This window comes from Chiloscyllium punctatum, chromosome 30 (genome assembly GCF_047496795.1).
Source record: "Chiloscyllium punctatum isolate Juve2018m chromosome 30, sChiPun1.3, whole genome shotgun sequence".
Taxonomy (NCBI): Eukaryota; Metazoa; Chordata; class Chondrichthyes; order Orectolobiformes; family Hemiscylliidae; genus Chiloscyllium; species Chiloscyllium punctatum.
Window position 1 is genome coordinate 1,355,495 of NC_092768.1, and position 68,918 is coordinate 1,424,412.

The following is a 68,918-nucleotide window of genomic DNA, read 5'->3' on the forward strand; positions in this document are numbered from 1 at the left end:
CCCCATAATTTGGAAGCAGGCCATTCGGCCCATCGACTGTGTACTGACCGCCCAAAGAGCGTCACACCCAGACCCCTCCCATACCTGTAACCCTGCGTTTCCCATGGCTTACTCAGCTGACCTGGACACTACAGGGCAATTTAGCCTGGCCAATCCACTCTAACCCGCACAGCTCTGCACTATGGGGAGAACCCGGAGCACCTAAAGGAAATCCATGGGGAGAACGTCCAACTCTGGTACTGTCGCTGGTCCAAGTAAGCTAGAACTAACAAAGTCCTGGGTTCGCACCCCAGTCATGGAGGTACAGAAATTTGTGTTCAATTTAAAAGTCAAGTTGAATAGCCAAGGTCTTTATCCCCAGGGGAGGGGGAGTCCAGAACTAGAGGATATAGGTTTAGGGTGAGAGGGGAAAGATATAAAAGAGACCTAAGGGGCAACTTTTTCACACAGAGGGTGGTACGTGTGTGGAATGAGCTGCCAGAGGATGTGGTGGAGGCTGGTACAATTACAACATCTAAGAGGCATCTGGATGGGTATATGAATAGGAAGGGTTTAGAGGGATATGGGCCGGATGCGGGCAGGTGGGACTAGATTGGGTTGGGGTATCTGGTCGGCATGGACAGGTTGGACCGAAGGGTCTGTTTCCGTGCTGCATGACCCAAAAGACAAAAGTCAGAAACTAAAAGCTACTCTAACCGTTAGCTGTTACCAGACTCTGGTTCAATGACGCCCCTCCCAGGAAAGAATCAGGCAGACCCACAGCAGCGCGGTTGACTCTAAACCGTCCTCTCTGCGAACAGCCATGTTGTGCGGGAATTGGGCGATTGAGGAAGGCTACCCAAACAGTGAAGTGCCCGGCCCCTTTGCTTATCCTTTCTGCATGCACCCCCCTCCTCAAACACCCAGCAACCCGCCCACCCCCAAAACCCCCAACCCCGCTGCTTAAAGGGTCATCAGCAGCGAGAGAGAGAGAGAGAGAGAGAGCGAGAGAGCCCCCTTTGGAGTGTTACCAAGAATTACAGCCTCAGGGTGACCAACTTCAGAGGTTCGGTCCGGCTCTCAGTGCTGAAGTAAGGGTAGACTGTCTCGGTGAAGGACTCTGTGAAGGTGTAGATATGGCCCATGGAGTTGGCGTTGTAGAACGAGACCTGGCCCTCCTCATAGTCCAGGTAGACCCCCACCCTCTTGGGGGCCATGCCCCCCAGATGCAGCACGGTGCGGGGGTGGGTGAAGGCGGTGTACTCCTTGTCCCACAGGCCCACCGCCCAGATCCCATTCTCTGGGATGGCCTTCCTCTCCACCGAGGATTTGGCGGCACCCACGTCCCAGGCCATGTTGTCGCCCACGTCGATCTCCCAGTAGTGGCGGCCGGCGTTGAAGCCCTGGGTAGCCAGCACGCTCAGCAGGAAGTTGAAGCGCTCGGGGAACTCAGGCACCTTCCTCCACTCACCCCGCCTCACCTGGGTGTCCTCATCCGACAGGAGGAGACGGGGGTGAGCCGTCTGGGGGTTCAATGTCAGCAGGGCTGGAACTGGAGGCAGAAAGGGCAAGGGTGAAAACCCGCAGCACGTTCCCCCCCAGGCCTGAGGGAGAGCTCCGCACGCTCGGCTCGCCTGGCTCATTCCTAAAGACGCACAGGAGCAGCAGTCGGCCATTCGGCCCGTCGAGTCTGCTCCGCCATTCTGAGCCGATCAGCCTCACCCCCACGTTCCTGCCTACCGTCGACTGAAATCCTGTCTGTCCCAGCCTTGGATATGCTTAACCACCTTGGAAGGTTAAGGATTCCACAGATACGCCACCCTCCGACAGCAGAAATTCATAGAATTCATGGAAGCAGGCCATTCGGCCCATTAAATCCACCAGTCACCATCTGGAGACCGTCCCAACCGCCTCCTCCACCGTTTTCTGAAATGGGTGAATGTTTAGTCTTAGCTTATGTAATCCTCTCCCATGGTGGGGGGGAAGACATTGTCTCTTCAACACCCTGTCCAAGCCTCACTAAGACACTTGTTTGGTTAAATAAGGTCACCTCTCATTGTTCTAAATCTCAATGAGTACAGTTCCAACTTATTCTACCTCTCCTCAAAGGACAGTCCCTCCTGGTACCAGCTAAATGAACTTTCTCTGGACTGCCTCCGACACCTTATATCTTTCCTTAGATTAGGAACCCAGAGTTTCTCCTATTGTGCATTCCACATTCAGGCCTGGTGCCTTGTTTACCCGCTGTTCAGAGTCAGATTTCCAGCCTCACATCCTGAGGGAGTTATTGGTCCATACTTCATGAGGGAAACAGGTGGAAGAAAAAATTCCCAATGTTCCTCAAGCCTCCCCAAAAATTTGCTCTGGTGGGGATTTATAGGAGGGAAATTGGCTGGGTTGTCTTCCTGCCAGAGGGAACCACGTTCAACGGCCTGCCCTATCTCCAGGTTCCAAAGCTCCGCCCCTAAGGAGATAGTGATGAGTGGTCCCCTTCAACTGCTACAGTCCAATTGGTACCAGAACGTCCAAGAATGCTCTGAAGGAGGGAGTACCAAGATTTCGACCCAGCACCAGTACAGGAACAGCGATGTATTTCCGAGTCAGGATGGTGAACAGCGGGGGGTGGGGTGGGGGGGGGGGGGTCTTGCGGGGGAGGTGGTGTTCCCACATACCTGCTGTCCCTGTCCTGGTTTGGCAGGAGTCTGGGTGAGTTACTGCACTGTGCATCTTGTAGATGGCCGACACTGCTGCTTCCAGGCATCAGCGGCCGTGGAAGTGTACAGGCACGGCCGTCACGCTTGTGAAGTGGGCTGCTTCCTCCCGCTTTCGGAGGGGAACAGCAGCGAACGATTAAGGTATTGATTGGACTGATAACCCAGGAGAGAGCTGGACCGGTTGACTGAAAAATAAGAGTGCTGATCCCAACCTCGGCATCCGGTGGAAATTTAGGTTCAATTAACCAAACAAAAAGTGGTCACAGAAACCAGACATCAGTTCGGTCGGGCCTTTAAGGGCATAGAGTGTTGCCCAGTCAGGCTGATACCTGTGACTCCAGACCCACTGTAATGCCCTCTGAAATGGTCCAGTAAAGCCAAAGCATTGCACCCCATGCAATAGAGGGAAGGTGATGACCTGGTGGCGTTACCACTGGATTGTTAATCCAGAGACCCAAGTGGCGCCCTGCTGTGGTAGGTGGTGGAAGTTCACTCCAGCAAAAAAAATCTGGAATTGAGCATCTAATGAGGACCATGAATCCATTGCCAGATTATAGCAAAACCCATCTGGCGCATCAACTCCTTTTAGGGATAGAGTGGCCTACATGTGACTCCAGTCCCACAGCAATGGAGTTGACTCTTCACTGCCTATGGGCAATAAATGCTAGCGTGGCCAGCGATGCCCAGAGGCAATGAGTTAAAAATTTGGATGGTAGGTTTTTTGAGAAACTGCTTCTAACAACGTAAACGTAAAAGGTATGTGGGGCCACCCTTGGGTGAAACTGGGCTTGGATGGAAACAGATAAGAGGGAACAAGAAAAGATCAGATATTCGTTTCACGATGGGTATTTATTATCATTGACATTGCAACAGCCCTTAACGTCTCACTGCACTTCATTTACATGAACGGTCAATATCACAGGCCTTCCCTCCAGACTCACCCCTGGTGAGTTCTATTGCACTCCTAGCGAGGACAGTGACAGGTAAGGGATACCAATCCCTTTCTGAAAGCCATTACAAGCAGCAGCTCCAACCTCCAGCATGTCCAGCTCTGTCCCACTAATTCTGACTCTACAAAGTGTGACGCTGGTTAAATGAAAGACACAGAGTCCAGGGAAGAACGCCGAGCTCTGTGTCCTCTCAGTTGGCACAACATGGACATTTTGTACTCAATCCTTTAGAGAACACTGCGCAACATTCAGGCAATTCGCTGTATTTCATGCTGATTCTGTGTAAACGTGAGCCCGGTGATAATACAGAAGGGTCACGCTGTTTCTGATGACTTTGGGAACAATTTTAAACAGCAGAGGAATTTTGACTGAGAAAGGAATTTTTTTTTAAAAAAGGGCATGATCACTTATTAAAACATTAAATAGAGCCAATTTTCTGGGGAATTGGTTATTCTGCACAGAAAGAGACCAGAGTACTCATATTGTTTCTGCGAGAGAGCTCTGCAATTAGTCTCAAATGTTTGCCCCTTCCCCCAGGACCCTCTAACATACTCCCCCTTCAAGTATTGACTCATTCCCTTTTGCAAGTTACTGCGATTCCATCGTTTGTTTGACCACAACCCCATCAAAACATCTTGCTGTTTTCAATAAACCCTATCGTTTATCTCCCTTTTCTTTTGGTTAACTATCCTAAATCTGCATCACCTGTGAATCTCCCTCTCTTTGGAAGGAAACCCTTATCGACTTGATCGAAACCCTTCCTGACTTTCCCCAGTTTATGGAGGACAATCCCAGTTCCTCTGGTCTCTCCATTTCCCGGAAGCCTCTGATCCCAGCTACCACCCTGGAAAATCTACCCTGCGCTCTCTCTCTCTCTCTCTCTCTCTCTCTGTCTCTCTGTCTCTCTGTCTCTCTGTCTCTGTCTCTGTCTGTCTCTCTCTCTCTCTCTCTCAAAGGTTCACACAATCATATATCACCCTGATGTGACCTATGAAATCGCAATCAATCTGTTACAAAACCTGCAGGGACATTGATCGAATCCTTTGAAGGTCAGCCTTACCTGGATTAATAACCTTTAGCATTCGTTTCCAGACTATATACTGCAGCGGGCCAATGGGATCGTATAGACTCAGATTTAATTTGGTTTCCATGGGTTTGATTTTGGATGTCTCTGCTCTGCGGAAACATAATGTTGTTAAATCAGAGTCTGTTTTCTTCTGTTACAAACGCGCAAATGCAGGGATATATGAATAAGCAGCACGGTATATTCCATTCTAACTTAGTTGTGGCACCAACACAGACTGCTGAAGGATCAGCTCAACAATGTTGAGATGTTAGTGCAACACCTCAATGTTCTGGATAAATACACACTGGCAGTGGCCATTGACTAACACAGTCGAACTGGACTTGAATTAGTCGCATCCAGACAGATCATGGGGTCGCAATGTGGTATAATGCAGAAATAGGTTAATCATAGAATCTCTACAGTAAGGGACCAGGCCATTTGGCCCATTGAGTCTGCACTAATCTTCCAAACAGCAGCCCACCCAGACCTATCCTATCACTGTTACCCTGCAAAACCCGATGTCTAACCCACACAACCTACATTTCCCCATGGCTAACCCACCCAAATTGCATTTCCCCATGGCTAACCCACCCTAACCTGCATTTCCCCATGGCTAAACCACCCAAACTCCATTTCCCCATGGCTAACCCACCCAACCTACATTTCCCCATGGCTAACCCACCCAACCTGCATTTCCACATGGCTAACCCACCCTAACCTGCATTTCCCCATGGCTAACCCACCCAAACTCCATTTCCCCATGGCTAACCCACCCAACCTACATTTCCCCATGGCTAACCCACCCAAACTCCATTTCCCCATGGCTAACCCACCCTAACCTGCATTTCCACATGGCTAACCCACCCTAACCTGCATTTCCCCATGGCTAACCCACCCAACCTACATTTCCCCATGGCTAAACCACCCAAACTCCATTTCCCCATGGCTAACCCACCCAACCTACATTTCCCCATGGCTAAACCACCCAAACTCCATTTCCCCATGGCTAACCCACCCAAACTCCATTTCCCCATGGCTAACCCACCCAAACTCCATTTCCACATGGCTAACCCATCCAACCAGCATTTCCCCATGTCTAACCCATGCTAAATTACCCGTAGTGTTAGGTAGGGGTAGATGTAGGGGTATGGGTGGGTTGCGCTTCAGCGGGGCGGTGTGGACTTGTTGGGCCGAAGGGCCTGTTTCCACACTGTAAGTAATCTAATCAAAAGTAATTGAATCTAATCTAATCAACCTGCATTTCCCCAGGCTAACCCACCTAAGCTGCATTTCCCCATGGCTAACTCACCCAACCTGCATTTCCCCATGGCTAACTCACCCAATCTTCATTTCACCATGGCTAACTCACCTAACCTGCATTTCCCATGGCTAACCCACCTAAACTGAATTTTCCTATGGCTAACTCACCTAACCTGCATTTCCCCATGGCTAACCCACCTAACCTGCATTTCCCCATGGCTAACTCACCTAACCTGCATTTCCCCATGGCTAACCCACCCTAACCTGCATTTCCCCATGGCTAAACCACCCAAACTCCATTTCCCCATGGCTAACCCACCCTAACCTGCATTTCCCCATGGCTAACCCACCCTAACCTGCATTTCCCCATGGCTAAACCACCCAAACTCCATTTCCACATGGCTAACCCACCCAACCTGCATTTCCCCATGGCTAACCCACCCAAACTCCATTTCCCCATGGCTAACCCACCCAAACTCCATTTCCCCATGGCTAACCCACCCAAACTCCATTTCCCCATGGCTAACCCACCCAAACTCCATTTCCACATGGCTAACCCACCCAACCTGCATTTCCCCATGGCTAACCCACCCAAACTCCATTTCCCCATGGCTAACCCACCCAAACTCCATTTCCCCATGGCTAACCCACCCAAACTCCATTTCCCCATGGCTAACCCACCCAAACTCCATTTCCCCATGGCTAACCCACCCAAACTCCATTTCCCCATGGCTAACCCACCCAAACTCCATTTCCCCATGGCTAACCCACCCAAACTCCATTTCCCCATGGCTAACCCACCCAAACTCCATTTCCACATGGCTAACCCACCCAACCTGCATTTCCCCATGGCTAAACCACCCAAACTCCATTTCCACATGGCTAACCCACCCAACCTGCATTTCCCCATGGCTAACCCACCCAAACTCCATTTCCCCATGGCTAACCCACCCAAACTCCATTTCCCCATGGCTAACCCACCCAAACTCCATTTCCCCATGGCTAACCCACCCAACCAGCATTTCCCCATGTCTAACCCATGCTAAATTACCCGTAGTGTTAGGTAGGGGTAGATGTAGGGGTTTGGGTGGGTTGCGCTTCAGCGGGGCGGTGTGGACTTGTTGGGCCGAAGGGCCTGTTTCCACACTGTAAGTAATCTAATCAAAAGTAATTGAATCTAATCTAATCAACCTGCATTTCCCCAGGCTAACCCACCCAACCTGCATTTCCCCATGGCTAACTCACCCAATCTTCATTTCCCTATGGCTAACTCACCTAACCTGCATTTCACCATGGCTAACTCACCTAACCTGTATTTCCCCATGGCTAACCCACCTAACCTGCATTTCCCCATGGCTAACCATGGTGCATCCCTCGCTAAAAATGGCTGACCAACAGGCCTGAAAGACGCAAAGGGAAAATAAGGCTGCATAAGTGTCTGCAGAACATGAGAATAGGTGGTCTGGTGTGTATGAACATAGGAACATCAATAAGAGCAGACCATTCAGCCCACCGAACCTGCCCCCCCGTTCAATTTTGGTCACATCGTCTACATCGACACCATTTTCCAACACTATCTCCAATTAACGTCACTGGTTTCCAGAAACCTACTGATTTCTGTCTTGAGCCCACTTGATGGTTGAACTGCCACAGATCTTTGGGGTAGAGAATTCTCAAGGATTCACCAACCCCCCGAGTGGAGAGTTTCCTCCCCACCTCAGTCCGTATTGGCCTTCCCTTTATTCCGAGACTCTGTCCCCCTGGTTCCAGCGTCAGGGAGATAATGCTGGCTTTAGCTAATCAATTGATTTTGTTGGCAGTTCAAGGGTGAGGCGATTGGGTGCTGCTGTTATCTATTCAGGAATGGAACCGTCTGTGTGGGAGATGGATCAGGAAGTAGAGGTTTGGCTGAAATTATTAGAATTATTTGAGATGATGAAGCAATTTAAGGTGAAGGATAGGAGGCTTGGAGGGGATGTGTCGAAAAACTCCTCACCCGAAGGGGAATCCAGAACACCCTGTCAGGGAGGGTGGAAAACCTCACAACCACTGAAAAGAAAGCTTGGATGAGCACTTCAAATGTCATAACATTGAAGGCTGGAAATTGGGACAGGTGCAGACGTGACGGGCTGAAGGGTCTCTTCAGGAGCCGGAAGGGGCAGCATGGTGGCTGGGTGGTTAACACCGCTGCCTCACAGCGCCAGGGACCCGGTTTCGTTTCCACCCTCGGGCAACTGTCTGTGTGGAGTTTGCACATTCTCCCCCGTCTCTGCCTGGGTTTCCTCAGCGTTTCCTCCCACAGTCCAAAAAGATGTGCAGTTTAGGGTGGATTAGCCGTGCTAAATTACCCATGGTGTCCACGGATATGTAGGTTAAGTGGGCTTGTCAGAGGAAATGTAGAGGGGGAATAGGTCTAGATGGGTTACTCTTCGGAAGGGGCCAGATGACTTGCTTCCACACTGGAGGGATTCTACGATTCTATGATAAATTGCCTGTCGTGTGCAGGAAGGTGCAGGCTATTAACCATGGGAAATGCAGGGTTACTGGGACAGGGTAAGAGGGGTAGGTCTGGATGGGATGCTCTTTGGTGGGTCAGTGTGGACTCAATGGGCTGAATGGCCTGCTTCCACACTGCAGGGATTCTATAATTCCATTCAATGTGTCTCTAATATCTGGGGAGAAAGTGGATTTGCTGTCCTTGTTCGCCCTCCTGCCAAAGCAAGCAAGTCAGAAATCAATTTGCCCTGGCAATGTGCACTCGTTCACCGAATTTGTTCGAAATGGTACTTGCAACGAAATCATGACTAGCCGACAGAACTAAAAAACTGAAATGTAGAGGAAAGATGACATACCCATCAAGCAATTGTTTTATGTCCTAAACACAAAATATAAAATACAGCAGGTTAGAGGTGGCAAGGACGGAAATAGACAGGCAAACATTACAAAATCCAAATGTATTCAAGAACAACTTATCATCATAAGGACCTTTACTTTAATAAGTTGTCCCCAGGTCAATGACAGAAGCAATTAAGAAGCTAAATTAAACATCGAGCCACATAAGGGTTGAGATCTCACTTTCTTTATCAATTTCTTTGCCCTCCTTGCAAATTCTAAAAATCTCCCAATTCTTGAGGGCTACAATTGCCTGGCTGCTTTGTAAAGTCTCAGACCGTTGAGTACAGGAGTTGGGTCATCATGTCGAGGTGGTGCAGGGTGTTGGTGAGGCCTCTTCTGGAGTACTGTGCCTGGTTCGGGTCACCCTGTCAGAGGAAGGACATTACCGAGCTGGAGAGGGTGCGGAAAAGATTTTCCAGGATGGTGCCTGGAGTGGAGGGTTCGAGTTGTGAGGAGAAGCTGGTTAGGCTGAGGACAATCTTTCACCGGAGTGTAGGAGAGGTGACTTTATAGAGGTTTGTAAAATCATGAAGGGTATGGATAAGGTGAATAGCAAGGGTATTTTCCCTTGGGTATGGGAGTCCAAAACTAGAGGGGGATACTATTAAGGTGAGAGGAGAAAGATTTTAAAGGAACACAAGGGGCAACATATACTTACACAGAAAGTGGTTCTATGACTCTATGTCCATAAGCTATGTCAAAGGTTTGGGTTTTAAGTCTTTGTTTAAAGCAGGATGATGGAATGGGGGTTACGAAGAGAATTCCAGAGCTTGGGATATTGTCAGGGGAAGGCACCGTCACTAACGGTGCAACAATTAAAATCAGGGATGAAGAGCAGGCCCAGAATCAGAGGGGCACAGACAACGCAGAGGGCTCTGGGTCTGGAGGTGATTAGAGGGCAAGTTTAAAAGGAAGGAATTCAACTTCGAAACTCAAGGCGAGACCTGACCAGGAGCCAACGTCGGCGAGCGGGCGCAGATTACTTCAATCGGCCTGGCTCAACCTTATTCAACCTCAGCAGTATGGGATCCACTTCCCAACTCGAGGCTGTGATAACCTCAGCATCTGAGCCTAAATTCAACCTCTAACCCTCACTAAGACCCACCCCAGAATACATCCAACTGACTGCATGGATTCTGTTGACCCTTGGGATTTATAGCTGGGGAACCTTCTGGAATATTCCCCTCCCGGCATCAGCTCGAGTGAATTCCTCCCCACCACTCCCCCCCGTGATTAACCACCGTTTAGCGGGCGGCCTGTAACTCTCCCCCTACCACCACTAGGACCTTCTAGTCCATCCTGGACTCCCACAAGCCATTGAGATTCCCTGTGACCCTTTGTAAGGGTGAACTGGTCTCTGGATTATAACTGGCTCTAACCCGTTAGCGTATGGCCACATGTCCATGAGCACTACCACGTCTCAGACCCTTTATCCTGAGGTGGGGTGGGTAATTTTAGCTTAAGATGATAAGAGGGGCTTTAACTACCACCCAATCCCCCAAACAGCACCTCCCCCTGAAGTAAACCAAGAGTAGGTTGGTGTCATGTCATCATAGTCTTACCAGACCATCGGGACTGCTCTCTCATTACAGAGAGAGAGAAATGACTGGTGGTGATTTAACCTGAGGGCCACCAGACCTCAGGCGAGAGAAGAGGTTAAGAAGGAGAGCCCTTCATGGTAACCTCAAACCGGTGATGGGAGTTGGCGTCACACTGCTCTGCAAACCAATGATCCAGCCAGCTGAGCTAAACCGATTCCCAGGAGTAAGTTTGGCCCAAATTAAGCCCTCAACTCGACCCTTCCCAGATGGCGTGTCTGGACATCGCTCCGAGGTACAACGGCGGCTTACCTTGAGGATCTCGGCGTCCTTCATTGTCATCCTCTGCTGTATCTCCATGATGCGTTCATTCAGCATGGCCCTCTCTGTCGACACAGCCTTGAGGTTGTCCTCCAGCTGCTGCAGGATGTGGTCTTCCTTCTTCTTAATCTTACCCATCAGGACCTTCTCCTCGTCCCGTAGGTACTGGCGCAGCTTGGCGAACTCCGACTCGATGTTCTTCCTCATGGCGTCAGCTTGTTTCTGGGAAGAGAGAGAGAGAGCACAGACCAGTGGGGAAACGTGAGCTTCACAAATCCTGAGGCACAAGTCTCGGGTCAGTCTGAGACTGATTTGATTTCCCTCAGAGCAACGTGTCGGTGCCAGGTAGTCTCAAAGTGGGCACTGGTTTTAGTAACAATGCTTTCTCCAATTCCACAAACATCGCCGTTTAGCTCTGCTCTGTCTCATCATCCAAGCTTAATAGTCAAGCCCAGTGAGCACAGATCACTCATCCTTCCTGCTGAAGGGCTTTTGCCCGAAACGTTGACTTTCCTGCTCCTCGGATGCTGCCTGACCTGTTGTGCTTTTCCAGCACCGCTCTAATCTTGACGTAGATCACTCACCAGACTAACGTAAACAAACACAGAATAACTAAGTCCAGAACAACCGCAGTTATCTGAAAGAGACCTGCAGGGAGTATTTTACTCGGATAACTGATTGTTTGGATAACTGATTGTTCAGATAATGGATAATGTTTTTATGGGACCTGGAGATCTTGTTCAGATAATCCGAAATTCGGATAACCGATGCTTGGACAACTGAGGTTGTTCTGTCAAGCTGATGACCGTTATGCGTTAGAATTCACCCTGCAGTGTGAGGGGGAGGAGCTGGAATCAGATGTAATGGGATTATAACTGAGTAAAGGTAACTACAAGGACATGAGGGAGGGGGGGCGGGCCTGAGTTGATTGGACAGGGGAGTCAAGGAACGAAGATGGTGGAGCAGCAATGGCAGGAGGTTCCGGGGGTAATTCGGGAGGGACAGCAGAAATTCATCCCAAGTGTCACGGACACTGAATTAACCACAAGGGCAGACGCTAAGGGCAGGACTGTGGTTCTGCAATGAGGAGAAAGTTTTGTGAAGTTGATTGTATTAACTCCTTCCAATTGCGTGTGCCCCGATTTACTGCCCCCCGAGTTATACTTACCAGAAAGATTTCTGGCATTTTTTTTAAAAAATGTAAAACCCGGAATAACTATTCAATCCTAAGGAAAAAGCACTTTGCAAAAGTCTAGAATGGCTGCTATATGAAGGATGTGAGTAAACTGGAAAGGGTGCAGGGAAGATTTAGCAGGGTGTTACCTGAGTTGGACAGTTTGAGGTATAAGGAGAGGCTGAATAGGCTGGCACTTTTTCACTGGAGTGTCAGAGGCTAAGGGGGTGACCCCTTAGAGGTTTATAAAATCACAGGGTGAATAACCAACGTGTTGTCCCCAGGGTACGGGAGTCAAAAACTAGAAGGCAAAGGTTTAAGGTGAGAGGGGAAAGATTTACAAGGGACCCAAAGAGCAGTGTTTTCACACAGAGGGTGGTACGTGTATGGAACAAGCTGCCAGAGGATGCAATATCAATGCAGGTACATTTAATAGATGTTTGGATAGGTACACAGATAGGAAAGATTTAGAGAGATACGGACCAAATGTAAGCAAATGGGACCAGTTTTGTTTGGAAAACCAGTGGACAAGATGGGCCAAAGGGTCTGTTTCTGTGCTGTATGGCTCTGTGACTGTAAACGCTGGGGATGCTGGAAACCTGAACCAGGTGCAGAAAATGCTGGAAAGACTCAACAGGTCTGGCAGCATTTGTGAAGAGGGAAAGAGAGTTAAAGTTTTGAGTCCGGATGGCTCTTATCCAGAACTCGAGAACCCTGCTGAGGAAGAGAGACGCACTGGTTTGGAGACCTTGACTCTGCTCATCTCTCCCCCGGAGTAAGTAACCCACTGAACACAATGGCAAACGTCTCTCCCACACTCGACAGTCCATGGGTCCAATGTGGAACAGCACTTTGTGCTTTCAGACCGGCCTGGTTAATGTTTAACACATGGCACTGAACTCAAAGCGTTGTGTGTGATGCCACAACCATCTTCAATGATAGAGGGTGAGCACTGTTTGTCCCAGATGGAGGGCAGCAGGATCCGAAAACACAGAGACTAAATCCCACCGTTTCTTAATAGTGAAGGGGGAGAGTTCCCAGGACCTTTATAATTGATCTTTTAATCCAGAAGTTTCTTAGGCATTCTCCCATTCTTGTTTTCATGATATAAAGTACCCCTGACCAATAACAGGAAACTGTCTCACACGTTTAGCCTCTGACCTGTCCACCCCAGTGCAATCCCTTGCTTCTCCCTGCGCTGAAAGGTATCGGAGAGGGCACTGGGAATCTTCCTTCTGGGAATATCCCATCCCTCATTCCTTGCACCCTCCGGGATCTCAGATGGGTTCTGGGTTGTCCTCGTGCACTCACTGAGTCAGGGACTCGTTTTAATCTACCTGGGGCAGCACCGGTGGCTCAGCGGTTAGCACTGCTGCCTCACAGCGTCAGGGACTGTAAGTTGTCTGTCGTGTTCAGGGATGTGTAGGTCGGGGTGCATGAGTCGAGGGTAAGTGTGGATCTGTTGGGCTGAAGGGCCTGTTTTCACACTGTAGGGATTCTACGATTCTATCGAGCCACCACATGAACACAGTCCACTGATTTCTCAGCAACAAACCAAGCAAGCAGACAAAACAGGTCCAGAAACCCTAGTCACTCCCCCCTAGAAGCTATTTGCAGCACAGTCAGCTCATTTTCACTTACTCATGGTCCCTATTAACAGCTTCACTTCCTACCTGGCTTACCACTATCCACCCTTTTGTCTGCCTAACTGTCTTCCTCTGCCTGTGGGCGCTGTCTCCACTATTACTTATTCCATACCTCCCTCTCCCCCAGGCTTCGGCATATTTAGGCGGCTCAGTGGTTAGCACTGCTGCCTCGCAATGCCCGGGATCCGGGTTCGATTCCAGCCTCTGGCGACCGTCTGTGTTGGGTTTCCTCCCTCAGTCCAAAAGTGTGCAGCCCAGGGTGAGTTAGCCATGCTAAATTAGGCCCATCAGTCAGGGGTAAATGTCAAGTAATAGGGTAGGGGAATAGGTCTCGGTGGGATACTCTTCGGAGGGTCAGTGCGGACCTGTTGGGCCTGTTTCAACACCCAATGAATACAATGATCTATTGCATGATACCAACCTTCTCCTCGCTACCATCAGTCTTAAAGAAGGGTTACCGGATCCGAGACATTAACTCTGCTTATTCTCTCTTTTGCCACCGAACCCGTTGAGTTTCCCCAACGCCTTTTTTTTCCATCTTCGTTTCAGTCAGGTTTCGACAACACAGGTCATTCTGTGGCAACGTGCGTTTCGTCAGCGCGGATCAAGGACGCCGTTTCTAAAGCGCGAACCTGGAAAGCGTGTGTCAGCTGCGACGCGATTAACATCGCCAGCACGTCCAGCGCTGTTTCCAAGTCGCGATTTTTCTGCAACGCGGTGGTTGCTCAAGAACGCAACCATCGCGTTGCAGGAAAACTACCTGTCGGTCAACGACGGTTGCCACGGTCACCGCGATAGAGACTCACTTTAATATCCTGGGTCTGTGAACTGAACTTTAATCCCGTCGGTTGCCAGGGTCGCTGACCCCTTGCCCCGAGAGCATTAACCTCTGGATTACGTGACCATTGAGGTTACCAGTGCAACACCTTCATTTCCCCCCACCCCCAGTTCCCAACTTGGTTTTAATTTCCTGTTGACGTTGTAGGCCTGGGCTTCGCCCCTCTGCCTGGCCATTTCGCCATCACCCCACCTGGAGCCATTGGCCACCTCATGCCCGCCAGACATTGACAGCAGAACCCAGAGCTGGTCAGCGGCCGGATCACGTGCCTCACCTTCAGCTCGGCTATGTTGGCCTGCTGGTTGCTCTGACTGTTGGAGATTTCGTCCACTTGCTTGTTCAGTGCATCGACAGCGGCCTGCAGCTTCCCCTGTAAGGACAGTGCACACACAGAGGATGTTTAAAAAAAACAACAGCACAGTCCCCTTGAAAAGCCCAGGGCAGGCTTCAGGATTTGGGTGTGCGGCATCGTTGGAACCGGAGTGGAAAATTGGGATCCCGTGACAAACCACCGCCCACTCCCACACTCTCACCCCTGCTCCTCCCTCCATTTTGAACATCTCAGTCAGCAACTCCAAAGTGTGTGAAGAGTGAGTGTTCCCCCTGAAATTCAGTCACTGACGTATGTAGGAAAGAGGCAGTCGATTGGGTCTGTCAATCCCGCGACATCAATGACCAGTGAGATTATATTTTTACTCTGGGAATTTCAGAGGAAAATATTAACCAGAGCAAAGGAGGGAACTGCCCTTGCTCTTCTTCAGAGTGGTGGTTAAAGGATCTTTTACCGGGAAAAGCAAGTCTTCATCCTAAACATGTGGCAAAGTTACACTCCCTCAGTACTGTCCCTCTGACAGTGCAGCACTCCCTCAGTACTGACCCTCTGACAGTGCGACACTCCCTCAGTACTGACTCTCTGACAGTGCGACACTCCCTCAGTACTGACCCTCTGACAGTGCGGCACTCCCTCAGTACTGACCCTCTGACAGTGTAGCACTCCCTCAGTACTGACGCTCTGACAGTGCGGCACTCCCTCAGTACTGACCCTCTGACAGTGCGACACTCCCTCAGTACTGACCCTCTGACAGTGCAGCACTCCCTCAGTACTGACCCTCTGACAGTGCAGCACTCCCTCAGTACTGACTCTCTGACAGTGCAGCACTCCCTCAGTACTGACCCTCTGACAGTGTGGCACTCCCTCAGTACTGACCCTCTGACAGTGCAGCACTCCCTCAGTACTCACCATCTGGCAGTGCGGCACGCCCTCAGTACTGACCCCCTGACAGTGCGACACTCCCTCAGTACTGACTCTCTGACAGTGCGACACTCCCTCAGTACTGACCCTCTGACAGTGCGGCACTCCCTCAGTACTGACACCCTCTGACAGTGCGACACTCCCTCAGTACTGACTCTCTGACAGTGCAACACTCCCTCAGTACTGACCCTCTGACAGTGCAGCACTCCCTCAGTACTGACCCTCTGACAGTGCGACACTCCCTCAGTACTGACTCTCTGACAGTGCAGCACTCCCTCAGTACTGACCCTCTGACAGTGCGGCACTCCCTCAGTACTGACCCTCTGACAGTGCGGCTCCCCCTCAGAACTGACCCTCTGTCAGTGTGGCACTCCCTCAGTACTGACCCTCTGACAGTGCGGCCCTCCCTCAGTACTGACCCTCTGACAGTGCGGCACTCCCTCAGTACTGACCCTCTGTCAGTGTGGCACTCCCTCAGTACTGACCCTCTGACAGTGCGGCACTCCCTCAGTACTGACCCTCTGACAGTGCGGCACTCCCTCAGTCCTGATCCTCTGACATGCAGCACTCCCTCAGTACTGACCCTCTGACAGTGCGGCACTTCCTCAGTACTGACCCTCTGACAGTGTGGCACTCCCTCAGTACTGACCCTCTGACAGTGTGGCACTCCCTCAGTACTGACCCTCTGACAGTGCGGCACTTCCTCAGTACTGACCCTCTGACTGTGCGGCACTCCCTCAGTACTGATCCTCTGACAGTGCAGCACTCCCTCAGTACTGACCCTCTGACAGTGTGGCACTCCCTCAGTACTGACCCTCTGACAGTGCAGCACTCCCTCAGTACTCACCATCTGGCAGTGCGGCACGCCCTCAGTACTGACCCCCTGACAGTGCGACACTCCCTCAGTACTGACTCTCTGACAGTGCGACACTCCCTCAGTACTGACCCTCTGACAGTGCAGCACTCCCTCAGTACTGACCCTCTGACAGTGCGACACTCCCTCAGTACTGACTCTCTGACAGTGCGACACTCCCTCAGTACTGACCCTGTGACAGTGCAGCACTCCCTCAGTACTGACTCTCTGACAGTGCGACACTCCCTCAGTACTGACCCTCTGACAGTGCAGCACTCCCTCAGTACTGACCCTCTGACAGTGCGACACTCCCTCAGTACTGACCCTCTGTCAGTGCGGCACTCCCTCAGTACTGACCCTCTAACAGTGCAGCACTCCCTCAGTACTGACCCTCTGACAGTGCGACACTCCCTCAGTACTGACCCTCTGACAGTGCAGCACTCCCTCAGTACTGACCCTCTGACAGTGCGGCACTCCCTCAGTACTGACCCTCTGACAGTGCGGCTCCCCCTCAGAACTGACCCTCTGTCAGTGTGGCACTCCCTCAGTACTGTCCCTCTGACAGTGCCGCACTCCCTCAGTACTGACCCTCTGACAGTGCAGCACTCCCTCAGCACTGACCCTATGACAGTGCGGCTCTCCCTCAGTACTGACCCTCTGACAGTGCAGCACTCCCTCAGTACTGAACTTCTGACAGTGCGGCACCCCCTCAGTACTGACCCTCTGACAGTGCAGCACTCCCTCCGTACTGACCCTCTGACAGTGCGGCACTCCCTCAGTACTGACCCTCTGACAGTGCGGCACTCCCTCAGTACTGACCCTCTGACAGTGCGGCACCCCCTCAGTACCGACCTTCTGACAGTGTAACACTCGCTCATACTGATCTTCTGACAGTGCGGCTCTCCCTCAGTACTGACCCTCTGACAGTGCGGCACTCCCTCAGTACTGACCCTCTGACAGTGCGGCACTCCCTCAGTACTGACCCTCTGACAGTGCGGCACCCCCTCAGTACTGACCCTATGACAGTGCGGCACCCCCTCAGCACCGACCCTCTGACAGTGAGGCACTCCCTCAGTACTGACCCTCTGACAGTGGGGCTCTCCCTCAGTACTGACCCTCTGACAGTGTGGCACTTCCTCAGTACTGACCCTCTGACAGTGCAGCACTCCCTCAGCACTGACCCTCTGACAGTGCGACACTCCCTCAGTACTGACCCTCTGACAGTGTGGCACTCCCTCAGTACTGACCCTCTGACAGTGCCGCACTCCCTCAGTACTGACCCTCTGACAGTGTGGCACTCCCTCAGTACTGACCCTCTGACAGTGCGGCACTCCCTCAGTGCTGACCCTCTGATAGTGCGACACTCCCTCAGTACTGACCCTCTGACAGTGCGGCACTCCCTCAGTACTGACCCTCTGACTGTGCGGCACTCCCTCAGTACTGACCCTCTGACAGTGCGGCACTCCCTCAGTACTGACCCTCTGACAGTGCAGCACTCCCTCAGTACTGACCCTCTGTCAGTGTGGCACTCCCTCAGTACTGACCCTCTGACAGTGCGGCCCTCCCTCAGTACTGATCTTCTGACAGTGTAACACTCCCTCAGTACTGACCCTCTGTCAGTGTGGCACTCCCTCAGTACTGACTCTCTGACAGTGCGACACTCCCTCAGTACTGACCCCCTGACAGTGTAACACTCCCTCAGTCCTGACCCTCTGACAGTGCAGCACTCCCTCAGTACTGACCTTCTGACAGTGCGGCACTCCCTCAGTACTGAACCTCTGACAGTGCAGCACTCCCTCAGTACTGACCCTCTGACAGTGCGGCACTCCCTCAGTACTGACCCTCTGACAGTGCGGCACTCCCTCAGTACTGACCCTCTGTCAGTGTGGCACTCCCTCAGTACTGACCCTCTGACAGTGCGGCCCTCCCTCAGTACTGACCCTCTGACAGTGCGGCACTCCCTCAGTACTGACCCTCTGTCAGTGTGGCACTCCCTCAGTACTGACCCGCTGACAGCGCGGCCCTCCCTCAGTACTGACCCTCTGACAGTGCGGCACTCCCTCAGTACTGACCCTCTGTCAGTGTGGCACTCCCTCAGTACTGACCCTCTGACAGTGCGGCACTCCCTCAGTACTGACCCTCTGACAGTGCAGCACTCACTCAGTACTGACCCTATGACAGTGCGGCACTCCCTCAGTACTGACCCTCTGACAGTGTGGCACTTCCTCAGTACTGACCCTCTGACTGTACGGCACTCCCTCAGTACTGATCCTCTGACAGTGTGGCACTCCCTCAGTACTGACCCTCTGACAGTGCGGTACTCCCTCAGTACTGGCCCTCTTACAGTGCGGCACTCCCTCAGTACTGACCCTCTGACTGTGCGGCACTCCCTCACAGTACTGACCCTCTGATAGTGCAGCACTCCCTCAGTACAGACCCTCTGATAGTGCAGCACTCCCTCAGTACTGACCCTCTGACAGTGCGGCACTCCCTCAGTACTGACCCTCTGACAGTGCAGCACTCCCTCAGTACTGACCCTCTGACAATGCAGCACTCCCTCAGTACTGACCCTCTGACAGTGCGGCACTCCCTCAGTACTGACCCCCTGACAGTGTAACACTCCCTCAGTACAGACCCTCTGACAGTGCGGCACTCCCTCAGTACTGACCCTCTGACAGTGCAGCACTCCCTCAGTACTGACCCTCTGACAATGCAGCACTCCCTCAGTACTGACCCCCTGACAGTGTAACACTCCCTCACTACTGACCCCCTGACAGTGTAACACTCCCTTAGTACTGACCCTCTGCCAGTGCAGCACTCCCTCAGTACTGACCTTCTGACAGTGCGGCTCTCCCTCAGTACTGACCCCCTGACAGTGCAGCACTCCCTCAGTACTGACCCTCTGACAGTGTGGCAGGAGCAAGTGAATGAAGATCAGGCAGTCTCGCTGTAAGGAGCAGGAAAGATGTGGCACCTGGGACAGGCAGTGAACATCCCAGAGGAGCAGAGGACTAAAGGAGCCAGAGACAGAGCTACATTTGTTGGAGCCATTTGGAAGTGTTTCTTGCTGTATTGCAGAGAAATGAGCTCGCTGATTGGGGTGTTTCTGGTAAATGGTTAAGGCTTTGCTACTATTTGTAAATGAACAGAACTGTTTCTTGAAATGATTCCAAGAAGGCCAATATCCTGTTGCTAATTCACCCTTCATTTACATGTAGAGAGTCCTTGATAGTGATCTGGCTCCCTCAGAGTCAGCTCTCAGAGTGAACCGAACCTCTCACACTCCTGTTTATTCTTTTTTTCCCCTGAACTGAGGAGATTTTAAGTCCCATGTTTTTATTCTTTGTTCTTGTTCTTCCCCCACACCCCCACCCACACTACTACCATACAGCAGTAGTGCTAATATTCCCCAGCACCCTTGGGTGTGTGGATGTCGGCGTAAGACACAGTGATAACACCAAGTGAAATTAACTTTGGTAATATTCCACCACTGCAAAAGTCACCCGTACGACCAAAGAATCAGTGACAAGCACAGCCCAGAGCGAGCAATACCTACGTCAAATGGTGAAGGGGAGGGGAGGGACTAAATCAAAATAGAAATGGGGGTGGGGGGAGGAATAAAGTACTCCTGTCACCACGGTTCCCAACTCTCCCTAAAGGTATCAACATTCCTGTCAGCCAGGGCTCTCCAACTGGAACAGATTAACAGCCCCAATCAGGGAACTCATATTCTCTGAGAACCACCTGGCTGTCCACGTTACAATTACTACACCCCCACTCCCCTTTGGGTCCGGGGGCGAAGAGCTGTTCTTTCTCTTCTAGCTCCTCCTGGGGCGTTTTCATTATGGGCCCGTTTCCTCCGACCCAGCCTCGGACAAGGGACCTCCGGGCGCCTTGTGGCCAAACTGCTTTGGAAAGAAATTCACCCCCTTCGTCGGGGTGGGTCAAGGCATCGAGGCTGCAACATCTGCTGTGCCCTGCCCAGATTCCGATGTTCCTTCATTGCCGGACGGAGAGGCCGGGATTCCGATAGCCTTCCCTCAGGCTGGTCTGAGGGGCCGGGGAATGTTACACTCCTGCCCCGTTTGGCCAGGTTGCAGCTTTCGTGTGGTCCACATGCTCGTTCGGGACCACGTCATGCGACCTTGCGTTAACCTTGGCCAGGCCAGCCCCCTGGTTTCAACACTGGGCTTTGTCCCCTGTAGCGAGCCATGTCTCTCGCTTAGATTAGATTAGATTACTTAGTGTGGAAACAGGCCCTTCGGCCCAACAAGTCCACACCGACCCGCCGAAGCGCAACCCACTCAGACCCATTCCCCTACACTTTACCCCTGCCCCTAACACTATGGGCAATTTAGCATGGTCAATTCACCCTGACCTGCACATTTTTGGACTGTGGGAGGAAACCAGAGCACCCGGAGGAAACCCACGCAGACACGGGGAGAATGTGCAAACTCCATGCAGACATTGAACCCAGGTCTCTGGCGCTGTGAGGCAGCAGTGCTAACCACAGTGCCACCGTGCTGCTTAGCGGAGTCTTGTCTGGTGTTGGCGTTCCTGAAGTCATTCCAGCCTTCCCCAAGGTCAGGGACGATCGGGTTGAACCTGGTGAGGGGTCTTCTGCAGGAGCCATCTCTGTTGTTGCATGAGGGATGGTTCTATAACCAAAGAGGAGACAGTTTGGTATCTAATGAATCTGTAGGCTGCTTCTTTCAGCCCACCTTCAACGTTTGGACTGCTATTTCTGCCAGACAATTGGACGCTGCATGGTATGGAGCTGTCATTATATGTGGACTTGAGGAAATACTCAAAGTCCCCGTGCTGGTTAGTGATGACCCATTGTCTGTGACCAACACCTCCAGGAGCCCATGTATTGCAAAAGATACTCACGGCTTTTCTATGAACCGTTCCCATGTTTGCCAAATGAACTGCACTCACATCCAACCACTTCATGTGGATGACTAAGAATGTTGAGCCCATGACAAGACTGGCATAGTCAACGTGTAACCCAGTCAAAGGATTACTACCTGGCCATTCCCACGAATGTGGGGGAGCTGCTGGCGCTAATCTGCGCTCCCCGTTGGCACTCCGGGCACTGCCCCGGCACCGCGGCCGTGCCTGCATCCAACCTCGGCCGCGGGGTGGTCACAACCTCCCGCCAACATCCGCGGGTCGGAAACCCAAGGTGGAGTTCTGCCGGTATCCGGCAGCGACGATGGCCCTCGCTTCCCGGGAAGAAGATGGCGTCCTCTACGGCGGGGTGTGGTCTTGCCGGGTCCAGGAGGGTTTCAATCCCGGTTGGGACGGCCCTTTCCCTTTCCCTATCGCTGCCAACTGTTTTGGTTACACCAGGATGGGATGTTTTTGTCTCCACGGTTTGATAAGGTCAGCAGTGACCAGAGTCGTGTCCAGAAAGTCTAAAACCAGAGTGAACGCATCCAGTGGTGGTACCATTGGTTGTGTATCTGCTAGTGGGAGCTGGCTCAAGTCATGTGCTTTTGCCACTGTCCTCCTGGGTGGTGTTACAATAGAATAGAATAGAGTCCCTGCACTTTGAAAACAGGCCCTTCGGCTCAACAAGTCCACACTAACCCTCTGAAGAGTAACCCAACCAGATTCATTCCACTACATTTATCCCTGACTAATGCACCTAACACTACGGGACAATTTAGCACGGCCAACTCACTCCAACCTGCACGTCTTCGGACTGTGAGAGGAAACAGGAGCACCCGGAGGAAACCCACCCAGACACGGGGGAGAATGTGCACACAGACAGTCTGCCCGAGGCTGGAATCAAACCCGGGTCCCTGGCGCTGTGAGGCAGCAGTGCTCACCCACTGTGCCACCGTGCCAATGGTATTGTCAAGGTATTGGAGGAACGTTCTCGCACCAAAAGATGACCGCCAAACCCTCCTTCTCTATCTGACCGTACTGGCACTCTGCACCATCCAAAGTCGCAGGAGATTACGCTATCGGGCGTGCCTCTCCATTGGGTCATCTGAGGGCCAACGCCACCCTGATACCATCAGGGGGGGGACATCGCATCGCGGGCCAACACCTTGGATGATGATCGTTGTTTCGCCACTTCCCTTAGCTATGAGAACATTCCCAAGGCTGACCCTTTCTCTCAGTGGCTGATAGAAGGGTGCCAGGATGGGGGCCAGGTTACCTATGAATTTTCTGTATTAATTCACCAGCTCAAGGAAAGTCCCAAGATCTGGGAACCGGGACACCATTAATCACCCTCACTTTTTATGCCAATGGGTGTAACCGAGTCTAATCGACACTGGGTGCCTGGAACACACACTTCCCCCTCCTGAGGCATACCCCTGCCTTGGAGAAATGTCTAAGTACTACGTCCAAGTTCTCTCAGTGCTCCTTATTGGTCTTCCTGGTTATTAGCATATTAATGGTGACCTGGGGTAGACCTTGTAAAATATTCTTCATCGTCCACTGGAAAATAGCATAGGCTGATGATACCCCAACTGGCAGTCTCATATACTGGTACAAACCCTAATGGGTATTAATGATAGCCAACTTCAGGGAATCCTCATCTAACCCCAGGTACACATGGCTCATGTTCAGCTTGGTCATGGATAGCCCCCAGCTTTGGGTATAATCCTCTATGTGAGGGATTGGGTATTTATCCAGCCACGAGAAGCAGTTTAGCATTCACTTAAAATCCCCACAAAGGCGAACCGACCCGTCAGACTTTACAATCGGTATGATCAGTGCTGCCCAATCCACAAACCAGCCCGGTTTGATGACTCCAGCCTCCAGGTTTCTGCCTCTACGTTTGCCCGTAAGGCAAGAGGCTCCTGGGCGGGGCCTTGCAGGATTGGGGAATTGCTTCCTGGTCAACAGCACCAGCTGCCCTTGGCTCCCCTGATAGTCCCCAGGCCTTCCTGAAAAAACTAGCAGATATTTAGTTCACTCAAGCAGCCGTTTCCTAAGCGAAAGATGTTGAGCCAATCAGGGTGAATCTTTCTCAACCAACGTTGCCCCATCAAGCCTGGAGCCGGGGCCTTTTACTACAATCAGTGGGAACTGAACAAGCTGCTTCCCCTAAGAGACCGGGACCAAGTTGTCCCCTTCATCTGTAATGGCTCCCGAGGTCTTACACAAACATAAGGGTTGGAGTCCAGAGGGAATTTTGTTAAGGACTGGTTCTGTGAACCAGTCACACCTGCACTGGTCTCAACCTCCATTAGAACCGGGTGACCAGTTAACCAGACGTTAATTTTGATTGGTTCTGAGTTGGAGGTTGCTAAGCGATGTAACTGTTCCAAGCCAGATGGAGCTGGGCCTGCGAGGGTGTGCACTCTCTCTTGGATAACCGGTGTATGAGTTCTCTTACTCAATTCAGGTCGTGTGGGACTCTTTCACTGTCTCAGGTCTGCACGGCCTACAGCTGCTCCAACAGCCTCCTGGCCTGGATCCTGAAGAAAACGTTAGCTCTTTGGTGGAGGCTTGGCTTTGCTTTGGGGTTTTGCTGTGGGCTGACCCAGAGTCCCCCCCCCCCCTGTTCAGGATATGTGCTGAGTGAGGCTGTGTCATTGTCTTCACTCATCATGTCCCCCCAAACTCAGTCAGACCAGTGAGGCTGTCCACTTTCATCGGAATGCCCAGTAACTCATACTTCTCCCATTTTCCGATGTCAAGGCCAGTGGTAGTGCCTGTTTGAAATCGAGTTGGGCTTCAGCTAGTACGCGCTTTCGCATGGTTATATTGTTAATCCCACATACCAAACAATATGTCAGCATTTCATTAAGGGTTAAATCAAAGTCACAGGCCTCTGCCAGTCGTCGCAACATTATCACAAATCCCGAAACAGATTCCTCTAGTTCTCGAACTGCCGAGTAAAACCAATCGCATCTCAGAATCCGAGGCAGCTTCTGGTCACAATATTCCTTTAACTATATCCATCCACTCTTGAAAGGTTTTAGTATCTGGTGCCTCAGGAAACGCCGGGCTCCTAATAACTGAAAAAGCTGCAGGTCCGCAAGCTGTCAGGAGAATTACTCGTTGCTTTTCACGTGCCCTTAGAAAATGGTGCATTCTTTGCACATACTGGGCTCAGTCTTCAACAGCAGGATCCAACAAGTCAATCTTCCCAAATAAGGGCATAATGACAGAAATGCTTGCCCCTAACTCAAAGATGACAGTGGCGAGTAAATTTCTTCAGAAGCATTTTTTTTTCTCTCGTCACCACCTCATAGGGGCCAGTTTCCCATCATCATGTTACCCTTTATTTACATGTAGAGAGCCCTTGACACTGATCCAGCTCCCTCAGAGCCAGGCCCCAGAGTGACCAGAACCCCTGACACTCCTGTTTTTTTAAAAAAAATTTTTACTGAGGAGATTCTAAGCTCCTGGTTAATTTTATTTTAGAAGATTCTAAATCCCCTTACTATTTTTGCCTATGACGTAACCCCCACACTACTGCCCGACAGTGGTCATGCTTATTTATTCCCCCACACCCATAGAACATAGAAAAGTCTAGCACAGAACAGGCTCTTTGGCCCACGATGTTGTGCCGAGATTTAATCCTAGCGTAAAATTTAGTAACAGACGCACCCCTCAACTCACTGCTGTCCATGTCCATCAGTCACTTAAATATCCCAAATGACTCTGCTTCCGACCCATGCTGTGTGTGTGCAGGTGTAGAACACAGTAAAGAACAAGTGCACAAATCTACAACGATAATTAAAAATCTACACAAAAGCCTGTGTATCTGAATGTTTGCAACACACGTTTAAAACAAATCAATTACGAGTACACACGTAAGGAGAGAAATACAATCTGGTAGCCATTTCTGAGATATTATTTCAAGATGGCAAAGGATTGGGAATATATGACATTGAAGAAGACTAGTAAAATAGTTAAAGGTGGAGGTGTAGCTCTGCTAATCAAGGAGGGCATTTGTGTAATTGCTAGAGTTGACCACGGTTTAAGACACCAAGGTGTAGGAGCAGCTCAGGTGGAGATGAGGATTAGTGTGGGGAAGGAGTCACAGGTGGGAGTACCTTACAGGCCCCCTAACTATATCTGGGACAAAGTATACAAGAAGGAATATTGGAATAAAGAGATGGCAATAATTGTGGATGACTTTAATTGATACATCAATCGGAAAAATCAGATTAGCAGTAGCAGCCTGGACGCGGAGTTTTAGAATGCGTTTGAGCTTTTTTTCTTACAGCAGCACATTGCCGGACGATAAAACAGCCACTTAGCATGGTCAATCCACTTAATCTGCACACCTTTGGACTGTGAGAGGGAACCAGAGAACTCACAGGAAACCCATGCAGACATAGGGAGAACAGACAAACTCGACACTGGCAGTTACCGAAGGCTGGAATCAAACCCAGGCCCCTAATGTCGCAAGGCACTAGCGCTAACCACTGCACCACCGCTAGCTATTAACCGCTAGATAGCTAGAGAGAGGTTGTATGAATGGCCAAAAATCTGGTACATGGAGTATTATGTGGACAAATTTGAGGTTGTTCACTTTAACCTGTTTGGAAGAACAAATTAGAGAAGCTAGAAATGGAAAAAATGGATAGCAAGAGTTTCCACAGCTTCCTAAAAGGGAAAAGAGGAAGCAAGGTGAGTGTTTGTCCTCGAGAGAGAGAGAGAGAGAGAGAGAGAGAGAGAGAGAGAGAGAGAGAGAGAGAGAGAGAGGGAGAGGGAGAACTTGCAAAGAATTATTTAAATGGAGAAAAAGTGCAGACTTCTCCAAGGCGGGGAAGAATTTGGGTGTTCTGATGAGTGAGTCACAGAATGATAGTATATACCTCTCATGCTATTTCACATGTTTGTCTGCTCCCTCAGCATTGACCACCTTCTGACAGCACAGAGCTGCCTCCAACTGTGCAGTGGCTCATCACAAAAACATAACAAACTAGCAGCAGGAGTCAAGATTGTGGTGCTGGGATGACCTGATGAAAGGCTTATGCCCAAACTGTCGACTCTCCTGCTCCTCAGACGCTGCCTGACCCTGCTGTGCTTTTCCAGCCCCCCCACCCTCTCGATTCTGATCTCCAACATCTGCAGTCCTCACTTTGTACTAGCAGCAGGAGTAGACCGTCCACCCCCTCGGGCCTGTCCTGCCATTTGACACGACCATGGCTGATCTCATCTCAGCCTCAACTCCACTCTCATCCCCGCTCTCCATAACCCTTCAACCTATTGCTAATTAAAAATCTGTCTACCTCCTCCTTAAACTTGCTCAACGCCCCAGCATCCACCACCCTCTGGGGCGGTGAAATTCCAGAGAAGTCATTTCTCCTCGTGTCTGTTTCAAACCTGCTCCTCGTCATTGGGAAACGATGGCCTCTCATTCTAGATAGCCCCACACAAGAAAACATCCACTCCAGACGGGGACTTGCTGGGTCTGTATTGTACACTGTTTATGTAACTGGGTTGGCTTTTATGTACAAATGTCATTGTCGCTGACCTTATATGTGGAACTGGGATTTGGGGTTTGTCCTCCTCTCCCTATAAACTGTTTGAATGGTAGGGTTTGGTGCCTAGCTTTGCTGCTCCTCTCCCTTGTAAAATTGCTGTTGTAAACAGCTGTAAATGTTAACTGTTTTTTGTAAACTGTGTTTTGTAATTTGGTTAATAAAATTAAAAAAAACATCCACTCCACGTTGACTTTGTCAGTCCCCACCAGCACTCACACCTCCCTTAGATCTCCTCTCACTCTCCTAAATCTTGAGAACTTAGAGATGCACCATCGAAAGCAGACTGTCTGGGTGGATAACAGCCTGGTCTGGTAACTGCTCTGCCCAGGACTGGACCAAACTACAGAAGGTTGTGTGCACAGCCCAGACCATCGCAGAAGCCAACCTCCCATCCATGGACTCCATCTACACTTCTCATTGTCCCGGAAAGGCTGTTAGCTTTATCAACGACCCCTCCCACCCCAGTAACGATCTACTGCAACCTCTTCCATCAGGCAGAAGGTACGGAGGTCTGTACACACGTATATACACGCACACACTCACAGACTCACACACACACTCACACACACACTCACACACACACACTCACACACACACACTCACACACACACACTCACACACACACACTCACACACACACACTCACACACACACACTCACACACACACACTCACACACAGACACACTCACACAGACACACTCACACAGACACACTCACACAGACACACTCACACAGACACACTCACACAGACACACTCACACAGACACACTCACACAGACACACCCCTGCTGAATGGACCTCTCGAACTTGAAATAATGTTGGTCTTGCTTTATGTACCTCCTGTGCAACTGAAACCCTGTATGGTTCCCTCTGTCTAAGCACCCTATGATCTGTATCTCTTTGCTATAATCTGCCTGTCCTGCTCACAAAACAAAGCTTCTCACTGTACTTAGGTACACGTGACTACAATAAATCAAATCAAATTTCACTGGAGAGTAGGAAGTTGAGAGGTGACCTAATCAAAGTTTATGAAATGCTGAGGGGTTTAGATGGAGTTAAAGAAAGGTATCTTTTCCCGAGGATGGGGAATTTCAAGACTCGGGGGCACATTCTTAAGGTAACAGGAGATAGATTTTTAAAAAACCTGACGGGCAAACCCTTTCATACAGAGTGTGGTTCGTGTGTGAAATGAGCCTCTTGAGGAAGTGGTGGGTACAAGTAACATTTACAAGACATTTGGACAAGTACCTGAAGTGGAATGGGCCAGGAGCAGGCAATGGGATTAGTTTAGTTTGGATTATGTTAGGCATGGACTGGTTGGAGCAAAAGGTCTGTTTCCATACTGTCCGACTCTATGAATATCGATCTGAAGACTTTATCAGACACACCTTCATCTCTGGGATAAAAGGTTGTAGGGCAGGGTTCCTTGTTGCTTGGTATGGTTTCCTTTATTGGTCATTGCACTGAGTACAGGAGTTGGGAGGTCATGGTGCGGCTGTACAGGACATTGGTCAGGCCACTGTTGGAATATTGCGTGCAATTCTGGTCTCCTTCCTATTGGAAAGATGTTGTGAAACTTGAAAGGGTTCAGAAAAGATTTACAAGGATGTTGCCAGGGTTGGAGGATCTGAGCTACAGGGAGAGGCTGAACAGGCTGGGGCTGTTTTCCCTGGAGCGGCAAGGGCTGAGGGGTGACCTTATAGAGGTTTATAAAATCATGAGGGGCATGGATAGGGTAAATGGACAAGGATTTTTCCCCAGGGTAGGGGAGTCCAAATTGAGAGGGCATAGGTTTAGGGTGAGAGGGGAAAGATATAAAAGGGACTCAAGAGACATCTTTTTCCACGCAGAGGATGGTACATGTATGGAATGAGCTGCCAGAGGAAGTGGTGGAGGCTGGTACAATTACAGTATTTATAAGGCATCTGGATGGATACATGAATAGAAAGGGTTGAGAGGGATTTGGCCAAATGCTGGCAAATGGGATTAGATTTATTTGGGGTATCTGGTTGGCAAGGACAGGTTGGACCGAAGGGATGACTTTGTGAACATAGACCTGAAGGCGTCCGTCTCCATTTATGGGACAGCCCTTCATCAGAGGTGTGGGGAGCCTGCTGACTCTGTGAGTGTAGATCAAAGGAACTCACTCTCTGTTTACAAGCCATGATGGTGCCGGTGTCGGACTGGGGTGGACAAAGTTAAAAACCACACGACACCAGGTTATCGTCCCAACAGGTTTATTTGAAAGTACGAGCTTTTGGAGTACAGCTTCTACATCAGTTAGGACTGTTTGGACTATAACCTGGTGTGATGTGGTTTTTAATTCTCTTGGTGAGACTCTCCTTCATCAGAGGTTGGGAGCGGGTGTTGGGATGGGGAGTGGGGAGGGTTCCCTGTTGACTGTGTGAACATAAACCTGAAGACCTCAGTCTCTCTTTAGAGGACATTACTTCATCAGAGATGGGGAGTGGGTGGTAGGATGGGAGGGTGGGGTAGTGTGGGGCTGGAATGGGCGTGGGGTGATGAGGGTATGGGGTGGTGTGATGGGGAGTGAGGTGGTGGGATGGGTGAGGGTAGTGTGGGGTTGGGATGGGGGTGAGGTGGTGGAGTAGGGGATGTGAGGTGGTGGTGGGGTTGAGATGGGTGTGTAGTGGTGAGTGGAGTGAGAGTGATGGTGGGGGGGTGCGGCCAGGTGGGATGGGGATGGGGTGGTGGGGGGGGATGGCGTGTGCACCTTGTAGATATCGGCAATATCCTTTGGGGGCTGATCGTAGTGGGATGGGGGGAGTGGTGGGATGGTTGGATTTGGTGTGGTGGTGGGTTTGGGGTGAGGGTACCTTGTAGACCTCTGTGACATCCTTGAGGGAGCTGATCTCACTGGGAATGAGGGTGGAGGAGATGATTGGGGTTGGGGGGTTTAGGGTGGTGGTGCCGGGTGTACCTTGTAGACCTCCACGACATCCTTGAGAGGACTGACCTTGGTGGGATTGTGGATGGAGAGTGTTGGGATGGTTGGGTTTGGGGTGGGTGTGCTGGTGGGTTTGGGGTTGGTGTGGTGTTGGGTTCGGGGTTGGTGTGGTGGTGGGTTCGGGGTTGGTGTGGTGGTGGGTTCGGGGTTGGTGTGGTGGTGGGTTCGGGGTTGTTGGGTTCGGGGTTGTTGGGTTCGGGGTTGGTATGGTGGTGGGTTTGGGGTTGATGGGTTCTGGGTTGGTGTGGTGGTGGGTATGGTGTTGGGTTTGGGGTTGGTGTGGTGGTGGGTTTGGGGTTGGTGTGGTGGCGCGTTTGGGGTTGTTGGGTTCTGGGTTGGTGTGGTGGTGGGTTTGGGATTGTTAGGTTTTGGGTTGGTGTGGTGGTGGGTTCGGGGTTGGTGTGGTGGTGAGTTTGGGGTTGTTGGGTTCTGGGTTGGTGTGGTGGTGGGTTTGGGATTGTTGGGTTTTGGGTTGGTGTGGTGGTGGGTTTGGGGTTGGTGTGGTGGTGAGTTTGGGGTTGTTGGGTTTTGGGTTGGTGTGGTGGTGGGTTTGGGGTTGTTGGGTTCGGGGTTGGTGTGATGGTGGGTTCAGGGTTGGTGTGGTGGTGAGTTTGGGGTTGTTGGGTTCTGGGTTGGTGTGGTGGTGGGTTTGGGGTTGGTGTGGTGGTGAGTTTGGGGTTGTTGGGTTCTGGGTTGGTGTGGTGGGTTCAGGGTTGGTGTGGTGGTGAGTTTGGGGTTGGTGTGGTGGTGAGTTTGGGGTTGTTGGGTTCTGGGTTGGTGTGGTGGTGGGTTTGGGGTTGGTGTGGCATTGGGTTCGGGGTTCGTGTGGTGTTGGGTTCTGGGTTGGTGTGGTGGCGGGTTTGGGGTTGTTGGGTTCTGGGTTGGTGTGGCGGTGGGTTTGGGGTTGGTGTGGCATTGGGTTCGGGGTTGGTGTGGTGGTGGGTTTGGGATTGTTGGGTTCGGGGTTGGTGTGGTGGCGGGTTTGGGGATGTTGGGTTTGGGGTTGGTGTGATGGTGGGTTTGGGGTTGGTGTGGTGTTTGGTTCGGGGTTGGTGGGGTGGTGGGTTCAGGGTTGGTGTGGTGGTGAGTTTGGGGTTGGTGTGGCGTTGGGTTCGGGGTTCGTGTGGTGTTGGGTTCTGGGTTGGTGTGGTGGCGGGTTTGGGTTGTTGGGTTCTGGGTCGGTGTGGCGGTGGGTTTGGGGTTGGTGTGGTGTTGGGTTCGGGGTTGGTGTGGTGGTGGGTTTGGGATTGTTGGGTTCGGTGTTGGTGTGGTGGCGGGTTTGGGGTTGTTGGGTTCGGGGTTGGTGTGGTGGCGGGTTTGGGGTTGGTGTGATGTTTGGTTCGGGGTTGGTGTGGTGGTGGGTTCAGGGTTGGTGTGGTGGTGAGTTTGGGGTTGGTGTGGCGTTGGGTTCGGGGTTCGTGTGGTGGCGGGTTTGGGGTTGTTGGGTTCTGGGTTGGTGTGGCGGTGGGTTTGGGATTGTTGGGTTCAGGGTTGGTGTGGTGGCGGTTTTGGTGTTGTTGGGTTTGGGGTTGGTGTGATGGTGGGTTTGGGGTTGATGGGTTCTGGGTTGGTGTGGTAGTGGGTTTGGGGTTGTTGGGTTCTGGGTTGGTGTGGTGGTGGGTTTGGGGTAGGTGTGGTGTTGGGTTCGGGGTTGGTGTGGTGGTGGGTTTGGGGTTGGTGGGTTCGGGGTTGGTGTGGTGTTGGGTTTGGGGTGGGGGTGTTGGGATGGGAGGTGGTAGGTTTGGTGTGGTGGCATTGGGGTGGGAGATAGTGGGTTTGGGGAGGGGGTTTTGGGATGGGAGGTGGTGGGTTTGAGGTTAGTGTGCTGGTGGGTTTGGGGTTATGTTGTTCGGTTGTTGTGGTGGGTTTGGGTTTGTTGGGTTCTGTGTTGGTGTGGTGGTGGGTTTGGGGTTGGTGTGGTGTTGGGTTTGGGGTTGTTGGGTTCTGGGTTGGTGTGGTGGTGGGTTTGGGGTTGGTGTGGTGTTGGGTTCGGAGTTGATGTGGTGGTGAGTTTGGCGTTGTTGTGTTCTGTGTTGGTGTGGTGGTGGGTTCGGGGTTGGTGTGGTGGCGGTTTTGGGGTTGTTGGGTTCTGGGTTGGTGTGGTGGTGAGTTTGGGGTTGTTGGGTTCTGGGTTGGTGTGGTGGTGAGTTTGGGTTTTTGGGTTCAGGGTTGGTGTGGCGGTGGGTTTAGGGTTGGTGTGGTGTTGGGTTCGGGGTTGGTGTGGTGGTGGGTTTGGGGTTGTTGGGTTCTGGGTTGGTGTGGTGGTGAGTTTGGGGTTGTTGGGTTCAGGGTTGGTGTGGTGGTGGGTTTGGGGTTGGTGTGGTGGCGGGTTTGGGGTTGTTGGGTTCGGGGTTGGTGTGGTGGTGGGTTTGGGGTTGTGTTGTTCGGTTGTTGTGATGGTTTGGGCTTGGTGTGGTGGTGGGTTTGGTGTGGTGGTGGGTTTGGGGTGGGGTGTTGGGTTGTTGTGGTGGGTTTAGTGTTGTGGTGGATTTGGGGCGGGGTTGGTGTGGGGGTGGGTTTGGAGTGGTGCTGGGTTTGGGGTGGGGGTGGGTTTGGCATGGTGGGGGCTATGGGCTGGGGGTTGGTTTGGGGGGAGGGTTTGTGGTGGTGGGTTTGGCATGGGGGTGGGTTTGGAATGGGGGGGTGGGTTTGAGATGATGGTGGGTTGGATGTGGGAGTGAGTTTGGCGTGGGGGTGGGTTTGGTTTGGGGTGGGGGGCGAGTTTGGCATGGGGGCGGGTTTGGTGTTGGGGTGGGTTTGGTGGGTTGGGGGTGGGTTTGGAGTGGGAGTGTGTTTGGTGTGGTGGTGGGTTTGGGTGGGGGTGGTGGGTTTGGAGTGGGGGTGGTGGGTTTGGAGTGGGGGTGGGTTTGGTGTGGGGGTGGGTTTGGGATGATGGTGGGTTGGGTGTGCGGGTGGGTTTGGCGTGGGGGTGGGTTTGAGGCAGTGGGTGGGTTTGGTGTGGGGGCGGGTTTGGCATGGGGGCGGGTTTGGTGGGGTGGGGGTGGGTTTGGTGTGGTGGTGGGTTTGGGGTGGGGTTGGTTTGATGGTGAGGAGGGTTTGTGGTAGTGGTGGGCTTGGGGTGTTGGTGGGTTTGTGGTGGGGGTGGGTTTGGTGTGTGGATGGGTTTGAGGTGGGGGGTTTGATTATGGTGTGGTGGTTGGTTTGAGGTAGGGGGGTTGGGTTTGGTGTGGTGCTGGGTTTGGTGTGGGGGTGGGTTTGATGTGGTGGTGGGTTCGGTGTGGGGGTGGGTTTGATGTGGTGGTGGGTTCGGTGTGGGGGTGGGTTTGAGGTTGGGGGTTTGGGTTTGGTGTGGTGCTGGGTTTGGTGTGGGGGTTGGTTTGAGGTAGGGGGTTTGGGTTTGGTGTGGTGCTGGGTTTGGTGTGGGGGTGGGTTTGATGTGGTGGTGCGTTTGGTGTGGGGGTGGGTTTGATGTGGGGGTGGGTTTGGTGTGGTGGTGGGTTGGTGTGCGGGTGGGTTTGGGGTGGTGCTGAGTTTGGGGTGGTGCTGGGTTTGGTGTGGTGCTGGGTTTGAGGTGGTGCTGGGTTTGAGGTGGTGCTGGGTTTGAGGTGGTGCTGGGTTTGAGGTGGTGCTGGGTTTGAGGTGGTGCTGGGTTTGAGGTGGTGCTGGGTTTGAGGTTGGGGATTTGGGTTTGGTGTGGTGGTGGGTTTGGTGTGGCACTGGGTTTGAGGTTGGGGATTTGGCTTTGGTGTGGTGCTGTGTTTGGGGTGGGGGTGGATTTGGGGTGATGGTGGGTTTGTGATGGTGGTGCGTTTGGGTTGTTGTGGTGGGTTTGAGGTTGGGATTGGTGTGGTGGTGGGTTTGGGGTGGGGGTGTTGGGTTGTTGCAGTGGGTTTGAGGTTGGGGGTTTTGGGTTGGTGTTGGGGTGCGTTTGGTTTGGGGGTGGGTTTGGGGTGGGGTTGGTGTTGGGGTGCGTTTGGTTTGCGGGTGGGTTTGGGGTGGGGTTGGTGTGGGGGTAGGTTTGGGGTGGTGCTAGGTTTGGGGTTGGGGGTGGGGTGGGGGTGGGTTTGGTGTGGTGGTGGGTATGGGCTGGGGGTGGATTTAGGTGGGGACGGCTTGTGGTGGTGGGTTTGGCATGGGGGTAGGGTGGGCATGGGCTGGGGTTGGGTTTGGTGTTGGGGTGACTTTGGTAAGGTGGGTTTGGTGTGGGGGTGGGTTTGGCGTGGGGGTGCATTTGACATGGGGGCGCTTTTGGCATGGGGGAGCATTTGGCATGGGGGAGCATTTGGGGTCGTGGGTGGGTTTTGGGTGGGGGTGGGTTTGGTGTGGTAGTGGATTTGTGGAGTGGTGGGTTTGTGGAGTGCTGGGTTTGGGGTGGGGCTGGGTTTGGGGTTGGGGATTTGGGTTTTGGGTGGGGGTGGGTTTGGGGTGGGGTGTTGGGTTGTTGTGGTGGGTTTGAGGTTGGGGGGTTTGGGGTTGGTGTTGGGATGTGTTTGGATTGGGGGTGGGTTTTGGGTGGGGTTGTGTTTGCGGTGGGGCTGGGTTTGGGGTGGTGCTGGGTTTGTGGGGTGGTGGGTTTGTGGTGGTGCTGGGTTTGAGGTTGGGGATTTGGGTATGGGGTGGTGCTTGGTTTGGTGTGGGGTGGGTTTGAGGGTGGTGCTGGGTTTGGGTGGAGGTGAGGGTGGGGTGGGGGTGGGGGTGGGGGTGGGGGTGGGTTTGGTGTGGTGCTGGGTTTGGGTTGAAGATTTGGGTTTGGTGTGGGAGTGGGTTTGAGGTTGGGGGTGGGTTTGGGGTGGTGCTGGGTTTGGGGTGGTGCTGGGTTTGAGGTGATGCTGGGTTTGAGGTTGGGGATTTAGGTTTGGGGTGGGGCTGGGTTTGGGGTGAGGGTGGGTTTGAGGGTGGTGCCGGGTTTGGGCTGGTGTTGGGTTTGGGGTGGTGCTGCGTTTTGAGTGGGGCTGGGTTTTGGGGTGAGAGAGGTTTGGGGTGGTGCTGGGTTTGGTGTGGGGTTGGGTTTGGGGTGGGGTTGGGTTTGGGGTGGGGTGGGGTTGGGTTTGGGGTGGGGTTGGGTTTGGGGTGGGGTTGGGTTTGGGGTGGGGTTGGGTTTGGGGTGGTGCTGGGTTTGGGGTGGTGCTGGGTTTGGGGTGGTGCTGGGTTTGAGTTTGGGGATTTGGGTTTGGGGTGAGGGTGGGTTTGAGGGTGGTGCTGGGTTTGGGGTGGTGCCGGGTTTGAGGGTGAGGGAAGGGTTTGGGGTGGTGCTGGGTTTGGTGTGGCATTGGGTTTGGGGTGGGGGTGAGTTTGGGGTGGTGTTGGGTTTGGGGTGGTGCTGCGTTTTGAGTGGGGCTGGGTTTGGGGATGAGAGAGGGTTTGGGGTGGTGCTGGGTTTGGTGTGGTGGTGGGTTTGGGGTGGGGCTGGGTTTGAGGGTGAGGGAGGGTTTGGGGTGGTGCTGGGTTTGGTGTGGTGCTGGGTTTGGGGTGGGGCTGGGTTTGGGGTGGGGCTGGGTTTCAGTTTGGGGATTTGGGTTTGGGGTGGTGCTGGGTTTGGGGTGGGGGTGGGTTTGAGGGTGAGAGAAGGTTTGGGGTGGTGCTGGGTTTGATGTGGCATTGGGTTTGGTGTGGGGGTGGGTTTGGGGTGGTGCTGGGTTTGGTGTGGTGCTGGGTTTGGGGTGGGGCTGGGTTTGAGTTTGGGGATTTGGGTTTGATGTGGCGTTGGGTTTGGTGTGGGGGTGGGTTAGGTGTGGGGGTGGGTTAGGTGTGGGGGTGGGTTAGGGGTGGTGCTGGGTTTGGTGTGGGGGTGGGTTTGGGGTGGTGCTGGGTTTGCAGGTGTGGGTGGGTTTGGTGTGGTGCTGTGTTTGGGGTGGTGCTGGGTTTGGGGTGGTGGCTGTGTTTGGGGTTGCGGATTTGGGTTTGGGGTTGGGGTGGGTATGGGGTGGTGGTGGGTTTGGTGTGGGACGGGATTTGGGTGATGCTGGGTTTGAGGTTAGGGATTTAGGTTTGAGGTGTTGCTGGGTTTGGGGTGATGCTGGGTTTGAGGTTGGGGATTTAGGTTTGGGGTGGGGCTGGGTTTGGGGTGAGGGTGGGTTTGAGGATGGTGCTGGGTTTGGGGTGGTGTTGGGTTTGGGGTGGGCGTGGGCTTGAGGGTGAGGGAAGGGTTTGGGGTGGTGCTGGGTTTGGTGTGGCATTGGGTTTGGGGTGGGGTGGGGTTTGGGATGGTGCTGCGTTTTGAGTGGGGCTGGGTTTTGGGCTGGGGCTGGGTTTGGGGGTGAGAGAGGGTTTGGGGTGGTGCTGGGTTTGGGATGGGGCTGGGTTTGAGGGTGAGGGAGGGTTTGGGGTGGTGCTGGGTTTGGGGTGGGGCTGAGTTTGAGAGTGGTGCTGGGTTTGGGGCGGGGGTGGGTTTGGGGTGGTGCTGGGTTTGGGGTGGTGCTGGGTTTGGGGTTGGGCAGAGTTTGGATGGGGCTGGGTTGGGGGTGGGGCTGGGTTTGGTGTGTTGCTGGGTTTGGGGTTGGGCAGAGTTTGGATGGGGCTGGGTTGGGGTGGGGCTGGGTTTGGGGTTGCGGATTTGGGTTTGGGGTGGGGCTGGGATTGGGGTGGGGCTGGGATTGGGGTGGGGCTGGGATTGGGGTGGGGCTGGGATTGGGGTGGGGCTGGGATTGGGGTGGGGCTGGGTATGAGGGTTGAGGCTGGGTTTGAGGGTGAGGGAGGGTTTGGTGTGGTGTTGGGTTTGGGGTGGTGCTGGGTTTGAGGGTAAGGGAGGGTTTGGTGTGGTGTTGGGTTTGGTGTGGGGCTGGGTTTAGGGTGGGGCTGGGTTTGAGGGTGGGGCTGGGTTTGGGGTGGGGGTGGGTATGAGGTTGGGGATTAGGGTTTGGGATGGTGCTGGGTTTGGGGTGGTGCTGGGTTTGGGTTGGGGGTGGGTTTCACGGTGAGGGAGGGTTTGGTGTGGTGCTGGGTGTGGTGTGGCGTTGGGTTTGGTGTGGCGTTGTGTTTGGGGTGGGGCTGGGTTTGGGGTGGGGCTGGGTTTGGGGTGGGGGATTTGGGTTTAGTGTGTTGCTGGGTTTGGGGTGGGGCTGGGTTTGGGATGGGGGATTTGGGTTTGGTGTGTTGCTGGGTTTGGGGTGGTGCCTGATTTGGGGGTGGTGCTGGGTTTGCGTTTGGGAGGGAGCTGGGTTTGGGTTTAGGTTGGTGCTGGGTTTGGGGGTGCCTGGTTTGGGGGTGGTACTGCGTTTGGGATGGTGCTAGGTTTGGGGGCGGTGCTGGGTTTGGGGTGCCTGGTTTTGGGTTTAGGGTGGTGCTGGGTTTGGGGGTGATGCCGGGTTTGGGGGTGATGCCGGGTTTGGGGGTGGTGCCGCGTTTTGAGTGGGGCTGGGTTTTGGGGTGGGGATGGGTTTGGGGGTGAGAGAGGGTTTGGGGTGGTGCTGGGTTTGGTGTGGTGGTGGGTTTGGTGTGGGGTTGGGTTTGTGGTGGTGCTGGGTTTGGGGTGAGGGTGGGTTTGAGGGTGAGGGTGGGTTTGAGGGTGGTGCTGGGTTTGGGGTGGTGCCGGGTTTGGGGGTGAGGGAAGGGTTTGGGGTGGTGCTGGGTTTGGAGTGGCATTGGGTTTGGGGTGGGGGTGAGTTTGGGGTGGTGTTGGGTTTGGGATGGTGCTGCGTTTTGAGTGGGGCTGGGTTTGGGGATGAGAGAGGGTTTGGGGTGGTGCTGGGTTTGGTGTGGTGGTGGGTTTGGGGTGGGGCTGGGTTTGAGAGTGAGGGAGGGTTTGGGGTGGTGCTGGGTTTGGGGTGGGGCTGGGTTTGAGGGTGAGGGAGGGTTTGGGGTGGTGCTGGGTTTGGTGTGGTGCTGGGTTTGGGGTGGGGCTGGGTTTGGGTGGGTTTGGGGTGGTGCTGGGTTTGTTGTGGTGCTGGGTTTGGGGTGGTGCTGGGTTTGGGGTGGGGCTGGGTTTGGGGTGGGGCTGGGTTTGGGGTGGGGCTGGGTTTGGGGTGGGGCTGGGTTTGGGGTGGGGCTGGGTTTCAGTTTGGGGATTTGGGTTTGGGGTGGTGCTGGGTTTGGGGTGGGGGTGGGTTTGAGTGTGAGAGAAGGTTTGGGGTGGTGCTGGGTTTGATGTGGCATTGGGTTTGGGGTGGGGCTGGGTTTGAGTTTGGGGATTTGGGTTTGATGTGGCGTTGGGTTAGGTGTGGGGGTGGGTTTGGGGTGGTGCTGGGTTTGGGGTGGTGCTGGGTTTGGGGTGGTGCTGGGTTTGGGGTGGTGCTGGGTTTGCGGGTGTGGGTGGGTTTGGTGTGGTGCTGGGTTTGGGGTGGTGGCTGTGTTTGGGGTTGCGGATTTGGGTTTGGGGTTGGGGTGGGTTTGGGGTGGTGCTGGGTTTGTTGTGGTGGTGGGTTTGGTGTGGGACGGGATTTGGGTGATGCTGGGTTTGAGGTTAGGGATTTAGGTTTGAGGTGTTGCTGGGTTTGGGGTGATGCTGGGTTTGAGGTTGGGGATTTAGGTTTGGAGTGGGGCTGGGTTTTGGGGTGGGGATGGGTTTGGGGGTGAGAGAGGGTTTGGTGTGGTGCTGGGTTTGGTGTGGTGGTGAGTTTGGTGTGGGGTTGGGTTTGGGGTGGTGCTGGGTTTGGGGTGAGGGTGGGTTTGAGGGTGGTGCTGGGTTTGGGGTGGTGCCGGGTTTGGGGGTGAGGGAAGGGTTTGGGGTGGTGCTGGGTTTGGAGTGGGGGTGAGTTTGGGGTGGTGTTGGGTTTGGGGTGGTGCTGCGTTTTGAGTGGGGCTGGGTTTGGGGATGAGAGAGGGTTTGGGGTGGTGCTGGGTTTGGTGTGGTGGTGGGTTTGGGGTGGGGCTGGGTTTGAGAGTGAGGGAGGGTTTGGGGTGGTGCTGGGTTTGGGTTGGGGCTGGGTTTGAGGGTGAGGGAGGGTTTGGGGTGGTGCTGGGTTTGGTGTGGTGCTGGGTTTGGGGTGTTGTTGGGTTTGGGGTTGGGGTGGGTTTGGGGTGGTGCTGGGTTTGTTGTGGTGCTGGGTTTGTTGTGGTGGTGGGTTTGGGGTGGGGCTGGGTTTGGGGTGGGGCTGGGTTTGGGGTGGGGCTGGGTTTGGGGTGGGGCTGGGTTTGGGGTGGGGCTGGGTTAGGTGTGGGGGTGGGTTTGGGGTGGTGCTGGGTTTGCGGGTGTGGGTGGGTTTGGTGTGGTGCTGTGTTTGGGGTGGTGCTGGGTTTGGGGTGGTGGCTGTGTTTGGGGTTGTGGATTTGGGTTTGGGGTTGGGGTGGGTTTGGGGTGGTGCTGGGTTTGTTGTGGTGGTGGGTTTGGTGTGGGACGGGATTTGGGTGATGCTGGGTTTGAGGTTAGGGATTTAGGTTTGAGGTGTTGCTGGGTTTGGGGTGATGCTGGGTTTGAGGTTGGGGATTTAGGTTTGGGGTGGGGCTGGGTTTGGGGGAAGGGTGGGTTTGAGGATGGTGCTGGGTTTGGGGTGGTGTTGGGTTTGGGGTGGGGCTGGGTTTGGGGTGGGCGTGGGTTTGAGGGTGAGGGAAGGGTTTGGGGTGGCGCTGGGTTTGGTGTGGGGGTGGGTTTGGGGTGGTGCTGCGTTTTGGGCTGGGGCTGGGTTTTGGGCTGGGGCTGGGTTTGGGGGTGAGAGAGGGTTTGGGGTGGTGCTGGGTTTGGTGTGGTGGTGGGTTTGGGATGGGGCTGGGTTTGAGGGTGAGGGAGGGTTTGGGGTGGTGCTGGGTTTGGTGTGGTGCTGGGTTTGGGGTGGGGCTGGGTTTGAGGGTGGTGCTGGGTTTGGGGCGGGGGTGGGTTTCAGTTTGGGGATTTGGGTTTGGGGTGGTGCTGGGTTTGGGGTGGTGTTGGGTTTGGGGTGGCATTGGGCTTGGTGTGGGGGTGGGTTTGGTGTGGTGCTGGGTTTGGGGTTGGGCAGAGTTTGGATGGGGCTGGGTTGGGGGTGGGGCTGGGTTTGGGTTGGGGGATTTGGGTTTGGTGTGTTGCTGGGTTTGGGGTGGTGCTGGGTTTGGGGTTGGGCAGAGTTTGAATGGGGCTGGGTTGGGGGTGGGGCTGGGTTTGGGGTTGCGGATTTGGGTTTGGGGTGGGGTTGGGTTTGGGGTGGGGCTGGGATTGGGGTGGGGCTGGGTATGAGGGTTGAGGCTGGGTTTGAGGGTGAGGGAGGGTTTGGTGTGGTGTTGGGTTTGGGGTGGTACTGGGTTTGAGGGTAAGGGACAGTTTGGTATGGTGTTGGGTTTGGTGTGAGGCTGGGTTTGAGGGTAAGGGAGGGTTTGGTGTGGTGTTGGGTTTGGTGTGGGGCTGGGTTTGGGGTGGGGCTGGGTTTGAGGGTGGTGCTGGGTTTGGGATGGGGGTGGGTTTGAGTTTGGGGATTAGGGTTTGGGATGGTGCTGGGTTTGGGGTGGTGCTGGGTTTGGGTTGGGGGTGGGTTTCACGGTGAGGGAGGGTTTGGTGTGGTGCTGGGTGTGGTGTGGCATTGGGTTTGGTGTGGTGTTGTGTTTGGGGTGGGGCTGGGTTTGAGGGTGGTGCTGGGTTTGGGATGGGGGATTTGGGTTTGGTGTGTTGCGGGGTTTGGGGTGGGGGATTTGGGTTTAGTGTGTTGCTGGGTTTGGGGTGGGGCTGTTTGGGATGGTGCTGGGTTTGGGGTGGGGGATTTGGGTTTGGTGTGTTGCTGGGTTTGGGGTGGTGCTGGGTTTGGGGGGGTGCCTGATTTGGGGGTGGTGCTGGGTTTGCGTTTGGGAGGGAGCTGGGTTTGGGTTTAGGTTGGTGCTGGGTTTGGGGGTGCCTGGTTTGGGGGTGGTACTGCGTTTGGGATGGTGCTGGGTTTGGGGGCAGTGCTGGGTTTGGGTTTGGGTTTGGGGTGGTGCTGGGTTTGGGATGGTGCTGGGTTTGGGTTTGGGGTGGTGCTGGGTTTGGGGTGCCTGGTTTGGTGGTGGTGCTGGTTTTGGGTTTAGGGTGGTGCTGGGTTTGGGGGTGATGCTGGGTTTGGGGTGCCTGGTTTGGGGGTGGTGCTGGTTTTGGGTTTAGGGTGGTGCTGGGTTTGGGGGTAGTGCTGCGTTTGGGGGTGGTGCCAGGTTTGGGGGTGGTGCCAGGTTTGGGGTGTTGCTGGGTTTGAGGGGGTGCCTGGGTTTTGGGAGAGTGCTGGGTTTGGGGTGGTACTGCGTTGGGGGTGGTGCTGGGTTTGGGTTTAGGGTGGTGCTGGGTTTGGTGTGTTGCTGGGTTTGGGGGTGCCTGGTTTGGGGGTGGTGCTGGGTTTGGGGTGGTGCTGGGTTTGGGGGTGCCTGGTTTGGGGGTGGTGCTGGGTTTGGGGGTGCCTGGTTTGGGGGTGGTGTCTGGTTTGGGGGTGGTGCTGGGTTTGGGTTTGGGGTGGTGCTGGCTTTGGGGTGGTGCCGGGTTTGGGGGTGGTGCCGGGTTTGGGGGTGGTGCCGGGTTTGGGGGTGGTGCCGGGTTTGAGTTTGGGGCGGTGCTAGGCTTGGGTTTAGGGTGGTGCTGGGTTTGGGGGGTGCCTGATTTGGGGGTGTGGCTGGGTTTGCGTTTGGGAGGGAGCTGGGTTTGGGTTTAGGGTGGTGGTGGGTTTGGGGGTGCCTGGTTTGGGGGTGGTACTGGGTTTGTGATTGTGCTGGGTTAGGGGTGGTGCTGGGTTTGGGATGGTGCTGGGTTTGGGATGGTGCTGGGTTTGGGTATGGGGTGGTGCTGGGTTTGGGGTGCTTGGTTTGGGGGTAGTGCTGGGTTTGGGGGTGGTGCTGGGTTTGAGGGTGGTGCTGGGTTTGGGGTGCCTGGTTTGGGGGTGGTGCTGGGTTTGGGGGTTCCTGATTTGGGGTGGTGCCTGGTTTGGGTGTGGTGCTGGGTTCGGGATGGTGCTGGGTTTGGGTTTGGGGTGGTGCTGGCTTTGGGGTGGTGCTGGGTTTGCGGGTGCCTGGTTTAGGGTGGTGCTGGGTTTGGGGGTGCTGCTGGGTTAGGGTTTGGGGTGGTGCTGGGTTTGGGGTCGTGCTGGGTTTGGGATGGCGCTGGGTTTGGGGGTGCCTGGTTTGGGGGTGGTGCTGGGTTTGAGGGGGTGCCTGGTTTAGGGGTGGTGCAGGGTTTGGGGGTGGTGCTTGGTTTAAGGGGGGGCCTGGTTTGGGTGTGGTGCTGGGTTTGGGATGGGGGTGGGTTTGAGGTTGGGGATTTGGGTTTGAGATGGTGCTGGGTTTGGGGTGGGGCTGGGTTTGGATTGGGGGTGGGTTTGAGGGTGAGGGAGGGTTTGGGGTGGTGCTGGGTGTGGTGTGGCGTTTGGTTTGGTGTGGCGTTGTGTTTGGGGTGGGGCTGGGTTTGAGGGTGGTGCTGGGTTTGGGATGGGGGATTTGGGTTTGGTGTGTTGCTGGGTTTGGGATGGGGGATTTGGGTTTGGTGTGTTGCTGGGTTTGGGGTGGGGCTGGGTTTGGGATGGTGCTGGGTTTGGGGTGGGGGATTTGGGTTTAGTGTGTTGCTGGGTTTGGGGTGGTGCCTGATTTGGGGGTGGTGCTGGGTTTGCGTTTGGGAGGGAGCTGGGTTTGGGTTTAAGTTGGTGCTGGGTTTGGGGGTGGTACTGCGTTTGGGATGGTGCTGGGTTTGGGGGCGGTGCTGGGTTTGGGATGATGCTGGGTTTGGGGTGGTGTTGGGTTTGGGGTGGTGCTAGGTTTGGGGTGGTGCTGGGTTTGGGGTGGTGCTGGGTTTGGGGTGGTGCTGGGTTTGGGGTGGTGCTGGGTTTGGGTTTGGGGTGGTGCTGGGTTTGGAGTGCCTGGTTTGGGGGTGGTGCTGGTTTTGGGTTTAGGGTGGTGCTGGGTTTGGGGGTGATGCTGGGTTTGGGGTGGTGCCGGGTTTGGGGGTGGTGCCGGGTTTGGGGTGGTGCCGGGTTTGGGGGTGGTGCTGGTTTTGGGTTTGGGGGTGGTGCCGGGTTTGGGGGTGGTGCCGGGTTTGGGGTGTTGCTGGGTTTGAGGGGGTGCCTGGTTTTGGGAGAGTGCTGGGTTTGGGGTGGTGCTGTGTTTGGGGTGGTACTGCGTTGGGGATGGTGCTGGGTTTGGGGGTGCCTGGTTTGGGGGTGGTGCTGGGTTTGGGGGTGCCTGGTTTGGGGGTGGTGTCGTGTTTGGGTTTGGGGTGGTGCTGGGTTTGGGGGTGGTGCTGGGTTTGGGGGTGGTGCTGGGTTTGGGGGTGGTGCTGGGTTTGGGGGTGGTGCTGGGTTTGGGGGTGGTGCTGGGTTTGGGTTTGGGGTGGTGCTGGGTTTGGGTTTGGGGTGGTGCTGGGTTTGGGTTTGGGGTGGTGCTGGGTTTGGGTTTGGGGTGGTGCTGGGTTTGGGTTTGGGGTGGTGCTGGGTTTGGGTTTGGGGTGGTGCTGGGTTTGGGTTTGGGGTGGTGCCGGGTTTGGGTTTGGGGTGGTGCCGGGTTTGGGGGTGGTGCCTGGTTTGGGGGTGGTGCCTGGTTTGGGGGTGGTGCCTGGTTTGGGGGTGGTGCCTGGTTTGGGGGTGGTGCCTGGTTTGGGGGTGGTGCCTGGTTTGGGGGTGGTGCCGGGTTTGGGGGTGGTGCCGGGTTTGGGGGTGGTGCCGGGTTTGGGGGTGGTGCCGGGTTTGGGGGTGGTGCCGGGTTTGGGGGTGGTGCCGGGTTTGGGGGTGGTGCCGGGTTTGGGGGTGGTGCCGGGTTTGGGATGGTGCTGGGTTTGAGTTTGGGGCGGTGCTAGGTTTGGGTTTAGGGTGGTGCTGGGTTTGGGGGTGCCTGGTTTGGGGGTTGTGCTGGGTTTGGGATGGTGCTGGGTTAGGGGTGGTGCTGGATTTGGGATGGTGCTGGGTTTGGGGTGGTGCTGGGTTTGAGTATGGGGTGGTGCTGGGTTTGGGGTGCTGGGTTTGGGGGTGGTGCTGGGTTTGAGGGTGGTGCTGGGTTTGGGGTGCCTGGTTTGGGGGTGGTGCTGGGTTTGGGGGTGGTGCCTGGTTTGGGTGTGGTGCTGGGTTCGGGATGGTGCTGGGTTTGGGTTTGGGGTGGTGCTGGCTTTGGGGGTGCCGGGTTAGGGTTTGGGGTGGTGCTGGGTTTGGGGTCGTGCTGGGTTTGGGATGGTGCTGGGTTTGGGGGTGCCTGGTTTGGCGGTGGTGCTGGGTTTGAGGGGGTGCCTGGTTTGGGGTGGTGCTTGGTTTGGGGGGGTGCCTGGTTTGGGGGGGTGCCTGGTTTGGGGGTGGTGCCGGGTTTGGGGGTGGTGCCGGGTTTGGGATGGTGGTGTGTTTGGGATGGTGCTGGGTTTGGGGGGGTGCCTGGTTTGGGGGGGTGCCTGGTTTGGGGGGGTGCCTGGTTTGGGGGGGTGCCTGGTTTGGGGGTGGAGCTGGGTTTGGGATGGTGGTGAGTTTGGGATGGTGCTGGGTTTGAGGGGGTGCCTGGTTTGGGGATGGTGCTGGGTATGGGGGTGCCTGGTTTGGGGATGGTGCTGGGTATGGGGGTGGTGCTGGGTTTGAGTTTGGGGTGGTGCCTGGTTTGGGGATGGTGCTGGGTTTGGGGGTGGTGCTGGGTTTGGGGGTGGTGCTGGGTTTGGGGGTGGTGCTGGGTTTGGGGGTGGTGCTGGGTTTGGGGGTGGTGCTGGGTTTGGGGGGTGGTGCTGGGTTTGGGTTTGGGGGTGGTGCTGGGTTTGGGTGTGGGGGTGGTGCTGGGTTTGGGTGTGGGGGTGGTGCTGGGTTTGGGTGTGGGGGTGGTGCTGGGTTTGGGTGTGGGGGTGGTGCTGGGTTTGGGGTGGTTTTGGGTTTGGGTTTGGGGATGGTGCTGGGTTTGGGTTTGGGGGTGGTGCTGGGTCTGGGTGTGGGGGTGGTGCTGGGTCTGGGTGTGGGGGTGGTGCTGGGTCTGGGTGTGGGGGTGGTGCTGGGTCTGGGTGTGGGGGTGGTGCTGGGTCTGGGTGTGGGGGTGGGGGTGGTGCTGGGTTTGGGTTTGGGGGTGGTGCTGGGTCTGGGTGTGGGGGTGGTGCTGGGTCTGGGTGTGGGGGTGGGGGTGGTGCTGGGTTTGGGTTTGGGGGTGGTGCTGGGTTTGGGGGGTGTCTGGTTTGGGGGTGGTGCTGGGTTTGGGTTTGGGGGTGGTGCTGGGTTTGGGGGTGGTGCTGGGTTTGGGGGTGGTGCTGGGTTTGGGGGTGGTGCTGGGTTTGGGGGTAGGTGCTGGGTCTGGGTTTGGGGGTGGTGCGGGGTTTGGGGGTGGTGCGGGGTTTGGCGGGTGTGCTGGGTCTGGGTGTGGGGGTGGTGCTGGGTCTCGGTTTCGGGGTGGTGCTGGGTCTGGGTGTGGGGGTGGTGCTGGGTTTGGGTTTGGGGGTGGTGCTGGGTTTGGGTTTGGGGGTGGTGCTGGGTTTGGGTTTGGGGGTGGTGCTGGGTTTGGGGGTGGGGGTGGTGCTGGGTCTGGGTGTGGGGGTGGTGCTGGGTCTGGTGTGGGGGTGGTGCTGGGTTTGGGTTTGGGGGTGGTGCTGGGTTTGGGAGTGGTGCTGGGTCTGGGTTTGGGTGTGGTGCTGGGTTTGGGTTTGTGGGTGGTGCTGGGTTTGGGTGTGGGGGTGGTGCTGGGTCTGGGTTTGGGGGTGGTGCTGGGTTTGGGTCTGGGAGTGGTGCTGGGTCTGGGTCTGGGAGTGGTGCTGGGTCTGGGTGTGGGGGTGGTGCTGGGTCTGGGTGTGGGGGTGGTGCTGGGTCTGGGTTTGGGGGTGGTGCTGGGTCTGGTGTGGGGGTGGTGCTGGGTTTGGGTTTGGGGGTGGTGCTGGGTCTGGTGTGGGGGTGGTGCTGGGTTTGGGAGTGGTGCTGGGTCTGGGTTTGGGTGTGGTGCTGGGTTTGGGTTTGGGGGTGGTGCTGGGTTTGGGTGTGGGGGTGGTGCTGGGTCTGGGTGTGGGGGTGGTGCTGGGTCTGGGTGTGGGGGTGGTGCTGGGTCTGGGTGTGGGGGGGTGTCGCTGCGTTTGAGTGTGGGGGTGGTTCTGGGCTTGGGTTTGGGGGTGGTGCTGTGTTTGGGTGTGGGGGTGGTGCTGGGTTTGGGTTTGGGGGTGGTGCTGGGTTTGTGGGTGGTGCTGGCTTTGAGGGGGTGTCTGGTTTGGGGGTGGTGCTGGGTCTGGGTGTGGGGGTGGTGCTGGGTCTGGGTGTGGGGGTGGTGCTGGGTCTGGGTGTGGGGGTGGTGCTGGGTTTGGGTTTGGGTGTGGTGCTGGGTTTGGGTGTGGGGGTGGTGCTGGGTTTGGGTGTGGGGGTGGTGCTGGGTCTGGGTGTGGGGGTGGTGCTGGGTTTGGGTGTGAGGGTGGTGCTGGGTTTGTGGGTGGTGCTGGGTTTGAGGTGGTGTCTGGGTGTGGGGGTGGTGCTGGGTCTGGGTGTGGGGGTGGTGCTGGGTCTGGGTGTGGGGGTGGTGCTGGGTCTGGGTGTGGGGGTGGTGCTGGGTCTGGGTGTGGGGGTGGTGCTGGGTCTGGGTTTGGGGGTGGTGCTGGGTTTGGGAGTGGTGCTGGGTTTGGGTTTGGGGGTGGTGCTGGGTTTGGGTGTGAGGGTGGTGCTGGGTTTGGGTTTGGGGGTGTTGCTGGGTTTGTGGGTGGTGCTGGGTTTGAGGGGGTGTCTGGTTTGGGGGTGGTGCTGGGTCTGGGTGTGGGGGGGGTGCTGGGTCTGGGTGTGGGGGGGGTGTCGCTGCGTTTGGGTGTGGGGGTGGTTCTGGGTTTGGGTTTGGGGGTGGTGCCGGGTTTGGGGGTGGTGCTGGGTGTGAGTTTGCGGGTGGTGCTGGGTTTGCGTTTGCGGGTGGTGCTGGGTCTGGGTGTGGGAGTAGTGCTGGGTTTGGGTTTGGGGGTGGTGCTGGGTTTGGGTTTAGGGGTGGTGCTGGGTTTGGGTTTAGGGGTGGTGCTGGGTTTGGGTTTAGGGGTGGTGCTGGGTTTGCGTTTGCGGGTTGTTGCTGGGTCTGGGTATGGGGGTGGTGCTGGGTTTGGGTTTGGGGGTGGGGGTGGTGCTGGGTTTGGGTTTGTGAGTGGTGCTGGGTTTGAGGGGGTGTCTGGTTTGGGGCTGGTGCTGTGTTTGGGTTTGGGGGTGGTGCTGTGTTTGGGTATGGGGGTGGTGCTGGGTTTGGGTATGGGGGTGGTGCTGGGTTTGGGGGTGGTGCTGGGTGTGGGGGTGGGGGTGGTGCTGGGTGTGGGGGTGGTGCTGGGTTTGGGGTGGGGCTGGGTTTGGGGTGGGGGATTTGGGTTTAGTGTGTTGCTGGGTTTGGGGTGGGGCTGTTTGGGATGGTGCTGGGTTTGGGGTGGGGGATTTGGGTTTGGTGTGTTGCTGGGTTTGGGATGGTGCTGGGTTTGGGGGGGTGTCTGATTTGGGGGTGGTGCTGGGTTTGCGTTTGGGATGGAGCTGGGTTTGGGTTTAGGTTGGTGCTGGGTTTGGGGGTGCCTGGTTTGGGGGTGGTACTGCGTTTGGGATGGTGCTGGGTTTGGGGGCAGTGCTGGGTTTGGGTTTGGGTTTGGGGTGGTGCTGGGTTTGGGATGGTGCTGGGTTTGGGTTGCCTGGTTTGGTGGTGGTGCTGGTTTTGGGTTTAGGGTGGTGCTGGGTTTGGGGGTGATGCTGGGTTTGGGGTGGTGCCAGGTTTGGGGGTGGTGCTGGGTTTGGGGGTGGTGCTGGTTTTGGGTTTAGGGTGGTGCTGGGTTTGGGGGTGGTGCTGCGTTTGGGGGTGGTGCCAGGTTTGGGGGTGGTGCCAGGTTTGGGGTGTTGCTGGGTTTGAGGGGGTGCCTGGTTTTGGGAGAGTGCTGGGTTTGGGGTGGTGCTGTGTTTGGGGTGGTACTGCGTTGGGGGTGGTGCTGGGTTTGGGTTTAGGGTGGTGCTGGGTTTGGTGTGTTGCTGGGTTTGGGGGTGCCTGGTTTGGGGGTGGTGCTGGGTTTGGGGTGGTGCTGGGTTTGGGGGTGCCTGGTTTGGGGGTGGTGCTGGGTTTGGGGGTGCCTGGTTTGGGGGTGGTGTCTGGTTTGGGGGTGGTGCTGGGTTTGGGATGGTGCTGGGTTTGGGTTTGGGGTGGTGCTGGGTTTGGGGGTGGTGCTGGGTTTGTGATGGTGCTGGGTTTGGGTTTGGGGTGGTGCTGGGTTTGGGGGTGGTGCTGGGTTTGTGATGGTGCTGGGTTTGGGTTTAGGGTGGTGCTGGGTTTGGGGTAGTGCTGGGTTTGGGGTGGTGCTGGGTTTGAGTTTGGGGCGGTGCTAGGTTTGGGTTTAGGGTGGTGCTGGGTTTGGGATGGTGCTGGGTTTGGGGGTGGTGCCGGGTTTGGGGGTGGTGCCGGGTTTGGGATGGTGCTGGGTTTGAGTTTGGGGCGGTGCTAGGCTTGGGTTTAGGGTGGTGCTGGGTTTGGGGGGTGCCTGATTTGGGGGTGGGGCTGGGTTTGCGTTTGGGAGGGAGCTGGGTTTGGGTTTAGGGTGGTGCTGGGTTTGGGGGTGCCTGGTTTGGGGGTGGTACTGGGTTTGTGATTGTGCTGGGTTAGGGGTGGTGCTGGGTTTGGGATGGTGCTGGGTTTGGGGTGGTGCTGGGTTTGGGTATGGGGTGGTGCTGGGTTTGGGGTGCTTGGTTTGGGGGTAGTGCTGGGTTTGGGGGTGGTGCTGGGTTTGAGGGTGGTGCTGGGTTTGAGGGTGGTGCTGGGTTTGAGGGTGGTGCTGGGTTTGAGGGTGGTGCTGGGTTTGGGGGTTCCTTATTTGGGGTGGTGCCTGGTTTGGGTGTGGTGCTGGGTTCGGGATGGTGCTGGGTTTGGGTTTGGGGTGGTGCTGGCTTTGGGGTGGTGCTGGGTTTGCGGGTGCCTGGTTTAGGGTGGTGCTGGGTTTGGGGGTGCTGCTGGGTTAGGGTTTGGGGTGGTGCTGGGTTTGGGGTCGTGCTGGGTTTGAGGGGGTGCCTGGTTTGGGGGTGGTGCAGGCTTTGGGGGTGGTGCTTGGTTTGAGGGGGTGCCTGGTTTGGGGGTGGTGCTGGGTTTGGGGGTGGTGCTGGGTTTGGGGGTGGTGCTGGGTTTGGGATGGGGGATTTGGGTTTGGTGTGTTGCTGGGTTTGGGGTGGGGCTGGGTTTGGGATGGTGCTGGGTTTGGGGTGGGGGATTTGGGTTTGGTGTGTTGCTGGGTTTGGGGTGGTGCCTGATTTGGGGGTGGTGCTGGGTTTGCGTTTGGGAGGGAGCTGGGTTTGGGTTTAGGTTGGTGCTGGGTTTGGGGGTGCCTGGTTTGGGGGTGGTACTGCGTTTGGGATGGTGCTGGGTTTGGGGGCGGTGCTGGGTTTGGGATGATGCTGGGTTTGGGATGGTGCTGGGTTTGGGTTTGGGGTGGTGCTGGGTTTGGGGGTGGTGCTGGTTTTGGGTTTAGGGTGGTGCTGGGTTTGGGGGTGATGCTGGGTTTGGGGTGGTGCCGGGTTTGGGGGTGGTGCCGGGTTTGGGGGTGGTGCCGGTTTTGGGTTTAGCGTGGTGCTGGGTTTGGGGGTGGTGCTGCGTTTGGGGGTGGTGCCGGGTTTGGGGTGTTGCTGGGTTTGAGGGGGTGCCTGGTTTTGGGAGAGTGCTGGGTTTGGGGTGGTGCTGTGTTTGGGGTGGTACTGCGTTGGGGATGGTGCTGGGTTTGGGTTTAGGGTGGTGCTGGGTTTGGGGTGTTGCTGGGTTTGGGGGTGCCTGGTTTGGGGGTGGTGCTGGGTTTCGGGTGGTGCTGGGTTTGGGGGTGGTGCTGGGTTTGGGGGTGGTGTCGTGTTTGGGTTTGGGGTGGTGCTGGCTTTGGGGGTGGTGCTGGGTTTGAGGGTGGTGCTGGGTTTGAGGGTGGTGCTGGGTTTGGGGGTGGTGCTGGGTTTGGGGGTGGTGCTGGGTTTGGGGGTGGGGTGGTGCTGGGTTTGGGTTTGGGGTGGTGCTGGGTTTGGGTTTGGGGTGGTGCTGGGTTTGGGTTTGGGGTGGTGCTGGGTTTGGGTTTGGGGTGGTGCCTGGTTTGGGGGTGGTGCCTGGTTTGGGGGTGGTGCCTGGTTTGGGGGTGGTGCTGGGTTTGGGATGGTGCTGGGTTTGAGTTTGGGGCGGTGCTAGGTTTGGGTTTAGGGTGGTGCTGGGTTTGGGGGGTGCCTGATTTGGGGGTGGGGCTGGGTTTGCGTTTGGGAGGGAGCTGGGTTTGGGTTTAGGGTGGTGCTGGGTTTGGGGGTGCCTGGTTTGGGGGTGGTGCTGGGTTTGGGATGGTGCTGGGTTAGGGGTGGTGCTGGGTTTGGGATGGTGCTGGGTTAGGGATGGTGCTGGGTTTGGGTATGGGGTGGTGCTGGGTTTGGGGGGTGCCTGATTTGGGGGTGGGGCTGGGTTTGCGTTTGGGAGGGAGCTGGGTTTGGGTTTAGGGTGGTGCTGGGTTTGGGGGTGGTACTGGGTTTGGGATGGTGCTGGGTTTGGGGGTGGTGCTGGGTTTGGGGGTGGTGCCTGGTTTGGGGGTGGTGCTGGGTTTGGGGGTGGTGCTGGGTTTGGGATGGTGCTGGGTTTGAGTTTGGGGCGGTGCTAGGTTTGGGTTTAGGGTGGTGCTGGGTTTGGGGGGTGCCTGATTTGGGGGTGGGGCTGGGTTTGCGTTTGGGAGGGAGCTGGGTTTGGGTTTAGGGTGGTGCTGGGTTTGGGGGTGCCTGGTTTGGGGGTTGTGCTGGGTTTGGGATGGTGCTGGGTTAGGGGTGGTGCTGGATTTGGGATGGTGCTGGGTTTGGGGTGGTGCTGGGTTTGGGTATGGGGTGGTGCTGGGTTTGGGGTGCTTGGTTTGGGGGTGGTGCTGGGTTTGAGGGTGGTGCTGGGTTTGGGGTGCCTGGTTTGGGGGTGGTGCTGGGTTTGGGGGTGGTGCCTGGTTTGGGTGTGGTGCTGGGTTCGGGATGGTGCTGGGTTTGGGTTTGGGGTGGTGCTGGCTTTGGGGGTGCCTGGTTTAGGGTGGTGCTGGGTTTGGGGGTGCTGCTGGGTTAGGGTTTGGGGTGGTGCTGGGTTTGGGGTGGCGCTGGGTTTGGGGGTGCCTAGTTTGGCGGTGGTGCTGGGTTTGAGGGGGTGCCTGGTTTGGGTGTGGTGCTGGGTTTGGGGTGGTGCTGGGTTTGGGGTGGTGCTGGGTTTGGGGTGGTGCTGGGTTCGAGGGGGTGCCTGGTTTGGGGGGGTGCCTGGTTTGGGGGTGGTGCTGTGTTTGGGATGGTGCTGGGTTTGGGGGGGTGCCTGGTTTGGGGGGGTGCCTGGTTTGGGGGTGGTGCTGGGTTTGGGGGTGGTGCTGGGTTTGGGGGTGGTGCTGGGTTTGGGGGTGGTGCTGGGTTTGGGGTGCCTGGTTTGGTGGTGGTGCTGGTTTTGGGTTTAGGGTGGTGCTGGGTTTGGGGGTGGTGCCAGGTTTGGGGGTGGTGCTGGGTTTGGGGGTGGTGCTGGGTTTGGGTTTAGGGTGGTGCTGGGTTTGGGGGTGGTGCCAGGTTTGGGGGTGGTGCCAGGTTTGGGGTGTTGCTGGGTTTGAGGGGGTGCCTGGTTTTGGGAGAGTGCTGGGTTTGGGGTGGTGCTGTGTTTGGGGTGGTACTGCGTTGGGGGTGGTGCTGGGTTTGGGTTTAGGGTGGTGCTGGGTTTGGTGTGTTGCTGGGTTTGGGGGTGCCTGGTTTGGGGGTGGTGCTGGGTTTGGGGTGGTGCTGGGTTTGGGGGTGCCTGGTTTGGGGGTGGTTCTGGGTTTGGGGGTGCCTGGTTTGGGGGTGGTGTCTGGTTTGGGGGTGGTGCTGGGTTTGGGATGGTGCTGGGTTTGGGTTTGGGGTGGTGCTGGGTTTGGGGGTGGTGCTGGGTTTGGGGGTGGTGCTGGGTTTGTGATGGTGCTGGGTTTGGGTTTAGGGTGGTGCTGGGTTTGGGGTAGTGCTGGGTTTGGGGTAGTGCTGGGTTTGGGGTGGTGCTGGGTTTGGGGTGGTGCTGGGTTTGGGGTGGTGCTGGGTTGAGGGTGGTGCTGGGTTTGGGGGGTGCCTGATTTGGGGGTGGGGCTGGGTTTGCGTTTGGGAGGGAGCTGGGTTTGGGTTTAGGGTGGTGCTGGGTTTGGGGGTGCCTGGTTTGGGGGTGGTACTGGGTTTGTGATTGTGCTGGGTTTGGGTATGGGGTGGTGCTGGGTTTGGGGTGCTTGGTTTGGGGGTAGTGCTGGGTTTGGGGGTGGTGCTGGGTTTGAGGGTGGTGCTGGGTTTGAGGGTGGTGCTGGGTTTGAGGGTGGTGCTGGGTTTGGGGGTGGTGCTGGGTTTGGGGGTTCCTGATTTGGGGTGGTGCCTGGTTTGGGTGTGGTGCTGGGTTCGGGATGGTGCTGGGTTTGGGTTTGGGGTGGTGCTGGCTTTGGGGTGGTGCTGGGTTTGCGGGTGCCTGGTTTAGGGTGGTGCTGGGTTTGGGGGTGCTGCTGGGTTAGGGTTTGGGGTGGTGCTGGGTTTGGGGTCGTGCTGGGTTTGGGGGTGATGCTGGGTTTGAGGGGGTGCCTGGTTTGGGGGTGGTGCAGGGTTTGGGGGTGGTGCTTGGTTTGAGGGGGTGCCTGGTTTGGGTGTGGTGCTGGGTTTGGGGGTGGTGCTGGGTTTGGGGGTGGTGCTTGGTTTGGGATGGGGGATTTGGGTTTGGTGTGTTGCTGGGTTTGGGGTGGGGCGGGGTTTGGGATGGTGCTGGGTTTGGGGTGGGGGATTTGGGTTTGGTGTGTTGCTGGGTTTGGGGTGGTGCCTGATTTGGGGGTGGTGCTGGGTTTGCGTTTGGGAGGGAGCTGGGTTTGGGTTTAGGTTGGTGCTGGGTTTGGGGGTGCCTGGTTTGGGGGTGGTACTGCGTTTGGGATGGTGCTGGGTTTGGGGGCGGTGCTGGGTTTGGGATGATGCTGGGTTTGGGATGATGCTGGGTTTGGGATGGTGCTGGGTTTGGGTTTGGGGTGGTGCTGGGTTTGGGTTTGGGGTGGTGCTGGTTTTGGGTTTAGGGTGGTGCTGGGTTTGGGTTTGGGGTGGTGCTGGTTTTGGGTTTAGGGTGGTGCTGGGTTTGGGGGTGATGCTGGGTTTGGGGTGGTGCCGGGTTTGGGGGTGGTGCCGGGTTTGGGGTGGTGCCGGGTTTGGGGGTGGTGCTGGTTTTGGGTTTAGGGTGGTGCTGGGTTTGGGGGTGGTGCTGGGTTTGAGGGTGGTGCTGGGTTTGGGGGTGGTGCTGGGTTTGGGGGTGGTGCTGGGTTTGGGTTTGGGGTGGTGCTGGGTTTGGGTTTGGGGTGGTGCTGGGTTTGGGTTTGGGGTGGTGCCTGGTTTGGGGGTGGTGCCTGGTTTGGGGGTGGTGCTGGGTTTGGGATGGTGCTGGGTTTGAGTTTGGGGCGGTGCTAGGTTTGGGTTTAGGGTGGTGCTGGGTTTGCGGGGTGCCTGATTTGGGGGTGGGGCTGGGTTTGCGTTTGGGAGGGAGCTGGGTTTGGGTTTAGGGTGGTGCTGGGTTTGGGGGTGCCTGGTTTGGGGGTGGTGCTGGGTTTGGGATGGTGCTGGGTTAGGGGTGGTGCTGGGTTTGGGATGGTGCTGGGTTTGGGGTGGTGCTGGGTTTGGGGTGCTTGGTTTGGGGGTGGTGCTGGGTTTGAGGGTGGTGCTGGGTTTGAGGGTGCCTGGTTTGGGGGTGGTGCTGGGTTTGGGGGTGGTGCCTGGTTTGGGTGTGGTGCTGGGTTCGGGATGGTGCTGGGTTTGGGTTTGGGGTGGTGCTGGCTTTGGGGGTGCCTGGTTTAGGGTGGTGCTGGGTTTGGGGGTGCTGCTGGGTTAGGGTTTGGGGTGGTGCTGGGTTTGGGGTGGCGCTGGGTTTGGGGGTGCCTAGTTTGGCGGTGGTGCTGGGTTTGAGGGGGTGCCTGGTTTGGGTGTGGTGCTGGGTTTGGGGTGGTGCTGGGTTTGGGGTGGTGCTGGGTTCGAGGGGGTGCCTGGTTTGGGGGGGTGCCTGGTTTGGGGGGGTGCCTGGTTTGGGGGGGGTGCCTGGTTTGGGGGGGTGCCTGGTTTGGGGGGGTGCCTGGTTTGGGGGGGTGCCTGGTTTGGGGGGGTGCCTGCTTTGGGGGGGTGCCTGCTTTGGGGGGGTGCCTGCTTTGGGGGGGTGCCTGCTTTGGGGGTGGTGCTGGGTTTGGGGGTGGTGCTGGGTTTGGGGGTGGTGCTGGGTTTGGGATGGTGCTGGGTTTGGGGGGGTGCCTGGTTTGGGGGGGTGCCTGGTTTGGGGATGGTGCTGGGTTTGGGGGGGTGCTGGGTTTGGGGGGGTGCCTGGTTTGGGGGGGTGCCTGGTTTGGGGGTGGTGCTGGGTTTGGGGGTGGTGCTGGGTTTGGGGGTGGTGCTGGGTTTGGGGTGCCTGGTTTGGTGGTGGTGCTGGTTTTGGGTTTAGGGTGGTGCTGGGTTTGGGGGTGGTGCCAGGTTTGGGGGTGGTGCCAGGTTTGGGGTGTTGCTGGGTTTGAGGGGGTGCCTGGTTTTGGGAGAGTGCTGGGTTTGGGGTGGTGCTGTGTTTGGGGTGGTACTGCGTTGGGGGTGGTGCTGGGTTTGGGTTTAGGGTGGTGCTGGGTTTGGTGTGTTGCTGGGTTTGGGGGTGCCTGGTTTGGGGGTGGTGCTGGGTTTGGGGTGGTGCTGGGTTTGGGGGTGCCTGGTTTGGGGGTGGTTCTGGGTTTGGGGGTGCCTGGTTTGGGGGTGGTGTCTGGTTTGGGGGTGGTGCTGGGTTTGGGATGGTGCTGGGTTTGGGTTTGGGGTGGTGCTGGGTTTGGGGGTGGTGCTGGGTTTGGGGGTGGTGCTGGGTTTGTGATGGTGCTGGGTTTGGGTTTAGGGTGGTGCTGGGTTTGGGGTAGTGCTGGGTTTGGGGTAGTGCTGGGTTTGGGGTGGTGCTGGGTTTGGGGTGGTGCTGGGTTTGGGGTGGTGCTGGGTTTGGGGGGTGCCTGATTTGGGGGTGGGGCTGGGTTTGCGTTTGGGAGGGAGCTGGGTTTGGGTTTAGGGTGGTGCTGGGTTTGGGGGTGCCTGGTTTGGGGGTGGTACTGGGTTTGTGATTGTGCTGGGTTAGGGGTGGTGCTGGGTTTGGGATGGTGCTGGGTTTGGGTATGGGGTGGTGCTGGGTTTGGGGTGCTTGGTTTGGGGGTAGTGCTGGGTTTGGGGGTGGTGCTGGGTTTGAGGGTGGTGCTGGGTTTGAGGGTGGTGCTGGGTTTGGGGGTGGTGCTGGGTTTGGGGGTTCCTGATTTGGGGTGGTGCCTGGTTTGGGTGTGGTGCTGGGTTCGGGATGGTGCTGGGTTTGGGTTTGGGGTGGTGCTGGCTTTGGGGTGGTGCTGGGTTTGCGGGTGCCTGGTTTAGTGTGGTGCTGGGTTTGGGGGTGCTGCTGGGTTAGGGTTTGGGGTGGTGCTGGGTTTGGGGTCGTGCTGGGTTTGGGGGTGATGCTGGGTTTGAGGGGGTGCCTGGTTTGGGGGTGGTGCAGGGTTTGGGGGTGGTGCTTGGTTTGAGGGGGTGCCTGGTTTGGGTGTGGTGCTGGGTTTGGGGGTGGTGCTGGGTTTGGGGGTGGTGCTGGGTTTGGGATGGGGGATTTGGGTTTGGTGTGTTGCTGGGTTTGGGGTGGGGCGGGGTTTGGGATGGTGCTGGGTTTGGGGTGGGGGATTTGGGTTTGGTGTGTTGCTGGGTTTGGGGTGGTGCCTGATTTGGGGGTGGTGCTGGGTTTGCGTTTGGGAGGGAGCTGGGTTTGGGTTTAGGTTGGTGCTGGGTTTGGGGGTGCCTGGTTTGGGGGTGGTACTGCGTTTGGGATGGTGCTGGGTTTGGGGGCGGTGCTGGGTTTGGGATGATGCTGGGTTTGGGATGATGCTGGGTTTGGGATGGTGCTGGGTTTGGGTTTGGGGTGGTGCTGGGTTTGGGTTTGGGGTGGTGCTGGTTTTGGGTTTAGGGTGGTGCTGGGTTTGGGGGTGATGCTGGGTTTGGGGTGGTGCCGGGTTTGGGGGTGGTGCCGGGTTTGGGGGTGGTGCTGGTTTTGGGTTTAGGGTGGTGCTGGGTTTGGGGGTGGTGCTGGGTTTGAGGGTGGTGCTGGGTTTGGGGGTGGTGCTGGGTTTGGGGGTGGTGCTGGGTTTGGGGGTGGTGCTGGGTTTGGGTTTAGGGTGGTGCTGGGTTTGGGTTTGGGGTGGTGCTGGGTTTGGGTTTGGGGTGGTGCTGGGTTTGGGTTTGGGGTGGTGCTGGGTTTGGGTTTGGGGTGGTGCTGGGTTTGGGTTTGGGGTGGTGCTGGGTTTGGGGGTGGTGCCTGGTTTGGGGGTGGTGCCTGGTTTGGGGGTGGTGCTGGGTTTGGGATGGTGCTGGGTTTGAGTTTGGGGCGGTGCTAGGTTTGGGTTTAGGGTGGTGCTGGGTTTGGGGGGTGCCTGATTTGGGGGTGGGGCTGGGTTTGCGTTTGGGAGGGAGCTGGGTTTGGGTTTAGGGTGGTGCTGGGTTTGGGGGTGCCTGGTTTGGGGGTGGTGCTGGGTTTGGGATGGTGCTGGGTTAGGGGTGGTGCTGGGTTTGGGATGGTGCTGGGTTTGGGGTGGTGCTGGGTTTGGGTATGGGGTGGTGCTGGGTTTGGGGTGCTTGGTTTGGGGGTGGTGCTGGGTTTGAGGGTGGTGCTGGGTTTGGGGTGCCTGGTTTGGGGGTGGTGCTGGGTTTGGGGGTGGTGCCTGGTTTGGGTGTGGTGCTGGGTTCGGGATGGTGCTGGGTTTGGGTTTGGGGTGGTGCTGGCTTTGGGGGTGCCTGGTTTAGGGTGGTGCTGCTGGGTTAGGGTTTGGGGTGGTGCTGGGTTTGGGGTGGCGCTGGGTTTGGGGGTGCCTAGTTTGGCGGTGGTGCTGGGTTTGAGGGGGTGCCTGGTTTGGGTGTGGTGCTGGGTTTGGGGTGGTGCTGGGTTTGGGGTGGTGCTGGGTTCGAGGGGGTGCCTGGTTTGGGGGGGTGCCTGGTTTGGGGGGGTGCCTGGTTTGGGGGTGGTGCTGGGTTTGGGGGGGTGCCTGCTTTGGGGGGGTGCCTGCTTTGGGGGGGTGCCTGCTTTGGGGGGGTGCCTGCTTTGGGGGTGGTGCTGGGTTTGGGGGTGGTGCTGGGTTTGGGGGTGGTGCTGGGTTTGGGATGGTGCTGGGTTTGAGGGGGTGCCTGGTTTGGGGGGGTGCCTGGTTTGGGGGGGTGCCTGGTTTGGGGGGGTGCCTGGTTTGGGGGTGGTGCTGGGTTTGGGATGGTGGTGAGTTTGGGATGGTGCTGGGTTTGAGGGGGTGCCTGGTTTGGGGATGGTGCTGGGTATGGGGGTGCCTGGTTTGGGGATGCTGCTGGGTATGGGGGTGGTGCTGGGTTTGAGTTTGGGGTGGTGCCTGGTTTGGGGATGGTGCTGGGTTGGGGATGGTGCTGGGTTTGGGGGTGGTGCTGGGTTTGGGGGTGGTGCTGGGTTTGAGGGGGTGCCTGGTTTGAGCGTGGTGCTGGGTTTGGGGGTGCCTGGTTTGGGATGGTGTTGGGTTTGGGTTTGGGGGTGGTACTGGGTTTGGGTTTGGGGATGGTGCTGGGTTTGGGTTTGGGGGTGGTGCTGGGTTTGGGTTTGGGGGTGGTACTGGGTTTGGGTGTGGGGGTGGTGCTGGGTTTGGGTGTGGGGGTGGTGCTGGGTTTGGGTGTGGGGGTGGTGCTGGGTTTGGGTGTGGGGGTGGTGCTGGGTCTGGGTTTGGGGGTGGTGCTGGGTCTGGGTTTGGGGGTGGTGCTGGGTCTGGGTGTGGGGGTGGTGCTGGGTCTGGGTGTGGGGGTGGTGCTGGGTCTGGGTGTGGGGGTGGTGCTGGGTCTGGGTTTGGGTTTGGGGGTGGTGCTGGGTTTGGGTTTGGGGGTGGTGCTGGGTTTGGGGGGTGTCTGGTTTGGGGGTGGTGCTGGGTTTGGGTTTGGGGGTGGTGCTGGGTTTGGGGGTGGGGGTGGTGCTGGGTCTAGGTTTGGGGGTGGTGCGGGGTTTGGGGGTGGTGCTGGGTTTGGCGGTGGTGCTGGGTCTGGGTGTGGGGATGGTGCTGGGTCTGGGTGTGGGGATGGTGCTGGGTCTGGGTTTGGGGGTGGTGCTGGGTTTGGGTTTGGGGGTGGTGCTGGGTTTGGGGGTGGTGCTGGGTTTGGGTTTGGGGGTGGTGCTGGGTTTGGGGGTGGGGGTGGTGCTGGGTTTGGGGGTGGTGCTGGGTTTGGGTGTGGGGGTGGTGCTGGGTTTCGGGGTGGTGCTGGGTCTGGGTGTGGGGATGGTGCTGGGTCTGGGTTTGGGGGTGGTGCTGGGTTTGGGGGTGGGGGTGGTGCTGGGTTTGGGTTTGGGGGTGGTGCTGGGTTTGGGTTTGCGGGTGGTGCTGGGTTTGGGTTTGCGGGTTGGTGCTGTGTTTGGGGGTGGCGCTGGGTTTGGGGGTGGGGGTGGTGCTGGGTTTGGGGGTGGTGCTGGGTCTGGGTTTGGGGGTGGTGCTGGGTTTGGGTGTGGGGGTGGTGCTGGGTTTGGGGGTGGGGGTGGTGCTGGGTTTGGGTTTGAGAGTGGTGCTGGGTTTGAGGGGGTGTCTGGTTTGGGGGTGGTGCTGGGTTTGGGTGTGGGGGTGGTGCTGGGTTTGGGTTTGGGGGTTGTGCTGGGTCTGGGTGTGGGGGTGGTGCTGGGTCTGGGTGTGGGGGTGGTGCTGGGTCTGGGTGTGGGGGTGGTGCTGGGTTTGGGGGGTGGTGCTGGGTTTGGGGGTGGGGGTGGTGCTGGGTTTGGGTGTGGGGGTGGTGCTGGGTTTGGGGGGTGGTGCTGGGTTTGGGTTTGGGGGTGGTGCTGGGTTTGGGGGTGGGGGTGGTGCTGGGTTTGGGTGTGGGGGTGGTGCTGGGTCTGGGTGTGGGGGTGGTGCTGGGTTTGGGGGTGGGGGTGGTGCTGGGTTTGGGTTTGGGGGTGGTGCTGGGTTTGGGTCTGGGGGTGGTGCTGGGTCTGGGGGTGGGGGTGGTGCTGGGTCTGGGGGTGGGGGTGGTGCTGGGTCTGGGGGTGGGGGTGGTGCTGGGTTTGGGTCTGGGGGTGGTGCTGGGTTTGGGGGGTGGTGCTGGGTCTGGGGGTGGGGGTGGTGCTGGGTCTGGGGGTGGGGGTGGTGCTGGGTCTGGGGGTGGGGGTGGTGCTGGGTCTGGGGGTGTACCTTGTAGACCTCGGCGACATCCTTGAGCGGACTGATCTTGTGGTCCTTGTGTTCGTGGGAGACGGCGCACACCACACAGATGGCCGCTCGGTCATTCTCGCAGAAGAGCTTGAGTTTCTCGTCGTGTTGCTCACAGCGAGGGGAGATATCCGCCTCTCGGGGCTTGGAGCTCAGCCTGCGGACACTCTCTACCATGTTGGCCGCGAAGCGGTTCAGTCTGACGTTGCGTTGGGAGAACTCCTGCCGGCACTTGGGACAGACGATGCTCTCGCTGTTCTTGTCCCAGAAGCTGAGGATGCAGCCCTTGCAGAAGTTGTGCCCGCAGTCGATCATCACGGGCTCGGAGTAAAACTCCATACACATCGGACAGATCACTTCATTGACCAGGTTCTCCAATTCCTTGTCGCTGGCCATTCCCGCTCTCCCTTTCTTAATATTATTGGCTTTTTGAGAAAAAAAAACAATCAAAACCCCCTTTAACTAAAAAAAAACACAGATATTTCTGCAATCCCCCCCCCCCTCTTTTACAAGCAAATCCCCCTCAAGTGTGTTAAAACAAACCTAAATTGTCCACGCTTTTCCATCCTCCGCCCAAAGGGTTTCGAGTTCCCCTTTGCTTTTCCTTTTTTCTTTCCCCTTTAAGGCAGCGGCGCCCGGACTCGAACCGCCTCCCTCCCTCTCTCTCTCCCCCGCGGCGCTGTTGCCGGTCTCTTTGACGTCTCCAGGGAATCGCCTCGCTCTGCTGCTGCTGTCGTCCCCATGGTCCACCGAGAGGCGGCGCTGCGCCGACCGGAAATCAATAGAAAACCCCCAGGTCTGGGAGTGGAGCCATTGAACCGTGCCTGGAGAGGGGCGAAGAAGAGGTTTGCATTTGTGTAGCGCTTTCCACCAGCACCAGGAAGGCCTCCACCAGCCAGATCTGAAGGAGGTCCCAGGCCCCACAAACGTTAGCTCAGTCCTTTTGTTTGCCCTCTCCGCGGATGCTGACGGACCTGCTGAGGGGAGAAAGAGGGGGGAAATGAGGGGTTGAGAAACCTATCACCCATCACTGAATGGTGGAGCAGAATCATAGAATCCCTACAATGTAGAAACAGGCCATTCGGCCCAACACGCCCATGACCACCTTCCGAAGAGTAACCCTATTTCTCTAAATTTACCCCTGAGTAATGCATCTAACCTACACATTCCTGAACACTATGGGACAATGTAGCACGGCCAATCCACCCTAACCTACACATCCCTGAACACTATGGGACAATTTAGCACGGCCAATCCACCCTAACCTACACATCCCTGAACACTATGGGACAATTTAGCACGGCCAATCCACCCTAACCTACACATCCCTGAACACTATGGGACAATTTAGCACGGCCAATCCACCCTAACCTACACATCCCTGAACACTATGGGACAATTTAGCACGGCCAATCCACCCTAACCTACACATCCCTGAACACTATGGGACAATTTAGCACGGCCAATCCACCCTAACCTACACATCTTTGGATTGTGGGGGGAAACCCATGCAGATACAGGCAGAATGCCTGAATCTAAGTCTTATGGTTTTCTCCAGCACTTCCTGGGATAGATTCAAGAGAAGTAAATCTTTTTGGAGGGTTCGAACACAGAGGAGGTGCAGGCGTGATGGGGAGAATGGCCTCCATCAGCATTTTGGAATACATTCCCTCCCGGGTGGAAGCAGACCATTCAGCCCATTGATTCCGCATTGACCTTCCCAAGAGCCTCCCAACCCCGTACCCCATCCCTGCAACCCTGCATTTGCCATGGCTAACCCGCCTAGCCCCACACATCCCTGAACGCTAAGATGGCCAATCCACCCTGACCGGCACATCTTTGGACTGTGGGAGGAAACCCACGCAGACACAGTGTGGGAGGGTGGGGGTGGGGGGGGGGGGGGGAAGAACGTGCAAACTCCACACAGACAGTCGCCCGAGGGGTGGAATCGAACCCGCGTCGCTGAGGCTGTGAGCTAGAAGTGCTAACCACTGGGACACCCTCCATGGTACCGTTTGGAGTGCGTTAAACCCAGTGATGCATTATTCTGGTCTTCTGGAGCTGAACTGGCGGAGGAGAACTTTCCAGAACTTCTCCTCCCGCCCCCATGTGAAACTGGCCACGGGCGTCCCTTGACCTTGAAGTCGATACAGAGAAATTGCTGCCTCAAGATGAAGGACAGGCGTTTGGATTCAGATGAGGAAGCGTTTCTTGACTTGGGGGGATGGTGGCATCTTTGGGATTCCAACCCCGGGAGAGCTGCGCATGACAAGCTTTGTGGCTGAGTGCCAGTTCAAGACAGAGGTCCGGAAACAAGGGAAATCAAACGGTACGCAGATAATGCAGGAGGTTGGAAAATCTTGTCCAGTCCTACCCCCCCCTCCCTGACCATAATCTTTCTGCTTTACTCAGCCATTTGCTGCCAATCATTTCAGTGCACGTGTTTCCACCATCCAGTGGCTACTGCGGGAACTGTTTGTGGCTCCTTTGCAATGCTGGCATCTTCTGAAGTGATGTGGAGGAGCCAGTGGGGTGGGCAAAATTGAAAATCACCCCACACCAGGTTATTATCCAGCAGGTTAATTTGGAAACACAAGCTTTCGGAGCGCTGCTCCTCCATCAGGTTGCTGTGGAGCAGGACCATAAGAGACAGAATTTATTGCAAAAGATTACAGTGTCATGCAACTGAAATGATATGTTGAATAAACCTAGATTGCTATTAAGTGTTTCATTTTTTTTTAGAATGGGTTGCAGGTTTCGGTTCATTAATATGAAAATCCCAGATCTACTTTTAAGTCGCATTCCCGAGATAACAAGGTTTTATTTTTAACGGTGACATCTCAGCTCAGCCAATGTATTGAAGGTAGAGTTAGAGTGTGCCTGTATCCTAATCTTGAGTCAGACTGGTTCTGTTTCCAAAGTGGAATTTATAAAATATTGCGTGGATTGACTGCTTGCAGATTGTGTGCTTTTTGAGCGAAATAAAATGTATCAGCAAATATAATTCTGCAAATGCACTAGAATACCACTTTAATATATTGTCTGAGCTGAGATGTCATCTATGTTACAGAGTTAAGATTAGAGTAGTGCTTGGAGAAGCACAGCAGGTCAGGCAGCATCCGAGGAGCAGGAAAGATCAATGTTTCGGGCAAAAGCCCTTCATCAGGAATGAGGCTGGGAGCCCTCGGGGGTGGAGAGATAAATGAGAGGGGGTGGCACTGGGGAGAAGGAGTTTGAGAGTGGATGAAGGTTGGGGGGTAAAAGTGATCGGTTGGAGAGGAAGGTGGAGTATAGGTGGGAAAGAAGATTGATAGGTGGGACAGGTCATGAGGACGGTGCTGAGCTGGAAGGTTGGAACTGGGCTAAGGTAGGGTGGGAGGGGAAATGAGGAAACTGGTGAAGTTATAGAGTTCTGAAGTGCTAATTGTGTTCTCTACACAGGGATTCTATCACACACCGCTGAGTGTTTTCGTTTCATTACCGTTATCTGTGTTTTTAATGAAAGGGACAGTTTACAAGCAGAGATAATTGGGGCAGTCTGACGACAACAAAAGTGAGTGAAAGGTAGGAAGATGGACTGGGAGGGGACTAAATTAAAATAGATTTGCATATTAATAAGCCAACGCACCTGTATTTGAATCGGCTGTTCTGCCCAATATTTCAACAGAGTCTGTTCCCAGCACAAAACCTGATCACATATGGTTTCATGGAATAGAATCCGTACAACGTGGATGTAGGCCATTCAGCCCATCGAGCCGACACTGACCATCCGAAGAGAATCTTCCCTATCCCTGTAACCCTGCATTTCCCGCGGCTAACCCACCTAGCCTGCACATCCTTGGACTATAGGAGGAAACTGGAGCACCCGGAGGAAACCAAGCAGACAGGGGAGGGTGTGCAAAGTCCAGACAGACAGTTGCTGAGCGGTGACCTTATAGAGGTTTACAAAATCATGAGGGGCTTGGATAGGGTGAATAGTCACGGTCTTTTTCCCCAGGATATAGGAGTCCAAAAGTAGAGAGTCTTGGTTTAAAGTGGGAGGGGAAAGATTTAAAAGTAACTTTTTCACACAGAAGGTGGTCCGTGTATGGAATGAGCTGCCAGAGGAAGTGGTGGAGGCTGGTACAATTACAGCATTTAAAAGGCATCTGGATGGGTATATGATTAGGAAGGATTTGGAGGGAAATGGGCCAAGTGCTGGCAAATTGGACCGGATTTGGTTAGGATATCTGGTCAGCATGGATGAGTAGGACTGAAGGGTCTGTTTCCATGCCTGTACATCTGTATAACTCTACTAAATGGCTTCCCTCTTTCTCTGTTCTAGATTTCCTCAACCAACTGTCTGTCCCTGTAAGGGATCGGTACACATCAGAAGATGAGGTGCCTCAATGCAATTTGTTTAGATTAGATTACATTACAGTGTGGAAACAGGCCCTTCGGCCCAACAAGTCCACACCAACCCGCCGAAGCGCAACCCACCCATGCATTTACCCCTTGCCTAACACTATGGGCAATTTAGCATGGCCAATTCACCTGACCTGCACATTTTTGGACTGTGGGAGGAAACTGGAGCACCCGGAGGGGACCCACGCAGACACGGGGAGAATGTGCAAACTCCACACAGTCAGTCACCTGAGGCAGGAATTGAACCCGGGTCTCTGGCACTGTGAGGCAGCAGTGCTAACCACCGTGCCACCGTGCCACCATGCCGCCCATTAATTTCAATACCGTAGATGCTTACAAGTCAAAGAAGGGCTTGTGGCATAGTGGTGATGCCAAAACCCACCTTCCCAGGCTAATGTTTTGCGATACAGGTTCAAGTCCTACTTTAACAGACATTTGTAATGGACCAGACCAGATCTCTCAAACTATATTAAGAGGGTAGAGTAGGCCCTATCCTTCTTATTTTAAACGTAAATGTCAGATGCTGCGTTCCAGATGCAATTCAATTGGTCAAACTACTCGAATTAAGTAAAACAGAATTTATTCAAACACTATTGTTAAAACATAACAAAAGAAAGAAGAACATAGAATAACAACTCTATTGGAAAACTTAAGAGAATAATAGATACAGTAATTATTATGAATAAACAGTTCAAATATAGTAACATCCCATAAACACCCCCCTTAGTTAAAAAGGCAAATTCAAAACTGATTGTCTTACATGCAGTTCTCCAATCCAGGAGGAAGGAACATAAAAATAACAATTATGAGAGAGAGAGTGTGTGTAGCAGCTGGGAGAGATTTACTGCCTTCCAATGCTGCTGAGACCCTAGCAACAGCCGCAGAAAGCTAACTAAAAATCCTGGATCTGTGAGAGCTTGACCACACCCAGTCAGGCTGCTTCTATTGTTCCAACTTTTTTAAAAAAACCAAGGCTTCATAAGTTGTTTATCTTCTCATAGACTGCTCAGCAGCTGTCCCCCAAAATCTCTCTTTAAAATAAACCAGGACCAAAACACACCCCTTAAAGTCACAGCATTGTCACAAGTTGAAAAGCCAGTGGGGATCTGCTGCCTGTGCGATGTTTGCTGGTATCAGGTGTCCAATGTTGGCACTGCCCTTCATGCGCTGGCCTGATCTGCCAAAGCGAGGTCAAATAGGTGCATGCTCCTACTTGCCTCGGAGCCCACCCCCACCCACCCCATTCCCTTGCTGGAAACTCTCCAGCCTTCCCACTGGTGGGAGGGTGAGTCATTAGAGGACCCAGATGGACAAAGAGGTTGGAGGAGGAGCACCGAAAAATAATGCTGGAGAAACCCAGCAGGTCTGGCAGGGAGCAGAGGTCAGAGTCTCTTCTGAACCTAGATACCTTCATACCATCGCACATAAGTGGCGACTTGTAAACTTTCCACATGTGACAATGAAGCTAATGCAGTGACGGAGTCATACCCCAGGACTCGAAATGTGAACTGTTGATTTCCTCCCTCTCTGCACAGATGCTGCCAGACCTGCTGTCACATTCTCTGCATCTGTTTCACATTTCTAGCGCCCATGGTACCTTGCCGCCCTTTGGGGAGAAGAGGGGAACTGTTTTTGCACAATAAAATCCATCCAGAAAGTGGCATCAGAGTGGGTGGCTGGAAGGGAGCTTTCGCAAGTAGTTCTGGCAGTAGTAGATACTCAAAGGGGACCAATTTCCAGGGGGGGGAGAGCATGGCAGTTGGGTGCGACAGGATCAGAATTTTTCAAAGAGGCAGCACTGTCACAATTCCGTTACGTCAGTGTCCCCACCGTAGTGGAACAAATGATCTTCTCCTGTGTTCAGCCTGTAAACACCGTGGCTCAGTGAGACCCAACAGCCTTTTCACACCTTTTCTTAATATCACATGTAACGAGTTATTATTTGTATAACGTGTTGAAATCTTGGCAGGGCTTCAGCCAAACACTGTCGGGCCAGACTCAGTCTCATACAAATGGACAGGAAAAGATTAAAAGATTAGTGTCGGATTTACTAATGCCTCTAATTCAAAGCTACATTGTCTATTCCATCTCTAGTGTGAAGGGTATATTAATTACCACTTCCATTGAATTTGCACTTGTTGAATTTAACAAAATCCACCCCCCCCCCCCCCAAACCCCAGTCGTGCAAACGTAGAACTTAAAAATTCAGCTTCAATTAAATTGGCTCCTCCTTGCAATGTCCTGATTCTAAAATTGTCCTGCTTGTTTTCAAAACCCTCTGTGGCCTCACCACTCCCTTTCTCTGTAACCTTCTCCAGTGTCACAACCCTCTGAGACATCTCTGCTTCTCTCACTCTGACCACTCCAACATGCCCAAAACACCCCTCCAATAGTGTCCGATCCTTCAGTTCTGGCATTGCCTCCCTGCACCTCTCTACCTCCTGGCCTTGCTTGCTTCCTGTAATGCTCTCTTTAAAGCTCCATGTCCACGCTTATGACCAGCTGACCCAACACTTCCTTCGGTGGCTCAGTGTCAGGTCATAGAGTTGTACAGCAGGGAAACAGATCCTTCGGTCCAACTCATCCACGCCAACCAGATATCCCAAAGTCATCTAGTCCCATTTGCCAGCACTTGGCCCATATCCCTCTCAACCCTTCCTATTCATGTACCCACCCAGATGCCTTGTAATTGCACCAGCCTCCACCACTTCCTCTGGCAGCTCATTCCACACATGCAGCACACTTTGCATGAAGAAGTTGTCCCTCAGGTCCCTTTTAAACCTATGGTCCTTAGTTTTGGACACCCCTACCCTGGGGAAAAGGCATTGACTATTCACTCTATCCATGCATCTCACAATTTTACAAAGCTTCATGAGGTCACCCCTCAGCCCCCGACGCTCCAGGGAAAACAGCCCCAGCCTGTTCAGCCTCTCCCTGTATCTCAAATCCTCCAACCCTGGCAACATCCTTGTAAATCATTTCTGAACCCTTCCAAGTTTCACATCTTTCCTACAGCAGGTTTTGAACCATGACATTCCTGTGAAATACTATGCATATCTAAGTTGTTATTTCCATACATTAACACTACTGTATATTTTATAGATATAATATATATGTAAATATTTTAAAGTCTAGCTACTTCAAACCTTTCCCTTCCCTGTATGCAGTTAAAGTGATTAACAGGTCAGTGGTTTGAGCCGGTACCACATCCTTTCTGTATCTCTAATGTCATTGGTTCCCCTGCTCTTTGGCTATTTCTAGTGTCCAGGCTGATACCTGCAGTTTGACTGGCAACTTTGCAACAGTTCACTTTGCAACCAGCCCCTTCCTGACACAGTGTGAAGTAGACTACAAGACAGGAATGTTCCCTGAGCCTATTATCTCACTGATTTGCTTCATGAGTGGGCAATGGGTGAGTTTGGACATTCAATCGATTGACTGCACTGAAGTATACCTGTCGAAGCAGTGAATATGTTTCTTTCTAAACACAATTTGACATTCGGCTATCAGTGTTGGGGAAGGACTCGGTTCTGTGTTGTTAATGCAAAATTAACTACGGTTTAATAGCATCTAATATGTTATTAGCAGAAGGGAAAACTGTCTTTACTGTCAACACTTACTTAGAATTGCTGCCTCATGTACCAGACATGCTCCTGTTAAAAGAGTTGGGTCGTTACACGAAATTCAGCAATTTTGGCCAATTTCTCAGTAACCGTTGCTGAGTATTCAGCTTGAGTGACATACAATGGTTGTTGCGACAGGAATGATATTAATTAATCTATTGAAGTATACTGCACTCTCTTGTTCTACTGATGGTCTCATTAGACTGTAAGTCTAAAATTTATACAAGTAAATCAGGCTGTTTAGCATTTCTCCTTCAATTTACCTTTGGCTGTTCATCAAATGTAAGTATTGGCTAACATTTGGCTGGCACAGTGGCCCAGTGGTTCACATGGCTGCCTCACAGCTCCAGGGAGCCAGGTTCAATCCCAGCCTTATGTGGAGTTTGTACACTCTCGCAGTATGGGTTCCCTCTGGGTGGTCCAGTTTCCCCCCCCACCTCCCCAGAGTCCAAAGATGTGTAGGTTAGGTGGATTGGCCAGGCTAAATTACTCCATAGTGTCCAGGGATGTGTAGGCTAGGTGGGTTAGTTATGGGAAATGCGGGATTACAGGGAACTGGTTGGGATGCCCTTTGGAGGGTTGGTGTGGGCTTGATGGGATGAATGGCCTATTTCCGTGATGGTAAGGCTTCGGCGGGTATACTTCAGTGCAGTCAATCCCATCCCAGATTGTCCTTGAGAAGCTGGTATTGAGCTGCCTGCTTGAACCATGGCACTCCGTGGGGTTGTGGGTGCAGTTACAGAGGGAGTTCCGGGAATTTTGACCCAGCGATAGTGAAGGCGCAGTGATGTATTTCCAAGTCAGGGTGGCGGGCAGTTTGGAGGGGGAGCGGTGGTGGGCTTTCCACACATTTGCCGTTCCTGTCCCTCTGGGGAGTAGAGGTCACAGGTTCAGAAAATAGGAAACTGGAGTAGGCCATTCAGTCCATCGCAGCGTCACTGGGACTGTAGCCTGCTTCCATTTGGAAGGACTTGCTGCAGCAGAGCCATGCTGTGGCCATCAGAATCACTTGCCACCATTGTGTCACCTTATTTGTTTTTTTCTTCTCTCTGTCCTTGAATTGCCGCTGTTGGATGACGTTGACTTTGGGATGTAGATTCAAACCAGCTTCTTTCAGTTTTGGATAGGTTGGGTGAGCTCGGCGGTGAACTTCTCGTGCAGCAGAACCAAGTGAGTGGGATCGAAAATCAGTCCGTCCTTCTGCCGGTCTCCTACTGCGCTCAGGACCAGCGATTCATAAAGATCTCCTGGGCTTGCCAATCCTTCCGGACCCCATTCCTGATCTGGAGCTCCCTGAACGCCTCCGGGAACTACAGCGCGCACTTCTTTACCTGGAAATCCTACAGGTATTGCACCACTTTTTTCCCTGGAAATGCCTCCCTGCTCCTCGAGGATCTGCAGCTAAGTGACACTGAGACCTATTGCGTAAAGATCAAGGGGGAATCAGGGTCATCCTTGCGTCAAATCAAACTTAAGATTCTTCTGGGAACAGGTAATCTTCATTTCTTACACTTTGATTTGATTTATTATTGTCATATGTACCGAGGTACAGTGGAAAGTTTTGTTTTGTGTGCAGCTCTAGCAGATCATTCCATACAAAGATCATAGGGTGATTGAACAGAGGGAGGACAGAGCAAGGAATATAATGTTACAGCTGCAGCGAAGGCGCACAAAGACTGAGACCAGCATTAGGTTTCAAAATTGAGAGGTCCATTCAGAAGTCTAATAACAGCAGGGAAGACGCTGTTCTTGAATCTGTTGGTACATGTGTTTAAGCCTTTGTATCTTCTGTCTGATGGAAGAGGTTGGAAGAGATTATCACTGGGGTGGGAGGGGTCTTGGATGATGTCGGCTGCCTTCCTACTGCAGTGAGAAGTATAGATGGAGTCAGTGGATGGAAGGTTGGCTTGTGTAATTGACTGGGCTGTGTTCACAACTCTCTGTAGTTTCTTACTGGCCCAGGCAGAAGAGTTGCCATACTGCATCCAGATACAGTACTTTCTATGGTGCACCTATAAAAGTTGATAAAAGTCATTGTGGACTCACTGAATTTCCTTAGCCTCCTGGGGAATGCATTGGTGTGCTT

The 68,918-nt window shown here is 55.1% G+C and overlaps 1 protein-coding gene across 1 annotated transcript; it reads right to left on the reverse strand.

Moving 5' to 3' along the window:
- Window positions 1–953: 953 nt before the first annotated feature.
- LOC140454959 (E3 ubiquitin-protein ligase TRIM39-like) lies at window positions 954–59,438 on the reverse strand. The gene is made up of 7 exons (XM_072549637.1): window positions 59,349–59,438; window positions 58,788–59,230; window positions 14,656–14,751; window positions 10,715–10,945; window positions 8,822–8,844; window positions 4,704–4,819; window positions 954–1,531 (listed from the first exon to the last, which is right to left on the reverse strand). The coding sequence occupies exons 2-7, from the start codon at window positions 59,199–59,201 to the stop codon at window positions 1,017–1,019; spliced, it is 1,395 nt and encodes a 464-aa protein (XP_072405738.1). The 5' UTR covers window positions 59,202–59,230; window positions 59,349–59,438; the 3' UTR covers window positions 954–1,016.
- Between the last annotated feature and the right edge of the window lie 9,480 nt (window positions 59,439–68,918).

Coding starts and splice junctions, on each gene's coding strand:
- LOC140454959 (XM_072549637.1), bottom strand. CDS start 59,201: ATGGCCAGCGACAAGGAATTGGAGAACCTGGTCAATGAAGTGATCTGT. Junction 14,752..58,787: donor ATGTCGCCGAGGTCTACAAG/GTACACCCCCAG, acceptor CTGTCCTTACAG/GGGAAGCTGCAGGCCGCTGT. Junction 10,946..14,655: donor CCAACATAGCCGAGCTGAAG/GTGAGGCACGTG, acceptor CTCTCTTCCCAG/AAACAAGCTGACGCCATGAG.